This window comes from Dermacentor albipictus, chromosome 7 (genome assembly GCF_038994185.2).
Source record: "Dermacentor albipictus isolate Rhodes 1998 colony chromosome 7, USDA_Dalb.pri_finalv2, whole genome shotgun sequence".
Classification (NCBI taxonomy): domain Eukaryota; kingdom Metazoa; phylum Arthropoda; class Arachnida; order Ixodida; family Ixodidae; genus Dermacentor; species Dermacentor albipictus.
The window spans coordinates 59,029,118-59,101,206 of NC_091827.1; the positions used below are offsets into that span (position 1 = coordinate 59,029,118).

Consider the following 72,089-nt stretch of genomic DNA (forward strand, 5'->3'; position numbering starts at 1 on the left):
GTCTTTGGAATGTTGAGTAGCAAACAGTACAGGGTGTTTTTGAAAGTATGCAGTGGTCACTCGCACCTTGAATTATCTTGGCGTATCGTTTGGCACTCATGGAAGCAAGAAAACTTTATGGCATCCAACGGCGTAGGAATTGAAAGAGTGAAAAGTCAGTCGGGCGTGACCTCTCAATATTCGCGTTTGCGTCCATTTGCAGCATATTCTTGGTGAGCAAGCTATGGTATATAATGCATGTCCTGACCTGTTCCGAATTCAATTTGAAGACATTCCATAGAGCATTCGCCAGGTGTGTGTGTGGCAGTCAGAATATGAATCAAGATGCAGAAACAATCTGTTTCGCATGCTAGGTCATGGGGGGGGGGGGGGGCTAGTGGATACTGAGCTATCTGTAAAGCAACGGATGTCTAGTGTATCGTCCTGGCAAGACACCACAAATCCTTTCCTGCGAACAGTTGATTCAAGTCCAGTTCGGCGAAGTGTAACCTAACTTTGTTGCCTCGAAGAGGGAAGGCGGCTGCTACACAACGAATAAATTTTTACGTGAAGCGTTAGTGGCATTTACATTCTTAGACCGTATTTTTTGAGCACATATTTGGCTAGTGTGGCATGTAGCGGATTATCTAGGATTTAATAGAACTTGCCTAAAGACTTCATATATAACTTTAATCACTGCTTCAAGACTATTTCAGCTTTAGCCGAATTATTATTTTTTATTTCTGCATTTAGGAGGCCAATTCGTTTACAGTTTACGTACGTACATTCAACTCTAACTTATCGCTCCCTAACGCACTTACGGCCTGCAGCCACTTTGAAATGCCGTTCGCAAGAATAGCAAGCCCTACGCCGTGCTAGCACTGATTTCCGTCGAAGTTTTCTGCGGCTTGTAGACTCAACCGCTTGTTCGCTCAGGAATGAACCCAGCATATTCGATGAAGGGTACATGTGCGTTTGTGATAGGGAGGTCTGTGCGCTTCTTAGAACTGCACTTTTAGGAAAACATGAAGCTTCTCGGAACGCAGCTGTGGAAGAACTTCCTCCTTATGGATCCGTCATAAAGCGACAAACTGGATTGTCCACGCATACGTCTGACGTAGCTTTATACACTTTATTCAACGCTAAAACGCCTCTCGGGTCCTTAAAAAACAATTTATTCTACAATATACAACCGACTCTGGAATATTTTGGTGTTGCTCGGTATTCATTTACAGCAGAATGAAAGGATCAGTTAGAAAGCGTAGCGAAACAAGGGGAAACTTTTGTAAGCGATAATTACGACTTTTTTTTTAGAAGTCCTTAGATCCATGAAATAGTGGGCTGAAAACGTTGTAGCCTATGACTAAATAATTAAAGTTTAATTTTTAAAAAGAAATGCAATGATGACATCGATATCGATACGTATGTTTCTTTTACCTGTCCGTTACATGTTTAAGTGAAAATATGTTAAATACGAGAGAGCATATAACCGTCGCATTGTTCTTCTCGGGGATCAGTTTTCTTTCGTCCCACTTCACGAATAGAATGAGCTGCATGATAAGAATGTGTGCCTAACGTCTTAGTAGAGATTTAGAGTATGGTGTGAATCTGGTGCCCCGTTAGCCTGTAGAATCATGCTACCCTGCTGTGCTCCGCACCCTTAGATGGTAACCGAACAGCGTTTCGGGCAGGACGACGTAAAGACGACAGAAATATCGATAACAACCAGTGTTCATTGCACTTGTAAGTATGAACGAGGATTTGCGCAAAGAAGAAAAATATCAGGTCATCTCAAGCCGCTACTGTCGACAGGCAGTGACATGTTCAATAGATGTCTTAGTTTACGCTGAGCGGAGATATGGAAGGTACGCTTAGACAAGATTGACCATGTTCGTGTATCTAAAATATTTGGTTTATCTATCGGGCACGTTGCACTCTGTAGAGTCCCAAAGGCGTGAACTTTTTAGAAACTGCTTTATAATCTAATTTTTGCAATATTCAGCCAAGAAATTTGCAACCTGAAGGACACAGTAGGGTGGATAGCAATTTTTCCCTTTCATGAGCCTTCCTGCCGCTTACAGCCCTTTATACCAATGATATGTCATATTCAGCGTTTCTGTGCTTCGAGTGGTCGAAGAATGTGTCCTCTCGCAGCAATATGCTATCCTGTTGATTAGATCGAATGGTAAAGCAACTGCCTTGGTATGACGTTGGTCCGGGGCTGGAATTCCGAAGCAGGTCAAATATTTCTTCAACAGCGAAGCACTGGGTTTCCTTTGCTTGGGTTTCCTTTGGTGGGTTTCCTTTGCAGTTTTCTGCTACAGTCGAGTGCATGACAATTTCACGCTTTCAAAGACGGGGTTAGGGCTTAGGAGTTTTGCTTCCGCTGTGTGTATTTCTTATCAGCAAAAACGCCTAAAACACGCACAAAAAGAACGAGAAGGAATAGCGATATAAAACCAAGTATGCACCTTTTGTATCTCTTTGTTCGCAAGCCCAACCAAGCATATTATTGGTAACACTACTGATATAGTGAATATCTGTAAATTTATTTGTTCATATTAATTAACATCACTTCCCTGCTGATAAAAATGGCGACACCTTGAGTAAATAAAGTAAGCTTACACACAGAAGAGCAGACAATTTTACTATATTTAGGCAGGGCCTGAAAGTATGGCCGCAGAGATATCCAAAGAGGATGAAAAGCGATAGCTGTACCTTCAGTGTGCTGGATGGCTAACGACAGCAATGATATCGAAGAATTATATGGAAAGCTTCGGATTCCAGTGCGCAGGATAACAATGAATTACAATTTCCGTTCAAAGAAGACGGGGTAGGGTGTCACAATGAAATTAATAGGGGAGCCTTTTGCCACATTCCTTATCGATTATACTAATATAGGCACCAACTTTTGAAATATCATATACTGCCATTACACAAGTGTGAAACTTCACCCGTAACAAACACATTGGTTCCTACTCGTAACCAAAGTAATGCGCGGTAAAAAAGACCATGTACAAAGGCAGCATTTTGAAGGATATTTCATGGAAGTTCACTATACAACATTCCAATTATAACGTTAAGGCGTGTGTTCTTAGAGAGGTCCTGAAACATTCTAAACTCCACATTAATGGAATTTGTTAACGCATTTTAAAATCCAATTTCTGTTGTCCTCAATCACTTGTCTCAGTTGGCCCAAATGTTCTCTGAACGTAATTAAAGGCTGACCGATCAAAGTGTAGATGCTTTTTGGGGCAGAATTGTGCAGTCCTTGGCGTGACTGCGTCTGAAGTATGAAGGAATAAAATTCCGAAATTAAAAGTAGAAGATGTGTAGTAAATAAAACACCTTAGTCGAGAGAGTTTGAAAGCATGTGCATTCTTTCTAGGAATGACTGTGGAAAGACATAAAGTAGAAGCAAAAAGCCCACCTGCCATTGGGCATAGTTGGAGATGCGATGCACCTCGAAGCCATGCAGTCGGAGTGGTTTGCGTTCTTATTCAACACGTTGCTCTTGGGAGGCTCTCCACCGTTGGTTTGCAAGCCCAGCCAAGCATCTTATTGGTATTGGCACCTTCGTTCGCTTGCCTCAGCCCAAAGTTATCAATAGATTCAAAGTGATAACTGGATATTCAAAATTCATGGGCATTTCGCGACACTGGACACGTCTGCCATCTGTCATCTTGGTTAGGGCGCCGAGTCGAGGTCAGCTGTGTGTTAGGTGATTTGGATGCTCGGAGATTGTGGCTGCCCCATTATAGTGATTCTAAAACACAGGAGTCTCCCTCGTAGTCCAGTGATTACTAAAGGGGCAAGTTCACTTTTCTATTAGAAATCAATGAAGCCAGACCATCGTGCTTTTCATCCTTGGATATGCAGGCAACATTTAAAGAAAAGTCGAAGCTCCCGTACCAGAGCTGTTCATCGACGCACCTATTCGATGAGATCTGTCATTGCCCCGCCACGCTAGACTTTCGCTTCGAGTGTGCGAACTAGCGTTCAACAAGTCAGTTGAAAAATGTGTGTCTTCTAAAAAACGAGGACTGACGCCGTCCGCAAGTTCCATGCCAGGACCTAATTTTTTGTGCTGGTTTCTTGTGTTCGCTCCGGCCCGTACGAAGTTTTCACACGGCAGACAGGAGCGCCGGTTCTTTCGTTGACTCGAGTTCAGCGCATTGATACATTCCCGCACTGATTTTGCATTTGCATTTTGACGACTTCAATGTTCGCAGTCACTGCGTCTTTAAGTCCGGCACTATAAGACGACAAACCCTACAGCGCATGGCTAGGTCCAGTAGGGCGGCGTCTCAATGCGGCAGGCGAAAATGAGGAAACACATGGGATTAAATATGACGAAGGAAAGTACGCTAAACGAACGCACATTCACTTGAATACCCCACCACGTGTTTAATCAGCGACAACACTGGGCCACTACAACCTTAGGGATAGAGCGGATTGGAGTTTATCCCCACCACTGGTGTGCAGCCGGGATGCTCTGCCGTACATCTTGTTCCAAACAAGATTAAGATGAGACGGCGTTGCTTGTATTCTGTCCGAAAGTAAATAAATATTTATGTATATCGAGCTTTACATCCAAAGGGGCAGGATTGTTTTCTTTGAGTATTTTTTTGTGTAATTGCTAAAGGTCGCAGTTAGGCGGATCACAGGCTTGCTTGCACTTGCCATATCTGATCATTTTGCTTCCTGTTCCAAGACTCTCCTCTAAGGGGCCGTGGATCACCGACGTTCCTCATAAGAGTTCCTGCGTCTTGCGCTGATTTCTACGGAATACGCCACTCATCCATTTTTTCTTGTACCTATAGCATCGGAAAACTACAAGGAACCAGCGGATACCACCTACTTTAAATGTAAGTGCATTTTTTGTCAAGGTTTCGAGCTTCATCTTCACCGAACACACCGCGCCTTGCTAAGGCTAACGCCGCGCGAGACCACACGGGCCCGTCGGGGAGAACAGCCGTCACACGTGCAACCGGCACGCACAGGCAACACGCGTCTACGTGCACTCTGAGCCGGAGAGAAGGCTCTGCGCTGAATCGCACTGCGGCTGACAGGCAAACCTTAGGATGATCTAAGAAACACCCGGGGTGGGCAGTACGTCTCGCGAACGGCAAGAACAAGCGCAATGCATACTGACTCAACGGAAGAAGCCAACGTCATGCAAACTTGGACCTACGATGAAAACAGCAAAAGAACTGTAGACATCGATGACCAATGGCTGAGATGGGAAAGGAAAGGCAAGAAGGAAATCACGCACATCAAAGCCGTTAAACTCGCCTGCAGCGAGCCAGTCCAAACAAGAGCCAGCGATGCCGCCACCACCGCGCATGTACAGAATGCAACGGCTACTTTGGACGACATCAAGATCGGCAACCGCCCACAGGCCGGCCTTGAGCTCGTCAAATGGTCACTCGTAGCAGTCATTCACGCAGTCGGAAGAGCCAACGGTTTACTGCAAAACGAATTCAGCGTGCGAATACTAATGCAAAAAATTACCACCCAAGCACTTTATACAGATGGTAAACCAGCGAAGCTGTTTAATCATCTGTACGAAGTGTTGGGTATGGGGGCTGGTTACCCATCTGTATGAAGGTTCATCCCGCGCCATCTGTATGAACCACCAGTAGCCATCACTGGGTTAATCCTGACGGTTAATTAAACGGCGGTTTGGTAGGCTGCCGGATCCTCGGTACGCTGTAGCTGCTTGCGCGCAGCTGCACGAGCCTTCTCTTGTGCCCCGGCTGCAGCATCCGCACGGCGTAGATGAGCTCGCTCCCGGTTCTGCTCGCGGCGTTGCTGACCGAAAGCTGGCTGCTCCTCAGGAGTACGCATGACGTGTCGCCCACCCATTTCGGAGAAGGAGGGAAACTGCTGCGCGAGTGCTCTACTGCGGCCGAGAGCAACAAGGTCACTACTGGCGCGGCCAATCGTGCGCCTTTTTTTTTCACACATGCGCATAGGGTTGCGCTGGAGCAGTTTTCAGCGCACAGGCGACAGTCGGACGGATGAATCGGCTAGCCATCTGCAGCTTTGCTGTAAAAAAAAAAGCTCATAATTGCAAGTACAGCAGACAAGAACTACGTTCAAAACTTGTCCAAGATCACTAACATGCAGTTAGGAGGCAACATTTACAGTGCAAAATCAACTCATGCCTACCCGAAGATGTTATCGAAGGCGTCATCTACGGCGTTGCGCCGGAGACTTGCAGTGTGGAACTGATGGATGGTATCCAAGTGCCAGTGTGCTATGCAGTCCTGAACGCCTGCACTCTGGGAAACTTTATTGCCGCGTTTATCTACTTCGAAGCCCGACACGTCCCCTATAGCATCATTTATGAGAGCAGCGACTACCGATGGAAGCGCTACCGCAAGTCAGTCAGTACGCAAGTCAGTTAGGTGACCAACTTGTGGCAACCTAACACATCGTCAAGAGGTTTGCACAAAACAAACTCAAAATTCCTGTTACAAATGCAGCAAGACAAACCAACCCCCAAACCACGACTGCTAACCCACGTGCAAGATTTGCGGAGAAGGACACGAAAGGGCTGGGAAAGAATGCAAGAAAAAAATCTTGGAGCCATTCCATCCTGTGAAGGTGGTTGACTAGCGAAGCTGGTATGGTGGTATAAATTATGTTGGTATAGTGTTGTGTATATAGTGATATAATGGTAGGTGAATATACATATAATTAGGTATATTTCATTAATGCGAAATACTAACAAATATCAGGCATACACTACGTCATACATGCACAGATCTAGCGCCGAAGGGCTTTTATGACGCCGCTCTCGAGACGAAGGTGTTGTCCACGCAGCTGCGACGGAGCGCCGTTAGACGCAGCTGGCCGGTAAACCAAGCCCGACGCGAGCGACGATATGTGTTGACCGGGGTGCAGTCCGAAGGAGTGCACGAAACCAAAACACAGTTGTTTGCAATTTGCGATGTGAGTATGCTTTCTAGGTTATCAGCTGAACGAAACTTAGAAGGCCTACAGTTTCATTCCAGCCGACAAACAGGGGGCTATGCGTTTCCCTCCCTTAGAAGCCACTGTATTGACAGGAGATGGGAATTTCACAACATATACAGCTTCACTGTGAGCTACGTTTTTAAGAAATGTAAATCAAACTCGACTTATTGCTAGAGCCATCTTAGCGGCTAATTGTCATGTAATTTGCTTCGAGATAGTTTTTATAAAACAAGAGTTACGGCCGTTTTCTGTAACCATACTCTATCCGTTGTGCCCCTGTATTGACAGCCGACAGGGCTTCTGTAACGTTTAAAACTTCACTGTGAATTAATTATGACAAGTAAATGAAACGCAGCGTAATGATAGTTGCCACGATCCGCCGAGGTTCTGAACAAGGGAGGGCCCGAGATACCCACTGTAAGACAGACGCTCCGCAGCGTGGTGGCGATGAAGAAAGACTGACTACCGAGCAGCTGTGCCCGTCGGTGTTTATTGGGTGCGGTGACCAATGTTTAACAGAGGAGGCGGGCTGGTTATAGGTCGATATTGGCATACTGGCGATACTGGCGATACTGGCGCGGCCTGTCCTGTGTGTTTCCTTATTCGCCAGTTGTCGTTTGCGCGGTTGCGTGATGCATTCCAATAGTGACCAATGTTGCCTACCTAGCCTGGCAGGCCATCGAGCCTGGCGGGCCAATGAAGATTATGCCCGAGGGGGTCAACATGCTTGTTACACCCCCTCACCCCCAGTTCAATCAATCAATCAATCAATCTTTATTTTCATTCTGTCAATGATACAGAAAGAAGGACTGTGACAAAAAGCTGTTTTTAGAACAGCTTGACTAGGCCACAGCCCCATGGAAATATTTCGCAGCGGTAACAGCACTACCGTAAAATAAATCAAACTAACACACACTAATAAACTAACACACTAAGTAAAGGAAATGCTAAGGTAATACAGAAAGGTAGTTTTTACAGTCACCAAAAAATAGATACAGAACACTTTCTTAGAAAAATGAAATATCTGAAATGCTATCAAATAACAAACGTCTAGAATAAGTACACTGAATGTACAGAAAAACGTTTGTTCGACAAACAAAAAAAAGGACGTCCAAGTTCAAAGTACGAGGTTCTACATTCCGCCTAGCGGGGTCGACAGTGCCTGCTACCCTGGCAAGTCAAGGCGGAACCGCCTGGCGCGATTTCAGGCGCGATTGACGCGCGGATGGTGGGACGCGCGCGTCATTTGCCGCCCAGCATGATCCGTCACGAAATCGCACCGCCACGTGCTCCTGCTCGGAGTAGGAAAAAAAAAACGCGTCGAGCGGCGCGTCCGCCAATCAGAGTTCGGGTAAGTCCCGTGGCAGTTGGTCACGTAGCATTCTGGTTTTTGGTTTGGTCACCAGATGGCCCTGCTCACTGCGCATCTCGACGGAACCACGAGCACATCATAAATGGATTTATCCACTCTTTCTTTGTATGCGCGAGGAGCAGTGGTCGCGAGAGAGAAATGTGGGGACTTTCGGTCCTTGATATTTCTCTTCGCCTAGGTACTACGGGGAAGAAAGTTGTTAGCTCCGTTCGTTCCTAGCCGAGCTGGCAACGCAATCGACAGAATTTCAGATATTCAAATACGCTAATGTATATACAGGGTGTTCAAAGTTAACCTTTATGGTTTTCTTAAAATAAGGCACTTAGCGGCCGGTGAAGAACACCTGTGCAAATATATTATGAGGCCAGGGGGACACAAAATGAGAAGAAAATTATGGATATCAGCAGCCCAATTAATTAAAATTGAATAATTAAATTTTTGTTGACTGTAGCAAATGGCCACGTTTGTATTGAAAAGTTAGGGACCGTCGTGTTTCTAAACAGTGTGAGCTGGAAGGATTCTTCTAGGGTGTATGCGCTCCGAGATACCCGACTCCAAATTTTAATTGTCGTTCGCATGATTACGCATGCAAGAGAGCTAGGATCGGCGCAAAGCTCCTCCCTGAGGTGATGCGGCTGTCACGTGGGGCGTTTAGTCTGACAACGAGGCGGAGGCATTGGCAAAGAGGATAACTGTCCTCCTTTCCCTCTCTGCTGGCAAAATAAAAAATGGCTGTGGCTTAGGTAAGGTTAAGCCCAGGATGCGAAGCATACTAGCCTTTATTTTAGTTGTTGAACCACTGTTTAGCCTGGTGAACTGCTGTTGCTTGGCTATATTTGGTTCGGCTAGACGAAGAAACAACTCATGCATTACTTCTTCGCCTTCAAGAGTGGAACGCGACAGCGTTCCCGTCGACCCGCCAAGGGGTGTAAGACAATGGGCTACAGGGCAGCGACTACGCGCCCCGCATTGGACGCGGTGAGCGTCGAGCAAAGCAGCGTTCGGCGCGGCAACGAAATGTGCGCCTGAGCAAGAGACGCACGCCTTAGAAACAGCGCGTTTCTAAGGCAACACCGCATTCACTAGAGGCGCTTTTGTACCGCTTTGAAGCGTTGTACTCGTGGCTCAGTGGTAGCGTCTCCGTCCCACACTCCGGAGACCCTGGTTCGATTCCCACCCAGCCCGTCTTGCAAGAGTTGAGCCAAAGCCACTTCTCCTCTGTCGTGACGTCACGGTGTCACGTGATTTCATGGTCACCGCCGCGCCTGAGGAGCTGGGTTGAGCCCTCGTAATATGCTTCGCATAAAAAAATCGAAGTACCCGGAACCAACCGCTGTCGTAACACACGACCACGCAGCTTCTAACGATGGCGGCAGCTGCCATGCCGAGATAATGGCACGAACGGAGAAGTCGGAGGGCAGTGCGTGTACGTAATGGCGACTAGACGAGCGCGCCTGGTCCTTGCCTGGGCAACGCAAATAAAGTGTCTGCTGATTTCCAAGTACTGTGAGTCCTATTTAAATAAAGAGTGACAACTACACGGCATACCGAGTTGTCACGGTGACACGGCACGGCGAGTTGTCACGGTGAGTTGACACGGCACACCGCAAGCCGAGAGGGCTGGCGAAATCAAGATATGACCCAGTGCCTAGTCTTAAGGAATCAAGACCCAGTGCCTAAATTAAGAACACCATAAAGCTATAATTTTGAACACCCTGTGTATAAAGATGTCATCTTCTCTTCTATGTTTCTGGATGAGAATTTTACTTTACGTTTATTTATTGCCTTAATTATACGTTTTATTTATTCATCCACTGCTCTAATATGCTGCATTTTGTGCACGTTGACATTGGTGCCTTTCTGACTGTAAAGCGATTTCATTGTTGTACATTTAGTTAGGGGTGAACATGACTCAATGTAGGAAATTTTAATCCTTCGTATTTAGGGTTAGTTATTTCCACACCACTCGTAATACTCTTCTGGCTGTGTTTCAGTGCTGCCGTAAGTTTGATTGCCGTATATGCCATTTCAGTTCACATGGGTATTATGCTTATGCCACTTTATTTCGCGTGCGTATATGCCATGAGGGTATTATGTAAATACAAAATTCCTACATGAAACTCTTGTAACTACTTGCCTCACGATATTTTTTACCCCACTGGAAAAACTGTAATTGAACGCTTCCTTTTCAGGCTTGACAATTTCGTCGAATAACTATTGAGTAATTTACCATTGTGTCAGTCGCGGGTAATTTTTCAGCCGAGTTGACCAGTTGAACCGCGGAAAAAATTAGCCTAACGTGCCATCCAAAAATGCTGCAGCGTAACTGATAATATATCTTCAACCAACGTTTGTTCGTAAGTGGTAAGGTGTCTGGCTATTGTTCACAAATAGCATCCTCAAGTTACAGCAATTAGGGCTCCATGGCTGCAATCACAAGGAAAGAAGGAACATGGGGCGGCTTTGCAAAGGCTTACTCGCGTAACGTTTCTAATTTTGCGTTCATTCAATTAAGCTTTGATTTCAACTCACACCAGTGCTTCTTGCCACAACTCCTCAAACTTTAACACCCTCAATAATCAAATAGCACAATATGGAAAAGCGAAAGCAAGACAAAACAACGCGAGCCCTCTTTTTTGGTGTATAGTGCTATTTTGTTGTTGACAATGATACACCAAGCGACTAATGCTTCCACACTTAAACGTAAATGCTATGTGAAAAGTTCTGCACGAATTCGCCAAACACCTAAGTAACGACACAACTGAAGAACAAAGAGGTACCAAATAGTGAGGTTTGCCAGACCACCTCAACATCCTTTATACATCTCCTTTGTGCAGGTGTAATCACAGTGAACAGGCATAATAAACTGCATGCCATGGAAAACCTGACTAAGTTTGTTTGTTACCCCAAATGTTTTTGAACATTTCAGACCAATATACGCACGGACGCTTTCTGGTAATAGTGAATTTTTTTTCTAAGGTAGTTATCGTGCATATTTTCTGGACTTTATCCAAGAGGTCAACATCGTAATTAAAGTATTTTTTAAAAGAAAGACAATTAATTGGAGTAACGTTAATCTAGGCCAACTGCCATTACTTGTGTAGGAAATTTTATTTTGGATATTTGTATAAATCAATATTTATTTATTGTTCAGATTATTTATTTATTCAGTTATCATCCGGCCCTGAATACCACCACTACTCTCCAGTCCAGCCCTCTGAGCAACACTTTAGAAACCCCTGATATAAAGCTCAGTCCCCAGCAGCTGCGAAGCAACTGACCAAGGCGGTGGTCAGACCTGTGATGGAGCAGAGGATGCTAAGAATATCTGGATCCGGACAGGACACTATTGGAATCTCAACCTGGCAACGTTTAACGCTAGAACGTTATCTAGTGAGGCGAGTCTAGAAGTACTATTGGAGGAATTAGCGGGCAGTAAATGGGATATAATAGGGCTCAGTGAGGTTAGGAGGACAAAAGAAGCATATACAGTGCTAAACAGCGTGCACCTCCTGTGCTACCGGGGTTTAGCGGAGGGACGAGAAGTAGGAGTCGGGTTGCTGAATAATAAGGATATAGCGGGTAACATGCAGGAATTCTATATCATTAACAAGAGGGTGGCAGGTCTTGTTGTGAAACTTAATAAGATGTACAAATTGAAGGTCCTACTGGTCTACGCCCCTACATCGAGGCATGATGACCAGGAAGTCAAAAGCTTCTATGAAGACGTGGAATCGACAATGGGTAAAGTCAAAACAAAACACACTATACTCATGGGGGACTTCAATGCCAGGGTAGGCAAGAAGCAGGCGGCAGACAAGTCAGTCAGTATGGCATAGGATCTAGGAATAGCAGCGGAGAGTTATTAGTAGAGTTTGCAGAACAGAATAATGTGCGGATAATGAATACCTTCTTCCGCAAGCGGCATAGCCGAAAGTGTAAGTGGAGTAGCTCGAACGGCGAGACTGAAAATCAAATAGACTTCATACTCTGCGCGAACCCTCGTATCATACAAGATGTAGACGTGCTCGGCAAGGTGACCATAGGATGGTAAGAACTCGAATTAGCCTAGAGCCGAAGAGGGAACGGGAGAAACTGGTACATAAGAAGCCGATCAATGAGTTAGCGGTAAAAAGGAAAATAGAGGAATTCTAGATCAAGCTACAGAACAAGTATTCGGCTTTAACTCAGGAAGAGGACCTTAGCGTTGAAGCAATGAACGACAATCTTGTCTGCATAATTAAGGAGTGTGCAATAGAAGTCGGTGGTAACTCCGTTATACAGGATACCAGTAAGCTATCACAGGAGACGAAAGATCTGATTAAGAAACGCCAATGCATGAAAGCCTCTAACGCTTCAGCTAGAATAGAACCGGCAGAACTTCCGAAGGTAATAAAAACGCGTAAGACAGCTGACATAAGGAAGTTTAATATGGATAGAATTGAACACGATCGCAGGAATGGAGGAAGCCTAAAAGCAGTTAAGAAGAAACATGGAATAGGCAAGAATCAGATGTACGCGTTAAGAGACACGACCGGCAATATCATTACTAATAAGGATGAGATAGTTCAAGTGGCTGAGGAGTTCTATAGAAATTTGTAGAATGCCAGTGGCACGTTTGACGATAATGGAATAAAGAATAGTCTAGAGCAATTTAACATTCCACAAGTAACACCGGAGGAAGTAAATAAAGCCTTAGGAGCTATGCAAAGAGGGATGGCAGCTAGGCCGAATCAGGTAACAGCAGATTTGTGGAAGGATGGTGGGCACATCGTTCAAGAAAAACTTGCCACCCTGTATACGCAATGCCTCATGACCTCGAGCGTACCGGAATCCTGGAAGAACGCCAACCTAATCCTAATCCATAAGAAAGGGGACACCAAAGACTTGAAAAATTATAGAGCGATCAGCTTACTGTCCGTTGCCTACAAAGTATTTACTAAGGTTCTCGCAAATAGAATCGGGAACAGCTTAGACTTCTCTAAACCAAGCGACCCGGCAGGATTCCGTAAAGGCTAATAAACAATAGATAATATTCCCACTATCAATCAGGTGATAGAGAAATGTGCGGAATATAACCAACCCCTATGTATACCTTTCATTGATTACGAGAAAGCGTTTGATTCAGTGGAAACCTTGGCAATCAAGGAGGCATTACGGAATCAGGGTGTAGACGAGCCGTATGTAAAAATACTGAATGATATCTATAGTGGCTCTACAGCCGCCGTAGTCCTCCAAAAAGAGAACAACAATATCCCAATAAAAAGGGCGTCAGGTGGGGAGATATGATCTCTCCAATGCTATTGACAGCGTGTTACCGGAGGTAATGAGAGACCTGGATTTGGAAGAATTGGGGATAAGTGTTAATGGAGAATATCTTAGTAACTTGTGATTCGCTGATGATATTGCCTTGGATATGTGGTGATTGGGACTTTTCGGCACTTTCGCTAGTGTGCAGTGATGTGGAAGAAAGACAGAGAGTAATTTATGTGCGTTTATGAAACTCAAAGCAACCTTTAACATATGAATATATACAGAGAGTTGATGACAGCGTAACTGAGGTCAGTGTGCCCACGGGCTGAAACAGTCCCGGATTGCGAGGCTCACAGTTCGGTCGTCACGGCACCGTGCGGTCACCCGTGCTGGAGCTGGCCGCGACGACCACACACTCAGGCCCCGTTCAACACGGTTCTCGGGCTCAGCACGCTCGGAAGCCGCCGTGGTAGCAGCCAGGGGACTCTTTGTTCCCCGCGCCATCGATGTCCGGCTCGGACGCCACTCACGACCGACGCGCTACACTCGCACGTCCAGCACGACCTCAGTGCCCAGCTCGTACGCCACTCGCAATCCACGTGCAGCGGTCACACGTGAGGACCTCGTCTAGCACAGCAACATCTGTGCCAGACTGAAACGCTGCTCGGCACAGCTCAGGTGTGACAGCTCAGGGACCGGCGGCCCTCGGGTCAGCCAGCGCCTCGAGCACTGGCAGCAGGGGCCCTGGGACGTCCACGCTCGGCTCCGCGGTCCTCCGCACCTTGCCACGGACGTCTCGCCTGGCAGGAACCCTCGCCTCGTTCAGCCCAGGAGCTTGGAGCTGCTGCCCGCCTGGATCGAACACCGCGAGCGCGCCCTCGTGCCGCCGTGCTCGTGCACCCGTTGTCTTCCTCCTCGTTCAAGGAGCTTAGTGGCCGCTTCGATCTTCTAGGGGCGACGCGCGGCATTTACATATGACAGCCTAGGAACTCAGGGGACCAATCACAATGCATGCACACTAACCTGAACAGGCAAACCAGAAGGGCGGGCATGAAAATTAATCTGCAGAAAACTAAAGTAATGTTGAACAGTGTCGGAAGAGAACAGCAGTTTACGATAGGTAGCGAGGGACTTGAAGTGGTAAGGGAATACATCTACTTAGGGAAGGTAGTGACCGCGTATCCGGGTCATGAGACTGAAATAATCAGAAGAATAAGAATGGGCTTGCGTGTCCTATTGGCAGGCAGTCTCATATCATGAACAGCAGGTTGCGATTATCCCTCAAGAGAAGAGTGTATAACAGCTATGTCTTACCAGTACACACGTACGGGGCAGAAACCTGGAGGCTTACGAAAAGGGCGCTACTTAAATTGAATACGACGCTACGAGCTATGGAAAGAAGAATGATGGCTGTAACGTTAAGTTTTAAGAAAAGAGCAAATTGGGTGAGGGAAGAAACGCGAGTGAATGACATGTGAGTTGAAATTAAGAAGAAGAAATGGTCATGTGCAGGACATGTAATGAGGAGGGAAGATAACCACTGGTCCTTAAGTGTTACGGACTGGATCCCAAGAGAAAGGAAGCGTAGCAGGGAGCGGCAGTTAGGTGGACTGATGAGATTAAGAAGTTTGCAGAGACAACATGGCCACAATTAGCACGTGACCGGGGAAGTTGGAGAATTATGAGACAGGCCTTTCCCCTGCAGTGGACCTAACCAGGCTGATGATGATGATGGTGATTATGATGATTTAAAGCTATAAATCATGCCCTTTCGGCATCCTTCTCCACTTGTTTTGTTTTAATAGGTGTATCAAAGAAGCTAGATACTTCATTGCTCAAGGTGTGATAGAAAGAGAAGCACTTGGCGAAGAAGAATATCATCAAAATAAAGAAAAAAAAGCTCTGAAGGAAGATTTATCTGGGACCCGATGTCGAGGCATGATCCAGCTGCCGCACCATAACCCATGTGAAATGAATCACATTCTTTTGGTGCCAACCACCAAAAAAATGTGCGCAAAGGTGAAGTCTGATTACTGCATTTTTCATTTACGTGCATTTTTCTGCTGAAAAGAAAAGTGCTGGAACTGTTTGAGGGCAAACACACAAGAAGCTTGAATTTCGTAAAGCCATCAAACATACAAAATACAAAGACAATTTATGCACTATTGAAAATGTAGAACTTACCCGCCCGATCTCTCCAATTCGTGATAAAATTCCTAGCAAACTAGAATTTATAGCACTAACTTTGTGGTACTAAACAAAAAATGGCTGTGGCTTAGGTAAGGTTAAGCCCAGGATGCGAAGCATACTAGCCTTTATTTTAGTTGTTGAACCACTGTTTAGCCTGGTGAACTGCTGTTGCTTGGCTATATTTGGTTCGGCTAGACGAAGAAACAACTCATGCATTACTTCTTCGCCTTCAAGAGTGGAACGCGACAGCGTTCCCGTCGACCCGCCAAGGGGTGTAAGACAATGGGCTACAGGGCAGCGACTACGCGCCCCGCATTGGACGCGGTGAGCGTCGAGCAAAGCAGCGTTCGGCGCGGCAACGAAATGTGCGCCTGAGCAAGAGACGCACGCCTTAGAAACAGCGCGTTTCTAAGGCAACACGGCATTCACTAGAGGCGCTTTTGTACCGCTTTGAAGCGTTGTACTCGTGGCTCAGTGGTAGCGTCTCCGTCCCACACTCCGGAGACCCTGGTTCGATTCCCACCCAGCCCGTCTTGCAAGAGTTGAGCCAAAGCCACTTCTCCTCTGTCGTGACGTCACGGTTTCACGTGATTTCATGGTCACCGCCGCGCCTGAGGAGCTGGGTTGAGCCCTCGTAATATGCTTCGCATAAAAAAGTGAATTCACCGACGATTAAAATACTCCATAATGTGAAATTTGGGTGGCTTTCTATACGTGTTTTCATTCCGCGATGTTCTGTCTTCTGCGGTACGTTGCAAACGGAGTGAAGTGTGGTGCGACTTCCTGACTAATCCATAGATCATGAGAGGCAGCGCGTGCGTGATGTGTAGGCACGATTCTGAGCAGCCGCCGCGGACAGCCCTCCGCTTATGGAGCGCTTTGGGAAACAGACAACGCGTAGAGTTCCTCGATGCGCCTGCTCCCGCAAACGGAGCAGAGGCGAGCGAGTGCATTCAGGTACCCTAACGAGGCGCGCTACACTGGCGTCATCTCGTAGCCGTTGTCGACAGAGTCCGTCATGCGCGCCAGTACGCTTTTCTTCACAGGATTTCGCCATACCCTCCTCCTCCGCTTTCCGTTTCATGTTTCCGCTGTCCCGCCTCATCAGCCTTTCTCCATGCGCTATCTTTTTTCTCGCCGTATTTAATCGCCCGCTGAGCTCAGCGTTCGCTCTCATCTTTCACTTCCCTCGTTTGCTCGGTTACGAGGTATGACGCCGACGCTCGTCGTACTTTAAGGTAGCATGCTTTTCAAAAAATTTATCAGTATTCTGATAAAGCTTTAGTTTGCGTTGGCTGGCGCATTGGCAAGGAACCTGTTGTTTTCGATAAAAGCACGAAGCCTTGCCTAACAAACTATCTCTCTATTTCGATCACAAGCAACTGCTCTAAGTAATCGAATATGTCATTTATTTCAGCAGGCTTTAGGTACGGGCTAGTTGGTATTCCATTGCAAGCTTGACTATAGCGCATCTGTATGCTCGCTCTATATACATGCTTCTTATTCGAAATAAACATTCAATTGGAAGTCAGGCTTGGTCGCCGTCGTTCTTTCGGTCCTTTTGTCTACGCACGCGCTGTAGTCACAGTTGCGTTTATTTCAGTCTAGTGAATGTTGGGTCGTCTATCTACTTTTTCAAACCTCATCAAGGCGTTTTCAGTAAAGCCCATTCCTAAGAGGCACAGCTAGCCTTTATTATTGTGCAATAATCACTCAACCAACATCGCTCTTACCCATATGACGCAATGCTAGTATCGTAGCTGCGCTGGCGCTAAAGTTGATCTGCTGCATGGAGAGGAAGATCGAGAAAACAGTTTTTTTAGAGGAAAGGTAGAGAGGGCGGCCCAAGGCACATTCCTCTAGTCAGCTACTCGGGCACCGGGGAAGCGGGAAGAACAAAATAAAGAGGAACTATACGGGTGACATGACGGCGAGAGAGATTACAAATGACTGAAGTATTAAATTTGCGTATGCACAATTCTTAAATGTTTATTTAATCTTATGCACCTATATTCTATGATGTCCATGTTTAATGTCAGCAGGGCTGGGATACTTTTCATCAAGAACTTTCTGACAACGAGAATCATAGACGCGCCTTATTGTCTTTTTTGCCACATGTTTTAGAGCTTTCCAGCAGTCGTCTTGGTAGGTGAATCCCCGTTTTATTTTAGAATCTTTCATTCGCATCTCATACCACGGTTGCCGTAAATCTAAAACAAAGCAGAGACAGAAAAATTAGCTAAGAAGATATCCGCAAAATAACAGTCAAATAGCGATAACGATAGGTTTCATTTGCAGTTGTTTGCTAGAGTGGTACTAAAGTGGACAGCATCATCTATCCACGCTGGCAACAAAATGTTTGGAGGGCCAGCGGGGCCTATTCAGTTCATGCATAAGGCAACATGTCGTATGAAATGGCACACCACCGCAGGAGTTCATTGATTCACTTAAAACAGCCAAGTAAGCTAAAACACACATCGTATCAATGAGCACTAGAGGAGTAGGCGAACACTAAGGCTGGAGGCAATGTCACAAGTAATAAACACACTAAGAAAAACTTGCACACACATCCATCCCATATCTTGTCATGTGCTTGTCATTATATATAAAGAAAATAGAATAACAAACTCCAGCTGGATTCAGAAAAGCTTTCTTAATAGTGTGCTATAAAAGCGTAGTTATTATTTTTTGCTATGAAATGGCTTATTAATGTTCTTGGTCTCGAAGTCACTTTCTGTACAAAATTAAAGCGGCAGCCTCAGCTAACCTCAGCCAAGCTGTTAAAGAGAAGCTGTTACAATATAAGGTTAGAAATTCTGTGCTATTCGGTCATCCGTCCTCTTCGGCCATGAGTATAATGTCAGTTTATTAATTACAAGGCTATTTCATGTCAATAATTAGGAGTTTTCTTCTTTTTAGATTAGGAAGGTCACTTGCAATGCGAAATTTTCAATTGCGATATTTCATTGAGTAGTTTTAGCACAATATGACTTGCGTAGATTTATTTTCTGCGATGTAATGCATGGTAGCTCGCGAATTAGTAAAACTGCTGGGTGATAATGATACCACGTGCAGAGATATCCGCGGCCCAAAAGGGGTTTGATGGAACTAACTTCACTCGCTTTCGAACGATAGAACCGCTCGTAATTGGCAATGAGTCAGCGCTGGTGTGTTTCCTTTTTGGCAAACCGTGTGTGGCTTTGCAATATAGCCGACTGAAAAATGTATGTAATCCGTATTGCATAACTCTCTATCTCCGTCACCAGCAGGGGACCTCGCTTATTCTTTCGCTCCGAGTACAACGAATAAAACATAGTGGAGAAACTAAAAAGAAAAAAACCCCGTCGAGGCGGCCTAGTGGATTTGGCGTTGCGCGAAATGCAAAAACATCCATGTACCATGCATTGGGCCCACGTAAAGAAAAAAAAAACTCTAGATGGTCAAAGTAATTGGGAGTGACCTCCACGGCGTGCCTCATAGTAATATCGTGGTTTTGGCACTTAAAAACCAGAATTATTTAAGAAGTGAAAACGCATTATACCTACTGGCCTCCTTCAAGGTATCTGTGCGTCTAGCAATTTAAAGAACAACTTCCTAGCTTGTAAAGTGACTACCTTTTCCAGCCTCTTTCGCCCCATTTTATGGAAGGTAGTCGACAGCCGGACTTCCACCACCGATCCACAGGCATGTGCTTTAGCTCAGTCAAAATGAGGGGCTCGTTCGTCGTCGAACGCTGCATCTCTTTTTCAGATGCACATGATGTTGCGCGAGAGCTTTCTGGCACCGGATATTTTAGACATGGTGTGGTAGGTGGCGGCGTCGTGTATATAGTGTAGATATCTGTATATATCTATACATGTCGTGTAGATATCTTCGTCGCAGAAGTCCGGGGCGCATGTCTTGCCAAAAAGCGTCATTTGATCTTGCCGACTCGTCACGGCTTCTAATAGAGCGACTGTCGCACTGCATGTGAAATGCACCGTTTGAAAGAGAATGTGTGCTCGAGTATCGGCCTTCGTGGTGTGAACCGGAGAAGTCACTGTGATGCCATCGTCGTGACGCTGTCATCATTTCGTTGTCCTCATGCTGCTGTAGTCTTCGTGTCGTCATCTCTATTGTCATCACACCGTCGCAGCCATGCCCCACCGCGCTATCATGCCGCCTACAAAAACATTTAGCTATCATTAAATACTGATATCGACGCACGCTGTGTACTACGGAAGCATTGCTAGTGTGCATTTGATTTTTCGCTGCCGACGTAAGCTATATGCTTGCTTTGACAATTATCGCAGATGATATCTGCACCTAAATTTTAACCAACTGATTATCTATTTTCTGCCTCAGATATTATTTCAAAGCACAGTATCGATCAAAATTAAAAGCGCATTTAAATAAAGCTCGTGATAATACGTGGCCAGTAAATGGTCAAGAATGTTAGAAGATTGATCCTTTTGTCGAGTCGGCTCAGAAATTAGTTGTGACAATCCATATGGTAAGCATGAATTGAGGATGAGGAAGCCACTTTCAGCGTTATGTTTTGAAGCTGTTTCAGCTATATCGCACCATTTTATACCAGAAAAATTAAAGTCGCCGAGTAAGATTAACGGAGCGTTGTGATAAACAGTCGTAACGGAATGAAGGGTATCGTGTAAATGGCTAACAAAAGTGGCATCTGCGTCTGGTGGGCGGTAACACGCGCCGATTATAATGAGTGCATTAGACGTGTGGCAGCATACGAAAAAAATTTCTAAGTGGGAGGGAACATTGATAGCGGAACACATAAGGCAGTTCTGAGTGGCTATCAGCACGCCACCACCACGTTTGTTTAGTCGGTCACAACGGAAGATATAGAAATCAGGTAAACAAGAAGCCAAATAACTTTCGGCGACTGACAAATTCAGCTAAGTATCGGTTAAAATTATAAGGTTACAAGCAGTTGTTTCAGTTATATGTGAAAGAGAGTCATGCTTTGGTAAGATACTTTAATGTTATGGATACTTCTGATATCATGGAAAAGGTACGGAGTCTTTATGCGCCATCTTTGTGAAGAAGCGCGCAAACGGTATTAGCAGCTGCAAGACAATCATAGGACTGACGTAAATCTCAAAGAGAATAAATATAATAGGGTTATTAACTAATGATTACAATATCATGTTCACTATACTGATGAGAGAAATTGAAGCAGTAGTGCAACACAGTTTAGGCCACGGGTATTCGTCATCTGTGGTCGTACATAGTAACAAACGACACACAATTTTCTAATTCATGTACCCTTAGTGTGTAAGCAGTTTTTTCTCCATATCTGTCTTCAAATTTCTTATTTGTCTTTTTATTACTGGCCTAGAAACTTATCCTTTCGTTGAGCTTGTTACGTTTACTGTACTATTTTCATGGTGTGTATATTATTGAAGCAATTGCCTATGTACAGAAGAAACCATTCTGAAGAGCTTTAGTTCTAGAATGAGTCAATCGTGTGAATTTTCCTCTGTTATTATGAAACTAGGTTAGTATAGAAATTGAAAGTGTTGTTAACCTGCCGGGCAGCCATTACAGCTGCTTCACAAAATTTATTTAAAGTGAACCGAAAATATATCGCTATAAAAATTTCATTCTGACATTTCACAGAGGCGCTGCGATCGCCTTGGTGTGCGGACCTGCTCACATCGGCTCTGTCTTCTTGAAATGTTTTCGCCCCGATTTTCTGCGAATACCAGCCAGAATTTTGTACCATTTGAATCGTGAGACCACCAGGGCTCTGTAGATACAATGTTATCAGGTGGGAGATTTATTTTTCCGGGACTGCGACCACTGTTGCGTTACGACTACGCCGTCGCCACGCTAAGACTAAGCGCGTGCGCCAGGTGCTTGGGCTCTCAGGTGCTCGGCCTGCAGGCTACCTGCCGCCTTCTCGCTCGCGCCCGTGCGAGCTCTGCTACGACGCACAAGCGTCTGGCCAAATTCGCGAAGCATGGTAGTCCAAATATGCGGTAAAGATATTTACCCAGAAGAGTTAACCGCCGAGATTGGCTTGTGTACCACCCGTTCCCGTCGGTGTACCACCCGTCGCCCCGACGAGAAACGGGGCCGAAAATTATCCCAAGAACAACAACCTAGGGCGCAAAACTCTCGCTGTCACTGTACACCCGGGCAGCAAGTTAGGACTCAGGTTCTCAAGGCTGGTCGTAGCTTCCACTACGAGCAAATGAGATCAAGATCATCGTCAGACCCAACGGAGCACTCAATATGTCCAAGGTCGGCAGCCCTACAGTGACTGCACCTATTCTTCAAGCAACGCAACTTAGCTCAGAAGACAGTCAATACGACACAATCTGCTCTAACAACCTGCAAAACATCATGATGGTCAGCACGCCCAACCCGCAAAATGCGGACCGATACGTAAGAATCAAGTCCATCCAAGTCAACGAGGTAACCCATGAGGTCAGCGCGTACGAAGCCGCCCCAGATAATACTACCAAAGGAGTCATCAGAGACATCTTTCGCACCGATAATGCCAGACAAGTCAACGCTAACATCATAAATGATCGTAATCCTCTAGCCCTAACCGCCAAGCGAATCGGTTCCACCACGACCATCGTCATTGCCTTCGACGCACCTGACGTACCATGCATGGTTCGCTACGACGCAACACTAATCCCATGCTCCCTATACCGCAAGCAGATCGATATATGTTAACATTGCGGCCGTCTCGGGCACCGCATGGGCCTTTGCCTGTTCCCTAATAACAAGATCAGCCGGGGCTGCGAGCTGCTCGCAGCCCAGATCAAGATCATCAGTGTACACCCAAGTGCACGTTGTGTGGTGGACCGCACCGCACAGCAAACAAAGCTTGTACTGCCCAATACAAAACCCCGTACGTTATACGAAGACGCCTCGGAGAACGTCGAGCAGCGCAACAATCAGCTCTTCAATCAGATTTCCTGTCCACGGAAACAAAGCACCGGTCCCGGTCCCACTCCCTCTCCAGACCGAGGGCGGTCGTTCCAGATCTCGATCCACGTCGACTTGAGGAACCAGATATACTCCAGAAAAGATGAGCTTCGCACATGCCCTGACGGGCGTCTCGCGAGAGGGTCACGCACTATCCCTCACTGCCTAAACCCAACACAGACAACACAGATATCGAACACCTTAAAAACGAAAACGCAGTTGTGCGTGATTTAATCCAAAAGCTTACCTAGGAGGTTCACAGCCTCAAACAACCCAAAACCCAACCTACACTCAACACCCCAGAACCCGTTAGGAACAGCCAACCCGAAGAACTCTCAAGACCAGCTCCAAAACAGCGAACCCTCCAAAAAGGAGCTCAGGGCCAAGTACGCTGAGAAGTCAAGGACACGCTCGTAACACTCCAAAGCACGGTAGAAACTTTACACAATTCTCTATTCACCCTTACGAACAGAGGCACTGCCACGGAAGCTAATATTCAAACCGTTTTCACACAGATTGCTTCCACCGCTCAAGCCGTAGCCATGGACACAACAGGAGCCGTCGCCGCCACCCTGCCACCTGTGGCATCTCCTATCCTTCATCGTGGTCCACACTAATACTGACACAACGTTTTGGCAGTGAAACTGCCGAGGCTACCTCCACAAAAACACCTCCGTACTACTTAATGTCAACCAGACGTAATCTTACTCCACGAAACGCACGACATTCCAGTCAACCTTCCCGGATATCAACCTTTCACCACAAACAACGCTCCACACGGAGTCTCCACACTCGTTCGAAAAAGAATTACCGCATTCGAACACGATCTCCACGATCGGTGCATTGATCGGCGCTCAATTAAGAGGTCTTAATTGAGCCCATCCCGCACAGAAAACGAAAGGAAGGAATATTTATCTTCAATATCTACAATGCTACATCTCAGCGCCATAGCCGATTTGTAGCCTTCTTCAAAAAGGTCCTGAATATCGCAGGCAGCAGCCCCCTTATCGTCGTAGGCGACTTTAATTTCCCGCACTCAGAATGGGGTTACAGACACAGCTCTGCTGCAGGTCGTAACTTATGGCAAGACTCTCATGATCTCGGACTTACACTCACTTACTGACCCAGCTTTCCCCAGTCACATCGGCACTTCCACTGAAGGAGACACAACACCAGACCTCACTTTCACCAAAAGCGCACGACAACGCCCATTGGCGCAACACCCAACACGAACTCGGGAGTTATCACTCTACCATCGAAATCACTCGCCCACGCCTAACAGCCGTTACGAGAAGAGCAAGGGACTTTATTTGTACGGACTGGGATGCGTTTCGTAAATGCCGTGTAACAGCAACAACGGACCCTCCCATTACCGACATAGAATCATGGTCATGTGATCTACAGTCTGATACTAAATCGGCCACCCGCACTATCACAACAGATGCACCGACTGCGCTCATGGGTAGCTGACTCGCCCACCTTATCGAGGCCAAAGCAGCCATCCCCTCTGGATAGAAGGGACAACGGCTCAATAGAAGGGTCAGACAGAAGGTAGCACTTCTCAACAAGAAAATTGAAGCACACTGCCGCGTTCTAAGTCAACAGCAATGGACAGATCTTTGTAACTCTCTAGACTCGCAACTCCACCACCCCCGCTCGGGGAAAATCCTCAAAAGTTTGCTTGATAGCATCACCACCCGCTCATATCAACAAGATCGCCTCCCCAAGTTTTTATTCGCAGGAAACAAGATGCATGGCCCGGTCCACATTAAGAATACCTTATGTCAAAAGTACATTCCATCTGTGCCCACTCAACCTCACGGCCATACACAGGGACCTCCAACGCTGCCCATGTTGAAGATTTCAGCGTGGCAGAGATTCATGCTGCCCTGCACAAGCTTGAACAGCCGTTCAGTGCTAGGCGCAGATGGGGTTACGAATAAAACAGTAAAAAAAATCTAGATGACCCCTCGGTGCAACAACTCACCGAATACATCGATAACTGCTTGCGCCAAGGATCCATTCCTCCGACATGGAAAACAGCCGAAGTAATTCTCATCCCCAAACCCGGAAAGCCATCTAGCCTCACCAGTCTCCAGCCCGTCTCGCTAACTTCATGTGTAGGAAAGGTCATGGAGCACGCACTCCTAACCCGTGTAAACACTCACCTCGAGGACACATCTGTTTACCCACACTCAATAATTGGCTTTAGAAAGCATCTCTCCACCCAAGACGCTCTGCTCCAACTTCAGCATCAAATCGTAGAGGGCAAATCCCGTCACACGAAGGCGATCTTGGGCCTCGACCTCTAACGTGGCTTCGATAACATCAGGCACTCCAACATCCTCGAACGCATCTTCTTGCTCAACCTTGTAAAACGCATTTACAACTACGTAAGAGACTTTCTATCCAATCGGAAGGCCTTCCTGTCGGTCGGAGGCATTTGATCGGAGGAACTCTCCCTCGGCAGCACGGGCACACCGCAAAACTATGTCATTTCCCCAGATACTGTTTAATCTGGTTATGCTCGGATTAGGACAAGAACTACAAAAATTTGACGGCATTGAACACATCATATACGCCAACGACATTACCATCTGGACTGCAAACGGCAGTGACGACCAAATCGAAACTGCCCTACAAGACGCCATTGAAGTCGTATAAAATTATCTTCAAGGCACGGGACTCCGTTCTTCCCCTGAAAAGTCGGAGCTTCTGCTATACCGCTCAACACTCGGTGGACGCCCCTCACGGGGCTCCACGAATAAACACGAATACGAGGACATCGAACTTCACCTGAGGAATGGCAGTCCCATACACGTGGTCCCTAGCATCCGCCTTCTTGGTATGACCATAAAAGCTAATGGAGCTTACTCTACGGCTATCTCCAAGTTCCTTCTACAGACCGCTAATACATCCAGACTGCTGAAACGAGCTACCAACCGAAGAGGGCGTATGAAGGAAGAAAGTCTCATCCGCCTTGTCCAATCTTTTATCATCTGTCACATTGCTTACGTTGCACCCTTTCTCAACTGGTACAAAGCTGAAAAGACTAAACTGGACATCATCATCAGAGGTGCCTATAAGCAGGCCTTAGGTCTACCCAACCACACCAGCACGGAACTTTTACTGCAATTAGGTATCCACAGCACGCTAGACGAGTTAATCGAAGCGCAACGTCGACCCCAACTTAAGCGGCTTACCCTCACGGAAACGGGCTGCAGCATTCTAACCAAGCTTGATATCACCTACCACCGCCAACATGAAGAGAGAAACTTAACACCATGTGACATTCAGCAATGGATACATGCCGACCCTATTCCCAAAAAGGTGCACCCAGGCCACAACAAAGAACGCAGAAAGGCACGAGCTATCTCCCTGATCAAAGCTTATGCCAACGCCGCGGGCGTCACCTTCTTCAATGCAGCTGAGGACCAAGATGGACGGCGCTTTGCGGCGGTTACCACAGTAGGAGCCTTGCTCCGAAATGCTGCCAGCATCGTTACCCAAAATGCCGAGATGGCCGAGGAAGTGGCCATCGCCCAGGCCACTCTTGACCCAGCGTGTCGCACCATACCGAGCGATTCTCGTGCAGAAATCAACAACTACATCAAGGGTCGTATTTCTCAACCATCACTACGTATCTTACGACAAGCCCCGTATTCGTCTGAAAATCAAGTCACCCTCGTCTGGGTCCCAGCACATGCCGGCGTTGTCGACCCGCAGCTCACGAATCTCAACGAGGTTACACACTCCGTAGCACTAGGACTAGTCAACCATGCCGGTGACGGTGCAGGTGCACCCGCAGGACGCGACCGCCTAACAAGATAAAAAGAACTTGTGAAGTCATTTTACCTCGCTAGAAGAACCTTCCCCACCCTTCACCGCAAGTTAACCAGGGCACAGGCAACCACCCTTCGCCTGTTACAGACCAATACATACCCCTCCTTAACAAGCTATCACATCATATACCCCTACATCTACCCGAGCCAGACGTACAAGATCTGTAAACCTACATCAGCAACGCTCCCTCACATGCTATGGGAGCGTAAACACCAATATCCATATCTTAATCCCGTTACCCTTTCCTCGAGAGGGCATGCCACCCTGCGCAGCTCGCATCTCGACGACCTACTCTGGGCGACCCAGCAGGCCTAAGCAGCGGCGAAGAGGCAAGACCTCGACATCGCATCATGGGAGTCCTAAGGCAAGCCGACTAAACTGCTGGATCTCATTAAAGTTCACTCTCTCTCTCTGTCTGGGATTTCACGCCAAAACAACGATGTGAATATGAGGCACGCCGTAGTATGGACCTCAATAATAATTCTTGTCGCCTGTGGTTCTTTAACGTGCCACTTAAAGGACGAAGCACGGCCGTTTTTAATTTCATGTCCGTTGAAGTGCAGCCATCTCCTGCATTTGATAACTTGACACCGTGTTTAGTAGCGCGATGCCGTTACTTCTAAGTCACCAAGGGAGGTATTGCAATCCCACTGGTATATAATGTGATGCTCTTATTTTTTCAATATATTAGCGCCACGTATACTATGGAAACTACAACACAGTTTTGAAAATTAAATTAAATTATGGGGTTTTATGTGCCAAAACCACTTTTTGATTACGAGGCACGCCGTGGTGGAGGACTCCGGAAATTTCGACCACCTGGGGTTCTTTAACGTGCACCTAAATCTAAGTACGCGGGTGTTTTCGCATTTCGCCCCCATCGAAATGCGGCCGCCGTGGCCGGGATTCGATCCCGCGACCTCTTGATCAGCAGCCTAACACCATAGCCACTGAGCAACCACGGCGGGTTACAACACCGTTTTCAATTGTTAGCAGTAAAAAATTGCACCTCCTCTATTCTGATGTACAATATATTTGTGCAAAGTGCATTGAAAGCACGAAAAAATTGTATTGTTTGGGAGCCATATACATTTTTCAATATATTAATGACAAAACTTGTAGGATAGTTTAACACAGCATGCTAAGTCCGGCGGGTATATATTACGATGCGTAATGTTTGCCTCTCAAAGCAGTTTTCAGCACGTTAAATTAGTAAAAACCATTGGTGATAATATAAAAAAGCTCATCGCTTTGAGCTACGAGCAAGTGAATGCAGGTATAAGTTATAAATTATGCCCTTTTTTTTCGAGTATGCAAAGATGACTATGTTCTTATAAAAGCTTACATGGTGTTTTTTGACCTCAATGTTGCCAAATACCTTGTTATTAAAAAAAAACTGCAAAGGAACTGTCACCTACTGAACAAATGTGATGCATAGAATACTTCAAATATTCTCCCTTATCCTGCTCGTGCGCTCAATAAAGAAGAAAATTTCCTAGCTTTTATAACTGGTAAAGAACCAAGGTTGAAATACACATATATACACTACGCTATACACATATACGTAGCGTAGTGTATACACATATACACTACGCTAAAACAATAAAGATGTATGTCACGATTTTTGGTAAGTAGAGATAAATTAGGCACAATTTTGCTCATTGCAAAACAGATAGATAAAAGCCAAATGAAAAGCAGTTATATTTAGATGCGATGAAAAATGTACAAAAATTAGAAAACCCCTAATTCGAACCAGTGGTGGGCCATATTTATTGGCAATTGAACAATAACAATGCGGCAGGTTCAATGTTACACAAGGAAACAGAAAGCGTCTTTAATTGTAATTATTTCATACTTATGGAAAAGTTCGCATCTTGAATGCAAATAGGCAGTCAGATGGCCTCATGGTACATAACATGGATAGAGGAACCATTTGCCATATTATGCGAAGTTTCAAGAGCGGTGAATAAAGCAATCTGATCAGAACTTTGTGCAGATCAGATTCAGGCATCAGACAAAGACAAATATGCTTACAGCTACTAAACATCTGACGAACACGTGACCGAAGAATCACCGACCCCCAGTAGTTTTTTGTCGGACCTTAGCCCGGGCTACTGGTGAAAACTGATAATTTGTACTGCTTCAAGAAACAAGAAACACTTATTTTCAAATCTGTTCCTAACGTATCACTTTTTTTCTGTATAACCGGGATATTATAATCGAGAATTAAAATGGAACTGGATACGCACATACATTACTGCCCAATATCCAAAACACAGCACAGTTGTTGTCTGGGCTTTGATAGTGCAATATTTCAGTAGCTCTATGTATTCCATCTGGAAAGCAAAAAGGCATTTTTCTTCAATGTCACATCAGCGACCTCTCTTGTGCGCGGCCACAAACAATTTCAGCTTATCAGGGAACGCTACGTTTTGGCTCTCCCTAAGGCATGTTTAAAAGACATCTTGGAATATAGCTGCATGAAATCAGACTGTATTTTTATGATTTTGTAGTTAAATACTGTTACTCAAAGGCTAGGATTCAGTGTCCCTTCAGTGTGTTATATACGTTGCAAATTTGTTACTGTGTGGCAGCAGTTTTCGGCAGACTTAAGTGCTCACGCAAATGGCTGCCTATAATTCACATATGATGCATATTGTCTACGTTTTCTGTAGGAATAATGATGAAACACAAAGGAAAGCTACGCATAAAAGGTTGAAGATGAATATCGGAACTGCTCCTTACATCGCAGGCTTTTTAATAGGCACAAGACAAAGCTGCACTCAATTGTTATGTTGTTTTACTGCTTTCGTTCAAGGTTGATGTCTTATGAAAGCTAGCACATGATTTTCTGAGTATCGCTGCCAAGCCACATTGGGCTGGGTGCACGGGCGTTCCATTTTTCAATAAATCACGATCTTCTGATTCCTTAGATAATTACACCACAAAGAAAACACAATACGTCTTGAAATTTTCACCATGTTTACCCACGTCGAGACGGATTGAAAATAGGAAAAAAAGTTATAATAAAAATTCACGAATAAAGGGACTCTATTATGTCGAAAGGTAGTTCAGTGGCCGCATCGTTCATGACAGGTAAGACTCTTTTCCTTGATTGCAACTGGTCAGTTTCACGAGAGATTTAGGCAGGTGAAAATTTGAAAAATTTTATTTTCCTCGCAGTTTTTCACCTTACACGAACACGACATAAGAGCGCGAAACTGCACCTTTTTTTAAAGCAACGCATAATTAAACGAGAGAAAATCATTAATGGCCGTCAGGCGTAGATAAATGTTTTACGAAATATGCTTTGTGTTAAATTCGTGACCATGTTCAAAGCCAGATAAATAAAATATTGAAAAAAATATTTTAATGCAGCAATAATAGAGGTAATGGGGACGCAGCTAACAATTGTTTGTAGATTTCCGAACAAAGTACCGTTCTTTAAAAAATCTCAAGAACGCTCAGTGTTTTTGTGACTCATTGAGGAAATAAACTGTAAAGGGAATAAACACCTGCGCATCTTTAGTCGGCGCGTATATTAAAATGGGAATTTTTTACTCAGCATGTCAAAATTAGAACAATGTTACTTTAATCAGAAACGTCTATAAAAATTATCTAGAAACTCAACTGGAGTTGTCTAAGTATGTGGGAGCGTTGTGCCACTTGCTCATTTAAACGCATACGACGCAATGTACGCTGTTTACCACGACTGAAAAACATCATTAGACTGTTCATTAAATGCATGCTTTATTGGTCTTGTAATCTAAGGTCGTGTAATTGTAGTAGTGAAGAAGAAACTAGGTAGAGGCAAGAATCAGATGTATGCGTTAAAGGGAAACTGAACAGTCTGTCGAATTCAATAAGACGCTCATATACGGATAAGGGAACCTTATAAACAATGCAGGTACACGCTTGGGGGGGGGGGGGGGATTTTTCACTTGGGAGCGATGTAATCGTGCGTTAAAATTGCGCTATCGCTCCACCACCCGTCGAGCGCCGTGTGCTGCTGCTGACGCTGACAATGCGAGCGGAGACCGGGAACCGCGGCGTAGTGACGTCAGCACTGGTGTTCCGCTCCTTCGCAGTCTCCGCGACCGTGCCTGACCGTGCTTGATTTCTGCGTGCGTGCCGTCATAATCTGCTTCGCTCGGCCCTGCTATCTGCTATCATGATGGCGTTCTGTGCAGCCTAACGGTTGCACGAACACCAGCGGCAGCGAGGATGTTCCGATGTTCCGTTACTTCCCCCAAGACAAGTCGCTTTTAGCTAAGTGGAAGGCTGCTGTGAATCGAAAGAATTTCAACCCCACAGGAACAGTGCTGTGCTTTAACCACTTTTGTGACGACGATTGCTACCAGCGTTTATCAATAATGCGTGAATGAGTGGGAGTACGACTTGCTGCTATGTATATAGCGAGCTTTCTAAACGCAGCGCGAAACGGTCGGTGCAACGAACACATAAAGACGGGGCGGGTGTGGGTGGTCGGACGGATGGTAGCTGGTCTTGGAAGACCTTATAAATACACGAACTCGTCCAAACCTGAATTTTGATTTATTGCTAGCTTCGTGTTAGCACGCTGAATGGAAGATGCATGTTTATCTCCCACCCTTGACGCAGGTTTGGTCGCAAACCGCCGTTAATTTTCTATTCACACGTGCGTTGTGAAACAGCCTAAATGCAGCTACCATAACCCAGTGCAAGTGTAAAATTTGCATGTGTTTGAAAGCTGGCGCACGCCAGGACGCTGCACTCCCCCTTCTCTCGCGCACAGAGAGAAATCGGCCGTCTCACGTAGCCGACGATATTCGGTGCCTTTACGGCTCCGGTTACGAGTAGCGTGTGGATGGCGCGCTGATGAAGGTCACTACACGTGCTGCAAGAGCCGGAAAACTTTTCCCGCATCTAAACCGTCGGTGTAGATTGCTGACCGCTTTGGGGTAGCGCACAAATGCCGACGATCGCATCCTCGCTTACATTCAACGAGGAGGCATGTAGGAACGTATCAGTACAGCTGTTTGCTCGGAAATGAACTCAGTCGATCGCTAAATGCAGCTTTGCAAAAAGGATGCTCACCAAAGAACATTTATAACACGAGGAGATGCTAACACTTCGCTTTGGTTTCCGTCGAAAGCACTGCTTGCTACCAGCATCATTTGCTTCTTCCGAGAGGCCGGCTCCTTGCAATCATCTCGTACATGTAGGGAGCAATGCCGAACTCCTCAGAGAAACGCAAGGTCTCGAAATTTAACATTACCGTCTCAGCAAAACAACAGCGCCGAACCACCTTGCACCGTGCTTCATGGGTAGCGGCAGTGGTTGGTCCGGACGAACACCATTGTTGACGTCACAAGGCGCCCGACCAATCACAGGCGCAAACGAGGTGGCGAGCCGCCCCGAGTGTGCTGCTGCACTTTTCATCGAAATAAAATCTGTTTGTGCTTTCTCCCGTTCAATTTTGATGTGATATTCAAATTCAGAGGGTTGAAAACCATTACGTACCCCTCTTCACTCATTTTCAGCTTCCCTTCAAGAGACAAAGCCGGAAATATCATTACTAATATGGATGAGTAAGTTCAAGCGGCTGAGGAGTTCTATAGAGATTTATACAGTACCAGTGGCAACCATGATGATAATGGAAGAGGGAATAGTATAGAGGAATTTCACAACCCACAAGTAACGCCGGAAGAAGTAAAGAAAGCCTTGGGAGCTATGTAAAAGGCGGAAGGCAGCTGAGGAGGATCATGTAACAGCTGATTTGTTTAAGCATGGTGGGCAGGCTGTTCTAGAAAAACTGGCCACCCTGTATACGCAATGCCTCATGACATCGAGCGTACCGGAGTCTTGTAAGAACGCCTACATAATCTTATTCCATCACAAAGGGGACCTCAAAGACTTCAAAAATGATACGCCGATAAGCTTACTGTCCGTTGCCTACAAAGTGTTTGCTAAGGTAATCGCATATAGAATCAGGTACACCTTAGACTTCTGTCAACTAAAGGACCAGGCAGGATTTCGTAAACGCTACTCAACAATAGAGCATATTTACACTATGAATCAGGTGATAGAGAAATGTGCGCAACATAACCAGCCCTTACATATAGCTTTCATGGATTACGAGAAAGCGTTTCATTCTGTCAAAATCTCAGCAGTCAAGGAGGCATTACGGAATCAGGGTGTAGACGAGCCGTATGTAAATATACTAAAAGATATCTATAGCGGCTCCACCACCACCGTAGACCTCCATAAAAAAGCAACGAAATCCCAATAAATAAAGGCGTCCGGGAGTAAGATAAGATATCTCCAATGCTATTCACAGCGTGTTTACAGGAGATATTCAGATATTCAGAGAAAAGTGTATAACAGCTGTCTCTTACCAGTACTCGCGTATGGGGCAGAAACCTGGAGGCGTACGATAAGGGCTCTACTTAAATTGAGGACGACGCAACGAGCTATGGAGAGAAGAATGATGGGTGTAACATTAAGGGATAAGAAAAGAGCAGATTGGGTGAGGGAACAAACGCGAGTTAATGACATCTTATTTGAAATTAAGAAGAAGAAATGGGCATGTGCAGGACATGTAATGAGAAGGGAAGATAACCGATGGTTATTAATGGTGACGAACTGATTCCAAGAGAAGGGAAGCGTAGCAGGGGGTGGGAGAAAGTTAAGTGGGCGGATGAGATCAAGAAGTTTCCAGGGACAACATTGCCACAATTAGCACATGACCAGGGTAGTTACAGTAGTATGGGAGAGGCCTTTGCCCTGCAGTGGGCGTAGCCGCGCTGCTGCTGCTGCTGCTGCCGCCGCCGCCGCTGCTGCCACCGCCGCTGCTGCCGCTGCTGCTGATGATGATGATGTGAAGTAGACGTGATGGTGACGATCGGACGAGATTGCGACGGCAAAGTTAGAATAGCGGCGGAGCGACCGCAAAGGCGTTAGAAGGCTGGTGTGACATTGAATGGCTGACAACTGCGTGACGGCGACGCAAGCACCTCAATGGCATGATGAAGGTATGAACACAAAGAGATGAAAACGAGCCTATGACGAAAGTCATGGGACGACGTTTATATCACGAAGCTTCTACCACGATCTGGCGATGACGATGATGGCATGATGTACCACGATGGCGTGACGATAACGGCATGATGAGAGTAGGATGATTGAACTTCAATGATGACGATGGAACCACTACGATGGTATCGCGACGGCGCTGTAAAAACCAATACATGACTATATGATGACATGAAGAGAGTCAGACCGCGAAGCTGAAATGACGACACAAATATAGCACATACGTAGTGAGAAAATTTGGGTTACCGAGTCATCGTTAGAGGGTACATAGATGGGGTTAAATTGCATGAAGTAAGCAAGCTATGCTATTCACGTTAAAATATGATTGAACGAAATGTTTTTAAATAGTTTGTGACTTCAGTACAGTGCGTGATATTCCTAATCATGAGGCCGCAATCGCTTTTTGCAGCTATAGACTGATGCGTAAAATTCTTTGGCTGGGCGCCCGGGCTCATTTTCTTCTCTGTTCCATTATACCTTCAGTTTCGTGTCCTCCAAAACCGGTACCACCATTAAGGCTTGAAGTGGTAAATTGATCCTAATATGCGAATTTCTGTACACTTACAGCCACCTATTTGTCGCTGGCATGAACCACCGACACGATATTTTGCCAGCCAGAATGAGAGTGGTGGTTAATGTCACTGTGGCTTAATACTCGCCGTAGACGGCAAAGTAGACGGCTAAACCCATAGAAGCCATCTTAAGTGCCGTTCCAACTCTCGCAATGACGTAAAAGTAGACAGCTTCACAAAGAGAACATGGAAGTTAAGAACGATGCAGGTTACTTTCCTGTCCACACAAGATGACGGCTGAAGAAGGACGCTTGGAAACTCGACGGGAAGGTCGTCTGCGCACAAGGAAACGTAGACACACTTTTCTATGGCCTTAATGTAAGTCACATTGTGTTTTTCATAGGTTCGCAGGTGGTGAAACCTAAAATACAGAGCTAATGTGTGCTTTTCTCAAATATATTTTTTTCGCCTGGATGCCGTAGCAAAAGCATCTTTCATATGTCTACCAGATGGTTCGAAAGGCGTTCCATTACTTGCCCTAGAAGCTGTCTCGGCTGATACTAGCTGTCCACTTAGATTGTCTCGGATGATTGCCAGAATCGGAACACACCCTATGTAACATTTACCCAAACTTTGTCCTTCTGGCTTCAAACGGCTTTCTTACTTCACAGTGTCATCTCGTTAAAAAAAAGTACTGCTTTAAAATAAGTAAAGGAACACCATTATTATTGCCGGACGGAAGGATTCGAACACACGACATATCTACCCCGTTTCAAACGTCAGGTTCAGTGCTGTGGAAGCTATGCTAGAAGTTCAGTCACGACAATTTATCACCGCGCGCGTTGCGTCAATGTTTCGCTGTGCGTTCGGTGCATGCATCGTTGTTTGCCAACGGCGTTTGCGCGCGCGAGCATGCTCGTGAGACTGCCGCAACCGGCCACAGCTAAAACAAAACAAAACAAAAAACGAAAAGGAAAGTGGTCTAAAATAAAGCGTTAGTGGTCGTATTACAAAGTTTGTTTCATATTGCTACGGGATAGCATTTCCAATGACGAAGAGCCGAGAAGTAAGGAGACGACGACGACGATTGGAAGCCAGCGCGGGCTTCTTTTCTTCTCTGTTCCATTATACCTTCAGTTTCGTGTCCTCCAAAACCCGTTGGCCTCTTGGCCAACTGCGGCGTATTGCCTTGTAAATATACTTGTAAATAGCTTCTCGCCGGTGTCTTCCTACGTAACAATATGTCTAAATCCTTTTCATGGAATGCTGAGCCCATAAAAAGAACAGATTCGCATGTTAGCGGTAAAAACACGGAACTATTGCCAAGTTCGAACGCAGCCACTGGAAAAAGTACCTCCCTGCGCAGCGTTGCACCTGACTCTCCCCCCCCCCCAACCAAAAAAAAAGAAAGCTAAATCAACTCTCTCGGCATCTGCTTTCCGGGAGCACAAAATGCCTTTGCTTATTATAATGACCGCCTAATTTTGGCAAAGTACAACAATGCAAGACTGTCATTGACTCAAATAAATCGTTAGCATGCAAGCTGCCAATTCCGTTCTTTGCAATCAGAGAAAGGAGAAGAAAGCCACAATTTGACAGTAACGAGGGATTGGCTACTGTACCGAAGTCGCGGTCTAAGCTAGTACTTTTTGTGCAAGTGTATATATATATATATATGCGGTGGACCCAGAAATGCTATATATATATATATATATATATATATGCGGTGGACCCAGAAATGCTATGACGCTCAGCAGGAAACTGTTTTTAGTACTGCAGGGCTTGCTGGGGATTGATGCCGGTTAAACAAGCACTGCTCACTTGTGCCATGAGACACGCCACACCAATGATGCATATCAGCGTTTGACCTTGGTCCCATCAGCAAATCAACCAGCGTCATCTCATGATGGTGCGGAACTACTAGTGACACCTGTCGAACAATGCGGCATGACGTCATCAACAGCCGAGCATATAAAAGAGATACCTCGCAACTACAACTTCAGTGGGCACGGTGGACCTGGGAATGCCATGTCGTTAAGCAGGAAACTGTTTTTCATACTGCAGGTTAGTTGTCATTCCTGTACATTTCGAAGTAACTGTCCTGGCATTGTAGTCCTGCCGTGCCCCAAATGGTGTTATAGCACCGCCCATAATAGTTTTTTATGATGAGATTGTTGTTATATGGCGATGTCGTACTAAACCCCGGACCTACACAAAAACTTTTTGAAGAGCTACTTGAGGGCCATGCGATGTGACATAAGTGAATTAAAAGCATGAATAGCAGACATGAAAAAGACAGTAGAGAAGGTGCACGATAAAACGTAAGAAAACAGCTCTCAGTCTGTCCTTCCTTCAGGACAAGCTGATGAAGTGCAGGTGGCGCTACAATCGGTAGAGCATATCATAAACTTTCAAGCAAAGAAACTAACAGATCTGGAGGACAGAAATAGACGGTCTAATCTGTTCATTCACGGAATACCCGAATCATCCGATGAAACCGATATTTCACTTAAACACAAAGTAGTCAAAGAGATATTCGAAGAAAAACTTGGCGTGAAATGTAAATCAATTTGCGCCATCCATCAACTTGGACAGAGGAAATGCAAACGCCCAACAATCATGCATCTCCGAGATTTCAATAAAGCGAAGGCAATCTTCGCCAATGTCATAAAGTTAAAAGGCAGCACAACGTTTATCCAAAATGAATATCCAGCGTCAGCGTTAACAAAACGGGGAAAGTTTTAAAAACCAAAAGCAGCAAGGAAAAAGGGTCTCGCTTATCCAGGACAGACTAAGAATTGACAAGAAATTTTCTTTTTGCGATGAATCGCTTAACAAACTTATTAAAGCTGTAAAAAACGCATCATCCACGCCTGTGGAAGGTGAGCAAGATAATGCATCCGTACTATCTCGCGATTGATACGATGCCTGTGAAGCTCATAAGCGTCTCTGAATGTTGAATATAAACGCTAGCAGTGTCAAAAGCAAACCTGAGGCCTTAAAAATCTTGTTTTAGAGTACAATCCTCATGTAGCTGTTTTAACAGAAACCTGGCTGAACAAGGAAATATGCGATAACGACATTTTTCCTCCTTCTTACAAAGTTTATCGTAAGGACTGGCACACTAGGGGGGGTGGTGTAGTGATTTTAATTAAATATGGCGTTCAGGTTGTTTTTCTGGACGACATTATCGACCTCGAGTGCCTGCGTGTCAAAGCCTCTTACTGGGGTCACAGTTTGACATCATACGTCTTTTATAGACCTCCGGATGCCCCACCAGATATATTAGAGAGACCGAATATAGAAAGGTCCATGCATGAACGAAACAAAATTGTTCTGCTTGGTGATTTTAGCCTGCCGGGAGGGGATCGGGAACGCCTTATTGCCCGTAGTCAACATAACAAACATGTTAACATTATGTTTGAAATTATGTTACGATACAAATTGCAGGTAGTCCATGAACTAACTCGTGTCCAAAATGCATCCAGCTCGGTATTAGACTTGGTATTTCGCAGTCGAGATACCTCTGATTATAATGTGAAAGTCGAGCAAGGGCTCTGGGATCACCATCTCGTAAACATATCGCTACCGCTTGTACCCCTAAATAAGTATAAACACCCCTCTGTGCTTTACTTTAAATATTTTTCTAATGCCAATGACGCAAGCGTTGTCGAATACATGCAAACCTGTTTGGTTGAGTTCGATAGCAGCAATATTCAGTTACATTAAAATAAGTTCTAAGAAACGTGTCATTACTGTCTGGTTAACTTCGTCCCAAACAAACTCAAGAAAGTTAACACGCCTTCGGTGAATCGAAATATCATTTAATTTTAATGCAGAATAAAAAGGTTTATAAATAAGCATGCGGGAGGGACAGTGCAACAGATTACGAGAGATGCAAGACAACCTTGCACGTGCAGTTCACACCGCGAAAGATTATTATTTCAAGATATCCCTGGCTAACTTCATAAAAAATGACCCTGCGAAGTTCTGGCCATATGTAAAAGAAAATAAGAAACCAGTTTCGCAAATATCAATTCACAGAAGGCATTGACACATCGGAGTGCCATTGCTCAGCGCTTCAACAATTATTTTCAAAGTGTGTTCTCTGGTTCAACGGTGTGCGCATGCGATGTCACATTGGCCTATTTAACAGATGTAAATTTTATATTTTATGTTGGTGTTTCTAATATGGTGCTTAACTTGAAAACAAACAGCTCATGTAGTTTGCACGAAATTCCTAACGTATTTCTCAAGCGATATGACCAAATTCTGGCCAAATGCTTTGTAATTTTATGACCGCACAATTACCGCACTCATGACCGCACAAATACCAAATAACTGGAAGACTGTCCATCTTGTCATTGTGTTTAAGAAATGCGACCGGTTCCTTATGCAGAATTGTCGACCAATATCACAAACTTCCCAACGCTGCAAACTTGTAGAAGATATAATTACTAATTGTATAGTGATATTTTTGGAAAATAACGCTGCAATAACCGAATACGAACACGGCTTTAGAAAAGGGTATTCTACGTTTACCGAACTGATAATGGTAGTTCACTCGTTCGCTTTATGTTTTGATTCTAACGGCCAAATTGACGTAATATTCCTTGACTGTAGTAAAGCTCTTGATAATCTCCTAGTCCCGTCAGGGCACGGAGCAAGAAACATTTAGGAGTGGAAACTCCGCTGTTTGCGGCGACCAGGAAAGGTCACAAGCCCGCGGATCCGTTATTGTGCTGGCGGCGCCTGGCGGCCTGGAAAGAAATTACCGCCGTTGAGAGTGCGCCGCGCGCCGGAGCCGCCTGCCCGAGCACTGCAAGTTTCTTTTTTTTCGCTGCAACTTCTACGACGCGCCGCATGGCGCCGCCACTGTATACGGCCCCGTCGGCGCATACAACAATTGTGCCCTTATCTGGTCGCCCACGCTCGCTCGCGCTGACGAGAGTTTCACCTCCTAAATGCCTTAGTCCGTGCGTCAGGGGTACCACAGCGTAGTGTATTGGGCCCCTTCTCTTCTCGGCTTATATTAACGATATTGTAAGATATTGTAAGTGTAATACCTCCTGGTGTGAAACTCTGGCTATTTGCAGATGACTTCGTTTTGCTCAATTTTTTTTGTTCCAATGATCAAATTGACTAAATAACAACCTGAACAACATATGGAAGTGGTGCAAAGATTGGGGAATGGGTGTTAACACCGACAAAACTGTTTTCTTCCCTATAACACATAAAACAAACACCAGTCCTTTAGGTACAGACTTGGCCCATCGTCATTGAAAAAAGGGGACAATTACAAATACTTTGGTGTAACATTAACTACTAATTGATTCTAGAATATGCATGTTAGGCAATATTTGTTCATGTGCCTTCCTGTGCTCTGCTTCCTGAAGCATAAACTTCAAACCACCCTAAGCAATGTTAAGCTATTATGCTGTTATTCCTTAATCAGACCCAAATTAGTATACGCCAGTGCAGTATGGGACCCGCATACTCAAATAAACATTAGGTGTCTTGAAAGAATGCAGAGGAAAGCAGTCCAGTTTATTTATAACAAATTCTCACGAACTGACTCTCCATCCGAAATAATGATAGCCAATGAAATTCTCCTTCTTAAAACGCGTCGAAAACAGTTCCGAATCGACTTCCTTTCACTGCTTTTTAACCACGAACTTCTGATAGATCCATCACCATGTATATCACCCTTACATACCATAACCAAAACGCACCATCACTCTAACTCTTGAACACCCTATTTTCCTAGAACTGACACTTATAAGTAGTCCTATTTTACATGCACGGTCTTAAATTGGAACGAATTAATCCAGGCATCTTTTCAGTCTCTCCTACCACACCGAAGTGTCACTGTTGCACCATTTCACATCGGTTATTGTAGCACTATTATTGCACTAATCTTCGAACAGTTTGTATTGTTGTTTTCTGTATTATGACTGTTTTTTGAATCTACCAACCTGCTCGGACCCAAGGGTCTGCAGTATGTAATAAATAAATGAATGAATGAATAAATAAATAAATAAATACCAGTGGCGCCTAAAATTACAGGATTGGGGTGAAAAATAGCTGAAAAAATAGAAGCACGTAGGCAAAATAACAGGACTGCACTGACGTTTCGGCCGTGGGCCTGGCCTGCACCGGTCCGGCGGCTGCAACGTCAATGAAGTCCTGTTATTTTGCCTACGTTGAAAAAACGTAAATAATGGGACCACTTACGGTTCTTTAACGTGCATCTAATTCTCCATACAAGGGTGTTTTCCCATTTCGCCCCATCAACACACACACACACACACACACACACACACACACACACACACACACACACACACACACACACACACAAAAACACACACACCCATAAAGTCGATAAAATAGAAGCACGCAGGCGAAACCCACCGTGGTTTTGCTACTTTCTTCACCGTCACGTAGTAGTAACGGTGAAGAAAGCTGCAAACCTGGGAATGATTAGTGGCCTAACGTTTGCCCTCAAGAACCGGCTACATTCAAAGAATGGCGATAGCGGCGAAGACAGTCCGCGATCGTGGAAAACTTGATCTGCCGGTCAAGCGCGTCGGCTTTTATACGCGAGTCATCGAGAGTTCCAGAATAATCGGTGGTGCTCTCGTGTCTCCCAGAGAGTTCTACACAATTTGTGTGACACATGCAATCAGATTATATGAGCTCCGGTGACAACAGAACCATCTATAGCATTCGAGAAACGTCGGATAGAAGACGGAGCGTCTCGCGTTGAGCGACATTATTTGTTAGACGATGAAAAGAGCTTACCCGCAAAGTATAGTCTACGTGTCAATATATATATACATATATATATAATACTTTACATTCAATAATATAAGGATAGCAGAGACCAATTATTGGCATTCTGCGTCGTTGAGTTGTTATTCGCATTTTTCATATTGAAACCAAAGAGGGCGTAGGTTTTTTACACATTTTTGTGCACGGTAGACTGTGTTTTGGTTTAAACTAGCCTGTAACTGAAGCTTGAGATTAACGAACATTTTGGCAGTGACGCGCATTACGAACCTGGCCTGGTTGTGGCATCTTTGTCCACATTTTGCTCAACGCATGCCGCCAACGCCATAAATGGGAGACATAGTAGACGCTCGCCTTTTTTCAATGTTCTAGCCTCGCAACGTGTTTTCCGCATCGCACAATGAGCTTGCTCAATGAGGTAATATGATCTCGCACGTTCGACCTACATTTGAAAGAAGCACCGGTTGTGTGGTGCCCGACTTGAAGCCGCGTCCACCTACGGAGGGATCCTGTCTAGGAGCCCTGAAAAAGGGAATGACTATTATATATTTCCACTTACGTTCATTGGTAACGTCCATGGAATCATAGGAATATTTTGCTGTTACGTTAAAATAGCTGAAATTTTTGAACTTTCCAAAATATTCAGACATTCTCCACCTATGAAAAACAAAAAGTGACTGTTCAAAGCACCTTGTAAATTGCAGTTTGTTTTTAATCACGTACCCGCTCTTTCGGTAATAAGACCGGTAGAATGTGACGTTTTTTTGAGCTAGATGTTCTATCAGGTCGACCTGGCATATATGTCGAATCTCCGCGGTTGTATTGGTAGTCCAAATGAGCTCACTTGTATTCAGGAACTGTAAAGGAAATGTAATATTGTGATGTTGGAAAAAGTAAGATGGCTTTCATTCACATACACTTAGAAACCTGATTATAATGAGAGGAAGCTGCGAATTTGTTCTTAGACTGCTATAATATTTACCCTATCATAAAAATGAATTCATAGTAACTCTGTTTGTACTAAAGTGAAAGTGAAAGTGCACAGCTCACCTTTGTATCCAGGTTGTCACAAATGAGCAATAATTCCAAGGAGCTATTACTTGCTTCGTCTCATCTTTATTGTGTGCTTTTAAGATGGTAAGTTGATTTTATTAATCCTTTAATGCATTGTTTTTATCCAGTGATTGCGAAATATGCAGCACATACTCAACGAGAAAGCAATGCAGCGACAAAATGACAAAGGAGTCTTCAGGTAAACTTTTTGAAATAAGCCTTTTATTATTCTTTCAATTATATATGAAGATGTCCTACTAGTACTTTAATGGTTAAAATTACAAGCCGGATGCAAGCCTTCAACAAAGAGAGTTGTGCATGCAGGAAGGAAAGATTAAGGAAGGAGCAGATCTAAACGCTTAGAACGAAAATCAGTTACTTGGGTAACAATATTATTTTGTGAAACAATACGCGAACAGTAAGTACAGCACAGTTATTTGTGAACATATAAAGCATTGTACAAAGAATATTAAAAGTGGTACAGCTCACATGATCATTGCAAGAGAAAACTATTGCGGAATCCATATACTTATGTAACATATAATAAATAAACTTTGTGGTTATATGTGACGAAACCACAGTATTATTCTGACGTAGGCCGTAGTGGGAGACTACAGGTGAATTTGGGCCACTGGGTGTGTGCAAGTTGGTATGTGCCGCAATACGGTTGGCCTCTTTGAAAGGACCTTGGGACAATGGGTGTGTGTCATAGGATATGCGGTACTCGTAAATGAACCATTTATATGCCAGCGTATGTTATAGACTATGTGCCGCTGGGTAAGTACCGCTCTTCAATGAATCCTTGACGCCAACTTGTACCAGAGAGCATGTGTCACTGGTTACGTCCTGCTCTTCAATGGCCAAAATTATTTGAAAGTCTTCTAGTGCTGGCTGTAATCGGAACCATGGCCTTCTGGTTCGGAGAATTCTCGTATAAATACATATTACGACAAGCGCCATGCGTGGACATTCCGGCGGTGCACTTATATGTCGCCGTGTGTCAAGAAAAAAGAACGAACGAGGAGGTTGCAGTACACACCTCATACATTACGCCTTTCGGCAGTTGAATTACGGCACCTTGCTGCGTTGCTGCAATGTTTATCGCATTATATAGCACTAGCATTTCTAGTTTACTTCACGTACGTTACGGGGACTATGTAGGTAAATTTGTATCTATGCATGTTTGTATCTAACCGTTTTCCCGCCTACCCGGGTAATTGGTCCAATGGGTTGGGCACCGTGCTGATATGCTTAGGTAACAGGGATCGAAACCAACCATCTGGCAAACTTCGTTCAATGAGTATGTGGCAATGTGTGCATACTTCCATGTGCCGCTCTTTAACGTAGATCTAGCACGACGATATTGGTCGATGTAGATGCGGAAGTGGTTAGGTACCGCTGTTGGAAGAAACTTTTTGAGGCCGATTTGGAATACCTCAAATCTTGTACACAGTCTGTGCTTTTCTCCAATGAACGTCTTCGATGCCGACTTGGTTGACTTGTCTGTGCCACTCTACAGTGAACGTCATCAATAAACCAAGAGACATATCTGATGCCACCTTGGGTAACTAGGTGTTTGCAACTGGCAATGTGCAGCTCTACAACGACAAAATTGATCCCTTAAATTTATCCGATGCTGAGCCCAATCGAACACACGTTACTAAGGTTACTCAAGGACAGCAACCAGACGCATTAGCAGCCTGCGCCTCGAAATCCACTAGGTGTGTGCCCTTTCCAATAACGTCTTTCACGCCAACGCTTTACCAAGATGCCCAATGAATGCAATAAATACACGAAGCAGCCGCGACCGGGTCTACAGTCTTTTGAACAGGAAGCCCCGGTTAACATAGTGATTGAAGCGGCAACCGCAGCTCTGGCCACCTAGCAACAACGCACAACGAGAGATCTCTTGGGAGCTGGCTTTCAACGGTAGACCCGTTATCGCCACCATTGCTCCCACAAAGCACTGAAAAGGAATGTCGTCAGACGGTTCAGCAGCCCCGCCTACCGATATCTCGGCAATTTTCCAATATAACTTCCGTAGACTCAGGACGTGCGCACAAGAGCGGAACTCGCACAGGAGCGGAAGGTCCAAGCTGCACTGTTTGTGCACAACTCAGTGCCACAGGTACAGCTGACACGTCCACATACTGCACAACGCACCAGGGAGTCATGGGCGTCCGGTGCAAACTAGACAGTCGTTATAGCATCAATGCGCGTTTTAAGCAACGACCTCCAATCTGACCCCAGGGGCCCGATTGGAGATCGTTGCTTGAAACGCGCGTTCACCTTGCGCTCATTTGCGTCTCAGGCGATTGGCCTATGCCGGACCATGTAGTCAGCCACCGGGCGCAGCTGACGACTCGGCGTGGCCTTGGCCAATTGCGTGAGGTGCAACTGAACGCAAACTGAACGTGCGGGTCGAAAACTGGTCGCAGATCGAGTCCTAGGGACCAGCTATTTTTCATTGCCCTGAAGCAGAACAAAACCAGGAAAAAATCGAAGTGTGCTAAAGCCTAACCCGTACCGAACCGGTATTTATTATCCTGTTCGACAACCGGCTTTCGACATCTACTGCTACTGCAGCTCAAACAACATGCACCTGGGTGGATGCTTCTCTCTGCTGACAAGTAGGCGAAAGTACAATATACATTAGTACTTGTATACTGCCCCGAATTCTGTTGAATTTTCTTGCACTAGATTTTTCTCTTTGTAATATAAGATTACCTCACTCCGCAATAGTCCATGCCCAGTATGGGCATAAAAATAAATTAAAATAAACACATTATCACAGATTACAAAGGACTTCGGGGATAGCAGAAATATAAGATTTTACCTTTTTTATGTCATATTCATCTGCTTTGAGGTCTTCATTGTTTGAACTGGCAGATATATGCTTCAGAACAAACAGAATAGCAATAGCAACTCGCAGCGTCTGCATAGCAGCTCTCTGAAAGGACGTGTGCTTTGGTGTCTCTTCTAAAGTTGTAGTTTATATATCATTTCTGGGTCAAGAGATAAGCATGTTAAACATGAATGTCGCATATTTCATAGAGCGCCAGCTTTTTTTTTCAGTCCACTATAATTAGAAGGTTAAGCAAACCTGTCAAGGTGAGCGACTTTTCCCTTTTGATGACGCACGTTCTGCCTCGCTCTGGTGTTTCAAAGTGCTGAAAGTAATATAACTGTACATTTCAATTTAGGAGCCTTCAGTATAGAGAAGAAGAATTGAGTATCTGTCTGAAATATCACCATCTTTTCATTTAATAAGCCGTGCAGACATCTCTAAAGAAATAGCTATAGCAGTTCCCGTAGGATATCGCATCTTGGTGGTCTTCCTTTAAATTGTACTTGGAAAGAACGCAAGGTGTAGCCACTTGCTATTGTACGCACTTCCGATAGACCTCTCTGCTTTTCACTAAAACAGCTGTACATCATTCCATAGCAGCCTGAAGGCTCTGCGCTTCCGAAATGGTCACTCCTGTCCAAGAAATAGCGTTTGCCAGATGTGCTGCGGTTTCGGAAATGATAGTGATGGCAGAAAGTAAAACGCTACAGCTGCAGCTAGAAGTCATCTGACTGCAGGAAATATATTAACCTGACACAATTTTTAAATTTTCCTTCTCTGTGGGTGTATTTTTCATTAATAATGTCAAATAAAGATTCCACTTCTTGGTGTAGAAAATAAACAGAAGCACTAAATTGTAACCACTTTTGTCAAACCGCTAAGCATGAGTTTGCATAGGTATCTTTGCTTCCATTTAACTAACGGATTTGGTAAATTGTAAAATGTAGAACAATATTGTGCAGTGCAGGGCTGGTGGGTATACAGAACGCAGTACCACATACTGCAGGCAACAACTAAAAGCTTATTTTGCGCTGTTATATATAAACGCAATATATGGAAGCGAGATGAAGTAATATACAGCGGGCTAGTAGCCATCAACAGCAACTAGCAGCCAAAGTAACCAAATATATGAACGGAGTAATCTCCCTGATAATGATAGGGGAGGGGCATCATTACAATGTATCTGCAGTATTACAATCTTTGGAAACAGAAATACCGCACGAAAACCAAAACACAACAAGGAAACACACGTGCACGCTGTTTCGGTCCCCTTACTGGGAGTGTATGTCGCTTTACTACTCTCTGTGTTTTTTCACTGCTATAGCTGTGTTTCTAAAATCCCCGTGCCAAACATCTATAGCGACAATTTTCATAAAGGGGATTTTTTCCAGTTTGCATAATTTTTAGCGTTGTCTAAACTCGGCTCTTCCTTAAAATATGTATTTTTCATATGATTGCATGTAACCACCACCGTTTTAGATACAGATGAGCATCTGGAAGCAAGATGAAATGAAATATAGTATAATACTAGCCATCAACAGCAACTAGCCATCTAAGCATAGAAAAGTACGAACGGAGTTCTCTGCCTGATAAAGATACCGAAGGTGCGTCCGCATAATACATTCGTACTAATGAAATTATGGGCACACCTTTTGCACCAACCTGTGCAAACTTTCTGAGGACTCCAGAAACACATCTTATGTCTCACTGCAGGGACACGCCTCCAACATAAGCAGGATACACAGACCGCATACTTCTAGTATGGGAACATGGTCAGTATGGTCAGTAACGAAGAGGCTTAACGAAAGAGAGGAATTAGTGTTTATTATACTGTTGATCAACAGCGAACTTTTATAGTTTCGCAAGGACCAAAACAATAGTACAGATTATCATGTAAAACATTGATCCCGGAATGGCCCGAGTTAGTAGTTATCACGGTCTATGCTCGTTTGTGCTGACGAATTAAAAGCGATAAGTAGGTTTTATATGTTCGCTCCAAGATCCACAACAGTAACTTATATCTGAAATACAGAAAGCATAGCAGAGAGAGCGTTGTACGTTGGACAGAAAATAATACATCGCCTCAAAAAGCACGTGGCCTACAAAGGCCAATTTTTACATGCATCGTTAATTTGTTCTCTCCATTGTAAATGACTATCAAAATTGAACTCCATGGAATTTCAAATGCGAAACTGGCGGTAATAACGAGAGCTACCGAGAGAAAGCGTAATTAAATAGTTAGTGGTCTTGTACCTAGATTGAAAAATGAAGTACTTAGTCTGGTCCACATTAAGTGTTAAGTTTTTCAGTTCACTCATTATTGTGGTTTGAATTATCCGAAGAGATTCTCCAGTAGCAATAAGAGTGGCGTCATCTGCATGCATTATTACTTCTGAAGAGGGAAGAGCCTGTGGGTGATCATTTATGTAAAGTGAAAACAATATGAGACCTATAAAATATCCTTTGGTACGCCGCAAGTTATTTCCTTAACATGTGATACGAAATCATTAAGAAGGTTCCTTTGCTTTCGGTAGAATAAATATCCACTGAAGAATTTATTTGAGCTCTCTATAAAGCCATAGCTTTTTCATTTCTGCAGCAAGATGGAGTGATAAACCGTGTCAAATGCCTTTTTATTATCCAAGAAAATAACGACAGCTATCTTATTTTGATGCATCGCGGAATTAAGAGTATGGGATAAAGTTTTTAAAGTCATGGAAGTTTATCTTCTACAAAACCTTGCTGCTGAGGAGTAATAATAATGTTCTCTTTCATAAATTTTTAACCTGTTGCGCAATTAGCTTTTCGAAGGGAGTGTTGAGCACACAGGGTACTGATATTGGCCTGCAGCTACCTGGTTGGTTTGGATCTCCATCTTTATATATGGGAACTACTTTTGTAACCTTGAGTATATCTGGGTAGCAGCTATCTTCAAGGGAGTGATTGAACAGGTGGCATAGGTAAAGACGAAATATATCAATGTTTTTTTTTTATTACACGCATCTGAATGCCATCAAGACCCGCTGCTTTATTTACTGCCATCCTACTGACAACAGATCTTAAATATTCCATAGAAATGTCATGAAAATGGAAATTATTACATGCAGTTTTGGGTACAGGTGAAGTAAATAACCGCAGTGGGAATTTACTAGTAAGGCTAAAACCAACATTAATGAAGTGATCGTTAAAGTCATTAGGAACGTGTGGAGAGATATTATTGGGTGTGACATTTTGTCGGTCGATTCCAATTACGTTTCTGACTATCTTCCGCAGTTGTTTCGTGTCATCTTTGTTTTTTGTAACTAGTTTTGTATAATACAGTTTTCTTGATTTACTAATCATTGCTGATGACTTATTCCTGTAATACCTAAACTGCTTGCGGCAATACTCATTTGTTTTATTTTTCTTCTATCTGTTGTAGTAGGAATCCTTACTCCTCAGAACAGCAAGTATACCTCGGGTTATCCAGGGGCACATAAGTTCCTCATAATTATGTTTGAGGTATTCGTGTGTAGGTTGGGCAATTATATTCGTGATATAGGAAAGAAAGCTTTCAAATTCAATGTTTACATTGTCACTAACCAGGTATTCGAAGTTATCACACTCAAATAAATTTCTCTCTGGCATAATCCCTACGAGAAGATCGCTTTGGGTAACTCGGACAAGGTGGTATCTTACAGGCTCGTGGTAGGAACGTAAACGCGAGGCTATGATCGGTGACAACGACATCCTACCCACTGGCTTTCAAATTCATATCAAGGTTGCACAACATGTGATCAATGAGAGATGCGGATTGTCCGGTTATTCGTGTTGGGGAGGTAATGACATTTTTAAATTGAATGCCTATTTTAAATTAAACGCCTAAGTTAAAGCAATAAATAACATAATTACACGCAATGGCTATCCAAATATCACATACAATTTAATTTACAGATCTGACTAAATCCGTACATCATCAAACTGCTTTTGAATACAGCTCTTAGACGTCCGTTTCTCTGGCGAGTGTCGGCGGTGGCGGCGGCGTAACCGGATTTACAAGCACAGCGAAAAATGAAAGAGCGAATGCGGAAAGGCAAAAGAAAGACGCGAGAGAGCAGCCCCTTCAGTGACGTGCGGGCGGGAAACTGGTGCCATGCGGAACTGCTCGGCGGCTCGATGCGTACTCTTACCTGGTCTCAGCCGGACCGCTCGTTTCGTACTATCGTCTGGTCGCGTCAGCTCTCCCTCGCGCTTGTTTGGTTTGCTTCGTTTGGTTTCCTCGGCGCTTGTTTGAATTGTCATGGTTTGCGACTGTTTTTTGCAGTATGATTGTATGCGCGACGCGAATTGTGTAGTACTCTCTGGAAGCCACCGTTAACAAGCGATTACACTGCAACCTTCGACGAGTCGTGTATAAAATCCGACGCACTTCACAGGCCGGCCAGATTTTCGACAATTGCTGACTCTGCTACATGTGTCTCTAAAATATTTGCCTCAATGTATTGCGAATGAAAACACGTATATAGGTGCGCTTAACGTTTCCATTCGGGAGTATCGTAATCTTCAATGAATTTTTTTTCGTTGCTTTGGTGTAGTACTGCTTCCATTTCCTGCCTTCTAGGCCAATTATTTAGACAATGGTGCACCCAGGCCGCTTCCGCGAAGCCCAGAAGCGCTTCTTCTTGTTACATTTTTCTCTACTCATGAATCTAGTTAACTGCAGTTCCTTTGGCTCATGATATACCATTTATTTGATAACGAAACACCGGCTCATCATAACGCTTGCTAAATTCATAAATGTTCATTTTACTAGCCACCTCGGTGCCATGGCCATAAAAACTCTGTGGATTGAGCATTACTACGGGAACACTCACCTAATGTTACTGACTGAACCATACAGTGCATAAGCGCTCCTAATGGACATATAATAGCTGTGGGTGGACCGAATATTTCCACAGATGTAGAACAGCTCCTCTAAAAGCTAGAGTGTTGCACTGAGAAGTAAGATGAGACAAATGGAGCCAGATGTTTTGTTAAAATTCACACTGGTGAAGCCACTGTAACAGCGGTGGAACCAATGGAGAGCGCATTTTAAAGAGAAGCTTTTTTTGGGAACACCCTGCGCCTCTCTTGGTGATCGTGGCTGCCACCTCTGCTGCGGCTGCTGCTCGTGCACTCTCACTGAATGGCTCACACTTGGCTGCGGGACGGCAGCACCATGTAGGAGCGATGGTTCACAAAACTTCTCCCGAAGCAGTGGAACCTGCGAAAGAACCTGCGGTTCTTTGGCTGCTGGAGGACAGGGCGAGGAGGCTGCGACGTGGAGAGCCGCGAAGAGACGGGAGGGAGGGCACCAGAAAAGATAGCCTCGCTTTGCGTATGCATTGCGCCCCCTGGCAACCGCGTGGATGGTCGCATCTGCGCCTCCATGGGGATGTCGGGTACTCGAAACAAATGGAACAGAACACCTGCTTACTTTTTTCAACCCTTATCACGCCGGTTGTGTTGAAAGGTGTATCGCATTGCAGAGCTCCTCACTCTGGGCATCCTTCAGCCAGATGAGAAGGCGTGCGGTAATACTGCCTCGTAGGTTTCGCTTTATATAGGCTGAAACTGGGCACGTTTAGCCTGCTGCATTTTTTTGTCAGTTGTTTGGACCTCTCTTCTGATATCGAAGCTTTAGGCGGGTTTCAGATCTTGTTTCAAATTTGCATTTACACGCCTTAGACAACAATCTGAAAAACGATCGCCAGCATTTTATATGACTGTGCCATGTATTGGGTGAGATGGCTTCATATTTATTAAATCATTACAAGACTGCAATTATTCTTGTACTATAACACTCCCCTCAGTAATGCCCCTGTGGCCATGAGGGTACCTGGAATATATAAAGGACGGTTAAGCAGAGAGCGAATTTTCAGCGTCATCGGAGAAGTTAAGGAATGATACACCACCAGTATGCGACACCCTCTTCCCTGTTTTAAAAGACAGTGACATGGTACTTAAGGAAATATTCATTGACCTTTCATAAAGAAAACAGCTATCTGCACATATAGTTATTATATCGAGACTAAATGCCGAGTCCAAACGCCCGTAAAATGCATTTACACCAAGCCTCCCCAATGAACTTACCCACCCAGCTCGCAGAGGGAGCATTAACCGAAACATGCTCCTTTCTCAAATTGGTATATATGTGAAGCTGAGTCCAAATGTCAAAATCTAGGCATATAGCAAGAGTCACGAAGGAATAACGAGGTTAACATTTTCTAAGCAAATATTGATGAGCCATTCCACTCTGTGAAGGTGGATGATAATCGAAGCTGTAGGACAACCGACAGGGTCCCAGGAGGATACTTGTATTGACTTTATCATTTCATATTTGTAGTGGCGATAGCATTGTGGTTGCTGCGATAAACACAGATTGGTTCTGTTACAGCCTTAGATTTTTTGCCAAATATAAATCTATACACGACCGTTGTTGAGAAGTGACTTGGATTGGTGCGGCACTTCAAACCCAAGTCTTCTAACAGGAACTGAGTAAACTATTTCTTGTCTGGTTTTGAAATGTACACATTGAAGTCTGCAACAATGGCCACAGGGTTGTGCCATCATGGCAAACCAATGCAAAGTGCGTGGGCGTGAACTTCTCGATATGCCACTTGAGCGTGCTTTCATATGTATATACAGTGGATATCAGAATTCTGTCTTTCGTTTGTACGGCACAGACGTCCCCACAGTCGGTATCATTGTCCTGAATCGAGTCAAGGGCGCATGGTTGACCATACATTTTGTCCTTTACGCACATGGCAACGCCTCCTGCTCTTGAGTCGCGGTGCTGTTCACAAGCGATTCGAGCATCATGATTTGCTTCATTAATTTATTCTTATTCTTATTCTTACTATTAATATTATTATTATTATTATTGGGGGCGGAGTGCCTCGAGCCTCCTTTGCCTCCGCCGCGAGTCGGACCAGTCTTGCATTATCTCCGGGATGTGCCCATGCTCCCCCTTTTATCTTTGATGGAACTCGATCCATAGGAATTCTCTCCGATCCATAGGATTGAATCCATCCATCCAAAGATGGTACTCTATCTATATACAGCTTCGCTGTAAAAGAAACGAAGCAACTGAAAGAGCCGCATATAATAACACCATGAATTTTTTTGTGCTTTGCAACAGCAGGCAGTCTTTTGTACACATTGCTTCTGAACAAAACTGAATGTTCGCAGCTAAATTATGTATTGTAGCTCCCGAAACATGTACGCTTCTCGCTTCCGGCGTGACTTTCTCGAAATATATAGAGCAAACATGCATGAATATTCGCCGATAATATTGAACATGTCTAACCTGTAGGTCATTGGCCTACTCAAAGCACCAAAGCTGAGAGAAATAAATAAATATGTGTTTAGAGCAGGCGAGAAGTCTCTGTCATAGGTCTGCAACCTCTTCAGTGCAGGAAGTGGTGCGAATGGTTCCCTGCCTTGCCTTCCATCCCTGCACCATGTTTCATATGGTACTTGGTACTTTGCGGGGTACGCATTCTTAGCTGTAAGTGGCGCGTAATTAGCCTTTGGAGATTATGGGCCTGTGGACGAAAAAAGCAGAGTTTGTCGGAGTCCCTTCGCCTTCCCTTGTAGCTCACGTTCATACGCTACATGAACTTGCACGGTGACAATCGTTACAGTTTACAGCATAGGCTGCCTTCTAGGTCTGTCCTAATTGTAATAGATTTAGAATCTTGTACATCTTGTAACGAGTTGGTGCATGACTATGTTTTTTGAAGAGTTGCGCCTAAGCAAGTACAAACACAAGTACACACAAGGTAGAAGAATAGAGCGCAAACTATCAACTGGGTCTATTTTTGTCGAATCTCCATTTATAGGCAGCGTTCACACATGAGAAATCAAGGAAGGTAGAATGAAGAAGAGAGGGCAAATCAATTCTGCCTCATGTCAACACAAGATGCGCAGAAAATTGTGTTCAGCGTGATAGAAGGTAACAGAAATATCACTTACGCAGTCTTCACTCTTTTCCTTGATGTCAATGGCATGTGAAAAGCTTCTAAAAGCTCACGGCTATTTCATTTTGCTTCTGCCTAAAATTCTAATTTTGCTGAAGACTGGTCTACATACTTTACATGCAATTCAGTGAGTGGGAATGTGTGCTCCTTCTTTCCTAATTAACAATTCATGCTCCCCTGCTCATTCGTTCACGCAGCGCCCTGTATGGCCCACATATACTCGTCCACATTTTAGTGGCATCCTATATACCACGCCCGCGACACATTTCACGAAAGTTTCGGTATGCTTTATTCCGCAACCACTTCATCGGGCTCCTCCGCTTATCCTCGGGCATAACCTAGCGAGCTTATTCGGGGCAGACAAAACCACAGGAAAGCCATGACCTTTCGCCCCTTTTTTAATGTTGAGGGTGACATTGTGCATATGTGGCAAAACTGTGGGATTCTTTCGAGCAAGCACTCAGTGCTGCTGCCACAATTGCCTTTTTTTACCTTCTTAAGAAGGTTCTCGGCCACTGCTGTGATGACCTCGAAGTAGAAGCGGGCTGAAAGCAGCCTCTCAATTGATTATGGAAACCGCCTTACATTGGCATGCGGGCATGATTTTGTAGGAGCAGATTCCTGACATGAACTTGCAATCGCCTTCTTAACTATTTTTGAATGCGCCGAATCATAAGATAAAAGCTCTTGTGCTTGTGGTGCATAATGAGAGCAGATATGATGCAAGCCGAACTGCAATTTAAGATCTAAAATGTGAAACGAACCATTATTAAGAAGTTTGTGCTTGAGAGCTAAACCCTTTTAATATTGTCTAAGAGTTAAAATACTGCTCACTGAATCAGTGCTGGTCAAGCCACTTTGTTTGGATACAATTAAAAAGTCACCAACATGTCTAAAAGCCTTGAGTAGCCCATGGTTAGAAAACTCATGATCCAGGGGGCGGTGAATGTCAGTTAAAGATATGTCACACTGGATCGTGGCGACACAAGAACAAATACAAATGCCCTGCCATTGAATGTAAAAGACGTGGGTGAAAGTTATAAAGGTTGCTTGCAGATAAATCTTAAGCAATGACATGAAGCTATCTACTGTTACCCCTGCGGAGTTCTGAAACCCTATTTCACCGTTCCTTTCAATACATTATCTGACAACTACGAACAATTCACCATGATGCAGCAAATAAAACAAATCAACCGCGTCAACATAAAAAGCGTAGCCAGCACAAGCATCGGCATTCGGGCAACGTACAACATCAGTTTTTTATGGCGAGTAGGTCTTGAACCTGTAAAGCACTGAAATCTTTCTTCAAATGCTGGCTAATTAAAAACTGCCACGAACCCTTTTCATTGACAATTGTTCTGAACGACACAGAGAACTTGAGGGTATTTGTAGTGAAAAACATCGAAAGCGGTTTCTTTCTAGAAGTAATTATCAAACTTGCAAGCCTAGACAATTCAAGATCCCTGCACAGAGCTGCCGCTCTGCTCTTGATTCTTGAGGCACTGGGTATTACGCGTATGAAGTTCTTAACAATAGCTTGACCCACCTTTTCATTGAAATAGGGTTCTCGTAAGACTACGAATCGTGCATTCTTATCAGCCTGAAGCAACCTCAGACTGTTTTGCTTCAAGAACGAAACTACATTTCTAGTCAGGTCTTTGGCGTGCTTGCTGAACGTCGTGTTCACTGCTTTCGTCAGAGCATCTACACCTTCTAGAAGGCATCTGTCGCGCATTTCTTGGTCAACCTTGCTTGAAACACGGCTGTTAAGCGCTAGTATGTCGTGGGCTCGGAGCGAAGGTTCATAACTGTACTGTGAACCTTTGTTAAGTGTGCTTGCACCTTCTGCAGGCAACACAGCATCGCCAAGGACTACAAGCCGCTTGGCTCATTCTTATTGCTCATTGTTTTGGTAAACATGAGAACATGGTGAAGGCACCGAGCCCACCAAAATCATTCATCCGGGCGGCAAATCTTCTGATGGAGCGCAGCTTGATGTCGACTAGCCAGGCTGAGTCGGAGCAGTAGCAAAGATATCGCAAAGATCTTGGAACGTTCGCCACATTTCCGATCCTAAATATCCGCATATGTACTTCAAAAGTCTCCCTAGCGTTTTCAGGAAGCCGAACATTTCACACACATCTTCGGGTATATTTCTCTTTCACAAGCAGAAGGCGATATACCTGGCGTGACACGTTGAGCTGACGATGAGGTTGACCCAGGCGTTGACTTGCAAAGGTCTAAGAAAGACATTCAGGAAAGGGCCCTCTGTGCTGCCCAGAGAGTTTAGACGAATTTTTTTTCTGGGCGAATTGGTGCATGGCTATGTTTTAGGAAGAATTGCACCTCAGTAAAAACACAGGGAAAAAACAAGGTAGGCGAAAAGAGCGCCTACTATACACGGCGCTTATATGTGTCGAATCTGAATATATAGACAGTGTTCAAACGTGCAAAAATAAGGAAGAGGGAATGAGAACGAAGTTCACCAAGCACGCCAATGACCCGACTGAAAGTGAAGTTGCTTTCTTCAAGCAAAACAATCTGTGGTTGCTTCAGGATGATAGGAATGGGGAACTCGCCTTCTCACGAGAACAAGATTTTAACGAAAAGGTGGGTCAAGCTACCGCTAAGCACTTTGTGCACGTAATACCCAGTGCCACAACAATCAAGAGCAGAGCGGCAGCACTATGCAGGGATGTTGAATTGTCTAGGCTGGCAAGTTCGATAATTAAAATGAGAAAGAAACCGCTTTCAATATTTTTCGCTACAGAAATCCACAAGGTATCTGTGGCGTTCAGAACCATTGTCAGTGAAAAGGGTTCGTACAAGTTCCTAATTAGCCAGCATTTGGAAAAACATTTGAGTGGTTTAGAGGCTGAATACACATTCGTTACATCAATGTTTTTTTTCTGTTGATGTGAAGGATGTTTTTATTCGTTGCCTCATGATGAATTCTTCGTAGCAGTCAGAGGATGCACTGGGCGGAATGGTGAAATAGTGTTTCAGAACTCCGCAGGGGTAGCAGTAGACAGCTTCATGTCTTTGCTTAAATTTTATTTGCAAGCAACCTTTATAACTTTCACCAACGACTTTTACATTCAATGGCAAGGCATTTGTATTTGTTCTTGTGTCGTCAGAATCTAGTGTGATATTTCTAACTGACATTGACCGCTCCCTGGAAACATGAGTTTTCTAATCATGGGCTACTAAAGGCTTTTAGATATGTTCATGACTTATTCATTGTATCCAAACAAAGTGGCTTGACCAGCTCAGATTCAGTGAGCAGTATATTAACTCTTCAATATTAAAAGGGTTTAGCTTTGACGCACAAACTTCCTAATAATGGTTCGTTTCACATTTTAGATCTTGAATTGCAGTTCAGCTTGCATCATATCTGCTGTCATTAGGCATCACTAGCACAAGAAGAGCTTTTACCTTATGATTCGGCGCATTCAAAGATAGTTAAGAAGGCGATTACAATATCGTGTCGGGAATCTGCTCCTACAAAATCATGCCCGCATGCAATGTAAGACGGTTCTCGTCGCGCGGTAACTATTTGATGTCGTTACCCTTGCGGGTGGAGATGTGGAACCGCGCTGAGAGGAACCGTCAAGCCGGCTTTGATAAGAGGCACCACAAGAATAGGCATCGCGTTCACACATTGCGTATCCGCGACGCTAGTCTTGCAGACGCTTGCGGCAAAAACGCGATATATGACCCCTATGACAATAGCAATAGCAGATAGGACGCCACGGACGCCAAGGCGGGTAGTAGAGGGCACTCGGTGCACTAGAACATAGTACGGTCAGAGTGGGCGATGAAGGCTCACGTGGCACTGAGTGGACAATTGGCCGGAGGCGCGGTAAGCTACGCGTATGTGGGTGCACGTACTACCCACAAAGCTACGCGTATGGGGGTGGAGGCAACATTGAACGGACACTGCTTGGAGGCGCGGCCACAACCTGTGGGAGTGTTGGCAGGGGGCCAGGGGAAGGGGGGTCCACATGTGCAGAGCAGGTCATAAACGCGGGCTTCTCCTGGATGACGCTGCGCAAGCTGCACCAGAAGGCTGAGCCGGAAACACCAACGGAGATGACGAGCCAAGCGATTGGAGTTCTTCGCGTATGATCGCCTGGATCATTACACACACGTCAGTGTCTACCGTAGAACGGTGTTCGCAGAAGTCCGGCTGTAAGCGTACGGCCTATAGCTCGTCCTTCCGCTGGCATGTCAAAGCCATGTCAGTGGTGGAAGCCGCGTTCTTGACGTAGAGCACATTGAAGGCTACAGTTCCAGTACGTTTAAGTACTGTGACGTACCCTTTAAGAACGTGACGCACCCTGTCTGTCCAATTCATTGCAACATTGGCACAGCGACAGAGTGCAAGAGCATTCTGGAAGTACGAAGTATACGACTCGCCAGAGTGTTGTTTGGGAGCATCCAGAGTTTTCTTCGCAAGAGTGCAACGAACCGCCAACGTGCCAGGAAACGTTCCGAAGCTGCTCCTTGCAGTTGGTCCTTCGATAAAAAGTCGTTCAGGGCCCCTTTAATGTCCACTTGAATGCCACTGAGTGGTTATTCGAGTGATGAACTCCTCGAGAGCAGGTGAGTGAGTTGAGACGCTTAGCGCGTTTCGTTTAACCTTGCCTAGGCGCTGTTAGAAGGCAGGCGAGAACTTGCGCGAAGTACCGCGTGGATACCATAAGCAACCAGAAAACAGCGTCGGCACGTGGCGTGACGTCCACATGTATGATCCATCGAGACGCGCTGGTGACTTGTCGTCGCGACAATGCCCTCTCTCGCCACGCAATATCTGGCACGCTAGCGCGACCGCAGGTGTTACCATTTACCCGCGTTGCTTCGTCAAGGCGTGCTTGTGGCGTGGCATCGCAGCTTGTGGAAATGAAAGCGCCGTTTTGCTGCTACACATGGCACTGGATTATTCACTCAATGAGCCATTTGATGCTTTCGCATAAAGAAAAGGTGTCAAAAGCAGAATGGCGACATTGATGTCGCCATTCCCAACGCGGACTTGCCTGTCCTCGTCAAACCAGCAAGTGAGGGGGTTGTCATCACGCGTGTGAGCTGCCTGGCAACTTCGCGTAGGTGAAACTGATGTTCAAAGGAGATTACATACCATCTCACGTCTAAGTTGGTCACTTCCGACAGCCTGTTCAACCCTTCGTACAAAAGCCTCGTCAGTGCCATCAGTGCTTTAGACTTGGACATGTCAAGGGGGTATGGCCAAATTCGTTAGTGTGTCCCCGGTGTGCTGAACCTCAGGTGGAAGAAACTTGCCGGGCTAATGTCCTAAAGTGCAGCAACTGTAATGGTTGCCATACTACCTCGTATAGGGACTACCCTCGCATCAAGAAAGAGGTCGCAGTTCTCGAACAAATGGTTCGGGACAATTTGACACGCAGAGAGGCTGCTGGAACGATCTGGCATTGGTGTCGGTGTCACCGAACCTCCTCAAAAAAGGCTGGGAAATGAAAGGAGAGGGGACCTTCCATTGTAGCACGCAAATTCTACAATAAGAACCCAAAGGGTCTGAGCAGCAAAGGAAGTCAGCTGAGGGGAATCTTTCTTAGGATGAATGGCCTGCGCTTCCGAGCCAACAACTTCCCAAAGAACCACAAATTGTCAAGCCCACTCGGGAGCCTACTCCTGCCGCTGTTGACACGCCAAAAGCAGATCGTCAAGTCACTTGAATGCTGCGTTCCCTCATAGATGCCCTTCGAGTGATTCTGTCGAACCTTGGAACCATATCTGCTCGAAGTGCACTGAATATACTGGATGCCTTGACCCCAGTGCTTGAATCTCTCGAATAGAGACATGGCCAACCATCACCGATCCTTTCGCCTCCACATGGTCACCTTAGGAGTGACTATTTGTAATTGTGAAGTCTTTGAGTGATTTATGTGATTTATTTATTTTAAGTATCGCTACGGTGGAGCACTTTCCGGCAGCAACTGCAAGGCTAACCACACCAGTAGCCTACAACCACTCAACTCAACTCAGCACAACTCGACCACTTGCCCACAAAAGGTAGGTAGTGTTTTTATCGGTAGCGCTTATATATTTATCGTTTATAAAAGCGCAAACATCAGAAAGAAATCGGGTTCAAATTGATTTTCATACATTTTTTTTCTGGGTGCGAGAATTGGTTGTTATTGGGTTTCACCCGAAAACGAAGAACCCTGCACATATTCACAGCGGGGGACCTGCCAAGACCCCAATATCCGCGTGTTGACTCCGATGATGATTTCCATGCCCACAACGAGGGATCGGTCAATAAGCGGATGCCACACATCGGGCCACCGAATACCTTTTTGAGGTGATCGCTGCATGTTCATAATGATTACGATTTCCGTACTACGCGCATGCTCGCCAAGTGAAATCAGTCAAGAATTGGCTGCCCGTGTTGTTGTTGCTGTTTTTGTTGTTTGGCAATGATGATGATGATGACTATGATATTGACACAATGGTACATACCCACAACGAGAAGCTGACGGAGGAGCGGGTGGTACACAGGAACATGACCACAACTACAACGGGGTAATGGCGAAGAAGCGCGTGGTACATATTGCCCGAACGCCAACATGATGGCAAAAATGTGCCTGTAGTGTCCCTATTATCGCTATCGCAATAATAATTCACGTGGCGAAAAAGTATGAAGTACGGGGAAAAGCGCTGGGTGTCACGAGGTGTTGAGCAACGCAATTTTATACGTGTTGCTGTGGCCACGAGCCGTAGACGAACCAGAGGAAAAAATGTAAAATTAGCTTGCGCTGTAGCGCATGGCCTTCAAGTTGTATCCATGGTTTTTGTATACTAGACTTAGGAATACATAAGGAAGGCGCTTGCGTTGTACGACTTGCGCCTTAATGCAATTCTTGTGTGTGTGATCAGCTTTTTGTTCAATTCAGTTTTGTAAACAGAAGCCGCGATAAGCTGACGCGTGAAGTAATGAAGTACAAATAATGTTGCGCCTTTCCTCTACGTATGTGAGTACGTTATCTGTGCGCATTTCAGATGAGGAGGTATCCTTTCTATGAAATCAACTCGTGTATAGGAAATAGTGATAAGCTTTAAATGTCCACCGCGGTAGCGTAGTTGCTTCGGCAATCCGTGCAGCACCGCTAAGCGCGAGGGAGTGCGATCAAAATGAGGACAAAAATAAAAAAAAACATCGCCCGTGTACATTGGATTAGGTGCAGGTCAACGAACTCCAGGTGGTCAAACGTATTCAGAACTCTCCCGCTACGGCGTGCCCGATTAACCTACCACCGCTGTGCCATGTACAGTTTCAAGATTCACATTATTTCTTTTTCATTAGAAACACTCCCAGGTCACTGAAAATAATCCTTTAGAGATTAGCGCTCTCTGTTGTCATTTCGCCTATCCGTGCTTGTGTTTTTGCCCTACGCTTAGTGATGCTATCCATCAAGCAAGAAAACGTTTCCGTGGATGCTTCGAGGTGAAACTTTCGTTGCTTTGCTATGGTGGCTGACAGGTGAAAAATTCAGCGGCAAACGCCATTTAAAGGTAATATGCTTTCCTTCGAAAGCCAGCGACCCTTGGGAGTTTTCGTGACACGAGTACTTAAACTGCATAGATATTTACATGGTTATTTGAGGCTTTCAAAAGAGAGATCGCGTCCGCTATCTGTGCTGAATAACACTCCAATCTTTCAGGCGACTTTAGTATTTTTTAAGATGCCCTCAATAAGGTTCTGCTACTGTACCAGGAATTCCAACAATAGCGTTTCCCGATTTTCAGATCGACAGTATAAGATAGCTGCCTTTTTGAGACCTCAATGCTCCTTGAGCCTTTTCTCGCAGGAGTGTTGGCCCGTAGCGAAAAAATAACTAAATACACTGCAAGAAATTGTTTTAACTATGCCTCAGTGGTGTTCCAACAATGTAGAACAATTAGATGTTAACCGGAATTACTGTTTCCGGCGCTTGCTTGTACTATTTGGTGATCACATTTTTATCATCACATGAGTGGATGGAAAAAAATATTGAATAATCAAGGGAGTTGAAAAGGTGAATAAGGGAAGGGGTAATGTGAGAGGGAGCGCGTGGGTGGGTTCTCATTTCAGAACACCAGGCATCTTGCCTACCCTCTCCGCCTGGCCTAGGAGGCCGTCATATAGGCAAATAAGCAACCCTAGACTATTTTACTGCTTGTCCTATGCCCATGTATAGCCAAAGCATTTGTTGAATTTGATTGTACTTTCTCCTTGTCGGATTTTGGTTTTCATGTCAACACAAGATGAATCCACGCCGCAGCAAAGAAACAATGCGCTGTTGAAACAGTTCTCTCACTGCCATAAACTTGACGGTGCGATGCGGGCTTGTGCCACAAGCTGTCATTCGAATTCATAGCAAAATATTTAGCACGCGCAATCGACAAGGACACAGTGAAGGGGGACACACGAGCGCTGTGTCCTTGTCAATTGTGCGCGCTCGATATTTTACTATAAATTCGTACCCACTCACCCAACTATCAGTCCTGGTGCGCTCCGATTGGAAGTTCCAAAAAAAATTATAATAGCAATTATGCAAGGGAATTGTTTGTGTGCGCTTCAAAGAGACAATACAAGATTTCAGTGGTCACGATGTACTTTGACTCAAGCGCAAGTACTAGTGCACCTTCGCCGTTGTGAAGCGCTACTGCACATGACGTGCTAGATATTTGTTTCACATAAAGCATAAAGTGTGCCAATCTGTAAAGTTTTGAACGCACATATAATATTACTCGATATTATTGCAATAGCAATTATATGGACACTCCAGGTGCATTTCTGACATCGCCGTCGCCGTGACGTTACGTATAAAGTCCAAGGGCGATAATATCGTCGCCGCGTGCCGTGTGCTGTATGTGCGAGTGAAAGAGGGCGAGGGTGTGCCGGCGAAGGTAGCTCGATCTCGCGTGTACGAGCGAAGAACGCGGTCCGGAAGTGCGCCCTAACCTCTCGCGCGCGAGCCACGGGGGTGGGGCGGCTGCTGCCCACGGCTCGGCAGCGGATGAGCTGTATATTGAAAGCAACCTGTTGATGTGGTCAACGTGCGCGCGTGCCCGGCCTTCATCTTAAAGCGATGTTAGGTGTTCCCAGAATGCACGAAGTGCCGGTAGCACAGTACGCGCATTGCTTGCGTAGTTTCATTCGCGTTGAAGCGAAAGATGCACGAAGGTCAAGTCGAACGCTGCTGCTGCCACGATTCCTCACTCCAGCATTTCGACAGCGAGTTTCCGCGCTCATCGAGCGAGATGTGTTCATGTTCACCTGCGAGCACGTTATACTGTGGTTGGTAATCTGGTCAAAACAAGTTGGTGGGCTAGTTGTTTGAACTCGTGATAGAATGTGTAAGCGTGACTGACCAGGGGCGTAGAAACAGGCACACAGAGGTAGCGCTGCCTCTATGTATCTCTTTCTTTGTATGTACTCGTTCAGTCGCGCTTACAAATTATACCATTGTTAATTAAGTTACTAAACGAATGTTAGATTCGGCGTTATGCCTGGTGTGGGTACTAGGGCATGCGACTCTTATCGCATGACGGTGCAAATGCCCTGTCGCGGGCCAGTCATGCTGCAGCCGACCTTGTTCGTCCATCGCACGCTTAAGAGTAGCACAATAACAGTGCGCAAGCCCTCCGCCACGTGGTATTTTTTTCATATTTCGCGGGTTTGCTTTGAAACGCGGAAGAAAGGACCACGCGAGACATATCGTGCTGGAAACAATTTATTGAAAGGTGCTCTACAACTTTGTGTATCATACTAGCATGAACGAGTTCTTCACTGTCGGTACCGTGACAGAAAATTCCTCAAAAGCTTACGATAGTTTGGGCAGGTGACTATGATGGGCAGTAAAAATGATAAAAGAAGCAAAACCTTTACAGTTGCAAACCAATGAAATGGCATAATAGCGTAACCATGCTAAACGTGTTTGTTTCCAAAACAGGATGGACTACACAGGAACAAGAGCGTAGAAGTATTACTGAAAGTTGGGGACACAGTTTTCAACCCCCTCAAGCGATCACAGTCGCATATTTCGAGCCAAATCGCATTGTGGCAGGAACGGTACTTAACGCTCACATCGTCTTAATTACCCTTTGACAACATTGTAGGAACACTTTCTGTGTATTCAGACGAAGACACGAATCAACGATCATGACATGGAAGAAAAGTTAATAACACTGAGTTATGTATGAGTGGCAGTGACGTTTGGCACCTTGCTGACGTCCGACATCCATCTGTTTTTTGCATTCAGTTTTCTTCAGAGATAGAAATACCAGCCTGGCTAACAGGCGGGTTCCGTGCGGAAACTTGAGCCCAAATCATGATGTTTTGCTGACATTTCATCTCCTTGTATAAAGGATCATTTCTTTTTTCGATGGAAAAAGTCAGAATGTTTTATTCTATAGCGCTGAGTTGGGACTACGCTGACGCCACAGATGAGTTTCGCGAAAAAAATTAGGTCTCCAAATGTTAAATAAAGGTGGAGCTGGGTCTACGGCCACGGACATTTTCACAAATCGCCTTTATTGAAATGCAGCCAACGTGGTTGGGGCTGAATTTCTCGCCTAGAGCTCCACAGCAGAGCATCAATTGCACCGAGAAGCTGATGCGAACGATAAATAATTACTGATTTTCTACCGACAAAAAGACCTTTATTTCATTATGCACTGCATATACTAACTTACTGATAGATGAATATTATGTCCTAAAGAAGCGTAGGCCTAGAAAAGTCAGAGAGGCTGTAGTTATTGTGCCCAGCTCAAACTTCAGTATTTTTTGTCTAACGCCGAAACTATCTTCAGCATTCAATTTTTTTCCATCGAATTCTTTAATATGCTTGTAGAGAAACGTGAAATGGAGCCGCTGACAGGAGCTTTTTATTTCGCATGACTACTTGCGTGGAGATGTGTGATTTGGCATCGAACACGTCAGTGTCTAAAATCAATCTTTCTGGCTCTGTACTAGGAACGTTGTTGCCGCAAGCTGCCTACACGATTGTAGCAAATCGTGTGTAGCAACTATAGGATCAATCACATGAGCGTATCAGTAAAAAAAGAAAAAAAAACAAGGAGAGACAGAGAGACAGAGAGAGAGAGGGCCGTTTTTTAAACTTTCGTTACAGGAAAACATCTTTGTGTAACATGCAAATAAAATATGCAGTGTCTATTCGAAAGGCCTCAACAAAAGACCTCAACAGCTCTCATAACAGAAATACTGGTTTCACGACAGTAGTAAAAGTAAATGAAGAAGCATCGATATTCAAGAGATTCCAGCTAGTGCATGTTCGCATTTTGATCGCGCTATCCTGCAGATCAAACATATTGAAAGTGAACGCTCTGAGGAATTTAGCATTGTCTTTGTTTACTGGTTCTAATTGTTAGCATGATCGGCGGCGAAGGAAAGGAAGCGTAGAGTGTGCGTGTATATATATTTTATTGGGGGCTTCAAGGAATGTTATTGGTACCATGAACACTACGATCTATATGTATAGTGAATGTATAGTATAGTATAGATGTATAGTGAATGCACTAATACGTGAGTGTATGTGTTCATTTTCCTAGTCAACCGCTCGATTCTCACCAATTTGAGTTACATATGCTAACGTTTGGATGCACGAAAAAAAAAGATCATGCCCATTCGAAGTGCTATGTCACATTGAAGTGTGTAGTCGTCTGACAGGTAACAAGGGGAAACGTCTTTCAGTATGGTAAGTATAGGGAGTCTTTTTATGTAATATAATTTCACAAATACCTAATGAATTACTGCTTATGTCTTTGCAACAACCCCTTACAAAAAATTATTGAGAAGGCATTGCATTATTGCTGGTCAATGTTGAGTTTTTTATTGAGGAATAATTGAGTTTGCTAGAGAGTTGTTGGGTGGAGTGTTGAGCGCTCTTGAATATCGGCCACTGAAATTTAATTGAAATACCATTGGGTATGCCAATGTTGAATAATTGTTAAGTTACCATAGAAAGTTCATTGTGCTTAGACGGCCCGTTGTGTTCATTTTGTTGAATGGTAATTGGGTTACCATTGATTCTGCATGGAACTGACGTTGTGGTAGTTCTGTTGACCTGTTTTTTTTTATTGATATGATATAAGGAGATGTTGGCGCGCAATTTAAGGCGCCGGCTACTCCTTATCTCTTGGGTGGTTCCGTCATACATCATTCAGGGTTCATGGTTACATATCAAATAATCATTTCACGCAAGCACCAGGACGTATAAAGCAACGTTTCCACAGGAAGACTATGGCAAATGTCTCCACACCTATGTAGTCGAAAGTCTCAAAAGTAGAAACGATACTGTCGCCTAATAACACATTTTCTTGTCAGCGGGTCAGCGGGTACATACAATATACATGGCAAATGTCTCCACATTTATTGAGTTATTATTGCCACAGCAGTGAAAAGTACATTGTGGCTCAGTTGAGATGGCATTGAGATTTCAGGAGTCGTCATTGAAACATGATTGACGTTTCGCATGGCTAGTGGATTTTTGTTCATATATTGAAATTGCTTTGCTGTTCACACCTGCATGCCCCGGTGTCTGCTCATAACTTTCCCAAACACAGACAAAAGCAAAGGAGAGACTGACCAATTTAAAGTACCTTTATTTACACTAAAGATGCGTGCACATCAAACATTATTATAGTACATAAGGCACCACTACATCGAACCTGGAGACATAGGCTAGTACCTACAGCACTCTAGCAGTGTAAATACATCTGAAAAAAAAACCTATACGTATGAATTCAATTAAAACAATCATTGTGGTCTTCGCTTTCGACTACAGTTTTTGACTTGAGGCAAAGTTTATGAGGCAAAGTTTATGAGTTTAAGGCAAAGCGACTCAAAAGGCAGGGCTTAAGCATACCCTTGCAACAACCAACTTTGAACACATGAACACTTGAAGCTGCTTGCGTGTGAATACACAAGACATCTGGATATGTTACATTAAAATGTTTCGCACACTAACACATCACAGGAAGAGCTACGGCTGACTGTGAGAAGGCAAAATAAGGCTTGAAACAAATGACTTCACATAAATATCTTCAAGCTTTAGCACAGGTCTTTCACCGCAATTAAAATTTAATGAAGTACCAAAGTAGACTTGCCTGAGCTTTTTGTCTTCGAGATGTATATATTTTCATGTTGCCCGATTATTTTATAAAATACCATCACCCAACTTAGCTATTAATTGACGAGATATCATTTAGAAAGTTGTCGGGCATGATGAACACCTGAGTCATATGTTTCTGACGAGCCAGGTTTACTTTCTACAGAAATAAACTTGTAAAGCTTTTGTGTACTGAATGCAGCTTATCACCCTGGCACAAGTGAAGAACAAACAGTACACCAATTTGGGGTACAGAAGAATTTGCTGGTGGCCTTTCCTGAATTCAGTGAGCTAATTTTGAGTTAATTTTTCTGGACTTTTACAAAAGCTAATAGGAGCACTTTTGGGGGCCTTTTTCACGATACCCAGCGACTAAGTGATACCTCAGTCAGTAAAGAGACAAGGCAAGGCTAATACATTGAGCGATAAGAGAAAGAATTATGATTTAGCAAAGAAAATTGGCAGTTACACATGGCTAACAAAATTACAAAGAGCCTAATAAATGTTCACCTGCACTTGCAGTATCAAGTGCCCCAGAAATAGTCAAAGAATTACAAAAGGTTCCAATGACTTGATAGCCAGTTTGGTGAGACCGTGCGAAACGCAAATAAATGCGTATACGAAACACCAATGACCTCAATTTCGCAGGTAAAATGTTATTAAAATGCTAGCAGAACATTATTGCATAAAATGCATAAAGTTGCTTAAAAATTGGGACAAAGCAGTAACAAAGACGGAGGGAGATACAGCACCCATGTTGAAAAAAAATTACAAGTGATATACATGCATATCTAAGCTCACGACAATTTTTGCTCCAATATATACAAAAAGAACACATGCACTTACCTCATAAAAAAAGATTGCTGTGCCTGGAGAATGCAGCACAGTACAAAGCAGCATCGTGAGAACCCAAAAGTAGGGCGTAGTATGCTTAAAACTACGAATGCTTGCATACCTACAAACAGGCATGTGACATGTCATGCCTTGAATGAATGAAATTCATAAATCTTACACACAAAGTTACCATCACTCTTATTGGCTTCCTCAAGGCACTCCTGGATGTTGAACTAGAAAATGTACACCAGTGTTAAAACAAGGAGAAGACCCTATAGCGTTCTTCCTGAAATAAACAGCGCAAATAACTTCGCGTATCAATTCTATGGAAGCTTCGCCAATTCGATGTACATATATACTTGACAACCTCCCAAACAGAGACGAGAAGGGTGAATTAGGGTAGGAACACACATTAACGCTTACTAGAAGAGAAGTTTATTCGTGGAGACAAAGATTTTAAACACACTGGCCAACTTCACAAAGAAAAAGCCATGTATGCGCAGCAGAAACAGCCCGGCACAATAAAAAAGGACCGAAAGACGTCCTGTAGAATAAACATGCGCGTCAAACACCTGACTGTCGTGACCATCGCCGTCACAGTGACGTTCCGTATAAAGTTCAAAGGCGGTAAAACGGTCACCGCGCGCCGTATCCTGGATGTGTGAGCGAAATCGTGCCAATGGTGAGCCGGCGAATGCGGCTCATGCTCGCGTGTGCGAGGAATGCGGGCCGGAGGTGCGCTCTCTCGTGTCGCGCGCAGGGCAGGGGAGTGAGGCGAGCTTGAGAGAGGCGAGGAGGGATGAGTGGGTTCTTCTCTGGCAGCTACTGCTTACAGCGCCGTATCTTGAAAGCTATCTGCGATGTGGCCAAAGTGCGCGCCCGCGCGGGCCACGCTGTTTATTTCAGGAAGACCTCTATAGGGTCTTATCTTCTCAAAGGGATCTGCGATGTTTGCAGAAAGCGCGTAGTGCCGGCTCTTTCATATGCGCTGTGCTTTAGAAGTTTCGTTTGCGTTGAAGCGAAAAGTTGGGCTGTTTCTGCTGCGCATACATGGCTTTTTCTTTGTGAAGTTGGCCAGTGCGTTTAAAATCTTTGTCTCCACGAATAAACTTCTAGTTCAGTAAGCGTTCATATGTGTTCCTACCTTAATTCACCCTTCTCGTCTCTGTTTGGGTGGTTATAAAATGTAAATGTACACCGAATCGGCGAAGTGTCCATAGAATTGATACATGAAGTTATCTGAGCTGTTTATTTCAGAAAGAACGCTATGGGGTCTTAACTTCTCAAAGGGATCTGCGATGTTTGCAGAAAGCACGTAGTGCCGGTTCTTTCGTATGGGCTGTGCTTTAGAAGTTTCGTTTGCGTTGAAGCGAGAAATGGGGCACGAAGGTCGATTCGACTGCTGCGATGTCGCAAATTCTCATTCCAGAATTTTGACAGTGAGTTTCCACGCCCAACGAACGCGATGTGTTCACGTTTACCTGTGCACGTGACACAGTGCTTGTTAATTTAGGTAAAATACATTGGCGGGCTAGTTGGTTGAATCCACGATAGAATGTGCAAGCGCCACTGAACGAGGACGTAGACAGAAACAGACACACAGAGACAGCGATCTATCTGTCTGTTTCTTTCTACATACTCGTTCAGTCGCGCTTACATACTATATCATTGGTAATTTAGTTAGTAAGTGAATAGTTACAAGTTTATACGGTCGATCCATCTAGTCTGCTTATTTAGTATAGCTGTCTACCAATTTGTTATCGCAATCAATGCTCCGCCTTTCGTGCGACACTTTTACTTTTCTATTATTTTTTTATGCTATTTGATGCATGCGCTGCCACAGCAGCCGGATAAACATAAAGGACTCTAGTTGCCTTTTCCCATCGCAGGCTGGTCAGACAACTGTAGTGTAAATCTCTGCAAAATGTTATGACCCCTTCTAAATAACTTTCTCGAAAATCTCTTTGGGTGTTTTCCTCTGTAGTAGGGCCGTTTCATTCTTTTGCACGTTTGAACTTGTATTCGGCCGAGAAGTAACCACAACTTTGAATGCTATGTTGCCCTTAGATTAAGGAAACAATAGCTAATCTGACCTAGGTGATTTCTTGCAAAGAGCCGACGAGGCACGACAGTGGCTCGGTATCTGATACGCCGCCAACAACACATCGGTTCCAGCCGTTACAACCAGCGCCGTAGTGAAGCTCATTACCAGCCCGGTGATAAGGTGTGGGGATGGACCCCAGCGCGACGCCTTGGACTATCTGAAAAGCTTCTGTGCCGATACTTCGGCCCTTACGAAATACTTCGTCGTATAAGCGACGTCACTTACAAAGTGAAATACAATACAATACAATATACCGAACAACTTTCTTAACCGATATGCCGAGGTAATTGGTAACTTTCTTGTCATTATTTTTCGTGCTTCCCTATCGTCAGTTAACATTCCTACTGATTGGAAAACTGCTGGAATCGTTCCCGTCTTAAAAAAAAGCAGGCAGCATGCTGTTAACAAATTATCGAGCAATCTCTTTAGCGTCGTCATGTTGTAAAATTCTGGAGCATGTCATCGCTAATTACATAAACAAGTTTTGAACTTATAATAACAAAATAATAACGTTTCAACATGGTTTTAGAAAAATGCTCCGCATAGTCACTCAGTGGATAACAGTTCCTCACAGCTTCGCCTCAGTTCTTGATAAGTCAGGTCAGATTGACGTTATATTATTGAATCTTACGAAGGCATTTGATATTGTGAGTTATGCAAAACTATTCTTAAAGCTTTGGTCTCTAGGCTTACCAGAATTAATAATTTCTTGGGCTATATCTTAATGAAGTGACAGAGTGCAGTTTGTAAGTATTGACGGCCATTGCTCACGGCAGCTACCAGTAAGATCAGGTGTACTACAAGGATGTGTCCTTGGTCCCTTGTTCTCAATATACATAAATGATATTGATGATGTAACTAGTGAGCCAGTTTGCATCCGACTTGCTGCTAATGGTTGCGTGCTATTTGTTGAAGTGTGATGTTCTGAGTCAAGCGTTCCTTTATCAGTGTTTACAGAAAATAATTAAATGGTCTGAACAATGAAACAAAGTTCTTAGTGCCTCAGAAACTGTTTTCATGAAAATAACCAGAAAATTCAGTGCGTTTAGGTTCCTGTTCTCGCTTGAATCACAGCCACTAACTGAGGTCACAAAATACCAATACCTTGGAGTACGTATAACAAACACATAGAAATGGAATTCACCCATCTCAAATGTTTGCGCATCCTCCATCCACAAACTCTGCTTCCTGAGGCACAATTTTTTAAAACAAGCACCAGCCGTGGCAAAACGGTTACCATATTCGTCGCTTGTTTGACCGAAGCTTGAATATCTTGCTATTGTTTGGGATCCACACACGAAACTTAATATCGATGCACTAGAGAGGATCCAGCTGAAAGCAATATGGTTTATTTATTCAAAGTATCAGCAGACATACCCCCCGACCTTCTTAATGCGCCAACATGACATTGAAACATTTCAGCTTCGGCGCAAAATTCAGAGATTCAAGTTTCTTTTTCAGCTGAAGCACAGGAAACTAGCTCTCAACCCGGATGATCATATTATCCCCTCTTCACCAGAGAAAAAAGGCATCGCCATGGCTGACTCTCTTACCACTTCTAGCGCCATAACCAGAGCGTTCAAATTTTATTTTTTTTCCATGCACGGTAAGTGAATGGAACGTTCTTGCATCGGCATGGTTGCACAGAACCGAGATAATCGAGCAAAGTGTTACATAGGACGTAATGGTATCTTTTTTCTTTTCGGTTTTCTTGCTACCTTATGTTGGTGCCTTGTTACCTTATGCATATGCGTCTCCATTTTCGTAATTGTAATAGGTATATTCTTTCTTTGCTTTTGTTGTCGTATTTCGTGCATTTCTTTACTAGCCTAATTGTCTAGCCTAACCTAACTTTTGGTTGCTTGAAGAGTTGTGGTCGTCTAAATCGTTGGCATTGTCATAGAGGTTATAGGCGTTTTAAAACTCGCCCTTTTAGTTTGTTTTTCTTATCACACTTTCTACCTTATTTGTTGTTGCTGCTGTTACAATACTTGGTGTTTTGTATTGATTCATGTGAATTGCATGTATTTTTGTGTTAGTTGAATGTATTTATATCCACTCCTACTGGGGCCTCCTGATGGCCTACAGTATTCTCTAAATAAAACAAAATAAAATAAAATTTGTTCAGTCATTTGATTGTTTTGCTCTGGCCTGTGCCCCAGTGTTCGTAGCTGGAATCCCTAAGAGCATCGCCAGAACTTCATTAAACACATGTAGTGTCAAGAGCGGCAAGCTAAATGGGAAGGAGAGCGGTAGAGAAAATCTGAAGATATAGCTGCCCAAGAAAAAAATGCAACACCTACGCACCAATGACACTCCAAAGGAAGGGTGAGTGGTGGACAGGATGCAGCAATTCCACTGTCTAGCAGTCACCTGATGTCGACATTGGAACTCCGTACTCTTAAAACAATTTACATTGTTTAGGGCATATCTTGTCCCACAACAATAATCGTCACCTAGCTTGCTTGCGTTTCCTTTGTTGAAACTTCTCTATCGCGACTTTCCTCTCCAGAATCCTGTGCCAGGCCGATAACGCGCAAGCTGTTCGTGATATGGACTACCGAACTCGCTGCGTTAAAGAAAGGAAATATGGGCGAGACACATGACAATTATTGCTGTGAGATAAAATACCACCCACAGGGTATAGACTTCTTCTAATAGTGCAGATTATGAAAACATAGCAAAAAAGGAAGATAATTGCAAGTTTATTGCATGTTTTGCGACACGCTGCTTCCAACACGCTGCGCAGAAATAGCAAAACTTGACGGAATAAATTAGGAAAACCATATAACCAAATAGCCAAAACTTTGCTTGCAGGTTCCACTGACTAGTAAAGGTAGGCAGTGGTCACATGTAATAAAATAAAACAAACTATTGCACTTGCGAATTTCTAGTTCTGATATTTTCATTGCGCCTTATGCATAGCAACGAGAAATGCAAATACCTTTTTGACCTTTAAAACACACTCGATCTTCTAACACATCATGTCACCCATACTCTGTCATAACTATTTGACAAAGGTCAATAGCAGATAAACTTTAATATGAATATCCCCTACAGGTTCCACAGATGAGAACTTTTCTCCAAGCTTCGTCTAAATGGTATTCTCTAGACCTTTGGCGTAAGTCGACAACTCGGCGCGCAAACCTGTTTCC

At 44.4% G+C, this 72,089-nt stretch overlaps 1 long non-coding RNA gene across 1 annotated transcript; it reads right to left on the reverse strand.

Moving 5' to 3' along the window:
• Positions 1-17,736: 17,736 nt before the first annotated feature.
• Positions 17,737-44,957, reverse strand: LOC135912622 (uncharacterized). The gene is made up of 5 exons (XR_011507162.1): positions 44,837-44,957; positions 41,671-41,804; positions 41,507-41,604; positions 28,819-28,905; positions 17,737-17,988 (listed from the first exon to the last, which is right to left on the reverse strand). It is a non-coding gene; the product is annotated as an uncharacterized lncRNA (long non-coding RNA).
• Positions 44,958-72,089: the final 27,132 nt, after the last annotated feature.